Here is a 72,089-nt window from a genome sequence, read left to right on the forward strand (position 1 = left end):
TGTAGATTTGAGCAGTGATGTGTAGTCCCCAAGGGCCGGCTCATTATGATATGATGAGTCGGGTCTTCAATAAGGCCAATAAAAAATGACTTTGCATTAGCCCCCAAGTGTCATGGTGCATGCTTGCAGCGACATGAGACTTGCATGTAATCTCAATTTGAATAATGTAGTCCCCAAGTGCCGGGTCGTAAGCCTGCAGCGACTCGGGACAATTCCTTCCATTGTAGAATAAATCACATCCTTTGATAAAATAATAGCCATTGCGCTAAAGTGACTTTGAAAACCTCAATAATACTGTAGCGACAGACCTCAAATGGTCTGTGCTGCTGTGCACCAGTGTCATCCCTGGATCAGTAATGCTGACACGCACAGTACAAATGGAGGATTTATAACAGAGTATCAATCACACACTTATTACTCGAATATCTCCAAAGAGAATTAGTATGATAAACATGGCTTAAGGCCATCTAAAATCGATAACAGCGGAAGACTTGGAAGATAAGTCAGTCCATCAACTCCAGCGGCATCACTGAGTATAAGACCACGACCTAAGGCACCTTACTCGTCGTCTGAAAAGTCTGCAACATGAAACGTTACATCCCGAAAACGGGTCAGCACATAGAATATGCTGGCAAAGTAACACATAGAGAATAATGAACAATAATAATGCTATACTACATGCATTTATGGCTGGTGGAAAGCTCTATGGTTACAATTTTGCGAAAAGCCAATTTTTCCCTACTTCAAAGGAATAAATTTTATTTAACTATCATGGTGGTTGCTAAACATTGAGAAGGTACCTCCATCTCAATCCCAATTAAGTATCATCATTAACCCAACAAGATTAATTAAAGTAACATGGTGACGAGATTCAAATGATAATCCAGGTACTAGATACTCAAGTTGTCCATAACCGGGGACACGGCTAACCATGATTAGTTTGTACACTCTGCAGAGGTTTGTGCACTTTTCCCCACAAGACTCGATCGCCTCCGCTTGATTCTCGCACTGCATGATGTTTGAGAAACGGATGACCGAGACACAGTCTTTCCGAAACAATCACTCTTTACTCTGGGTGGACCGGTACACCTACTTTCCCCTACATCTGCTAGCCCACCTCTTCAAGAGATCATGTAACCTACTCCACTATGCTAGAGCCCATAATAGCTTGTGGCTGCACACGGAAGTTTCTAGGATGAATAATCTTATGATCCCTTTGAGCCTGGGTGGCGGTCCTTATACAAACAGACAACACTGGATTCTCCAGGTGCCTCAATCCACCCAGATGTGAGTTTTAGTTGCCACCTTAGGTAAACCATTATTAAAAATCTCACATCTGTCATGAATATCTCTCAAACCCAATCCACGTCTACGAGCATAGCATGGCAATATAATAGAAACGTAGAAGTAACTCCCAAGGGTTTGATAATTAAAACAAGTAATAGGTACTACCTCAACTACTTCCCAGAAATCCCACAATTTAATTAGATCCTAATCATGCAATTGTTTGAGGAATAGATCTAATGCAATAAAAACTGGGTATGGAAGGTATGATCAAAGTGTTACTTGCCTTGCTGATGATCCGCAAAACCTAGCGATTCGAAGTAACAAGCGGCACACTCCGGGTACTCTATCGCAAACAAACAAGCAGACAATCAGTACTCATCTAATGCACAGGTAAAACTCGAATGAAAGATCCAACCAGAAAGTTCAACTTAAGAACTCCGGTTTGCAAAAAGAATCAACTCGAACGAAGCAACGAAAGTCAAACGGTGAAAGAAACAAGCTTCGTTTACTAATCTGGATCTAGGTCAAATTTTACAATAGCAAAAACTTGTTTGAGTAGGTTAAACGGAAAGAGAATTTCGAGACGAAACTCTAGGCGCTTGAATCGCCTGATTCCGATAAACGAGCGAGAAGTTAAACAGAAACGAAGATTCGATCAGAAATCGGGATCTGAGATAATCGCGGAAAAATCCGACGAAAAAGAAAAACGGACGAACGGTTAAAGAACGGACGTTCGTTAACAGAGAAAAATCCGACGAACGCGTTCGTTAAAACGAACGAGTCGGTGAACGCTCACAAAATAACAAAACCAAAAAAAACCGATCTAGGTTTTTTTTTAAACGAACGGTTTTTTTAACAAAATCGGCAAAACGAGGCGAGGTGCGGCTACCTCGGGGACGGGCTCCGGCGGGGCTCGGGCGACTCCGGCGAGGGGCGGCGGGGCTCGGGCGGCTCGGGGGCGAGGGGCGGCGAGCGGTGGCGGCGAGTGCAAGGCGGCGGCGGCGCGGGTGCAGCGGGCGGCGGCGAGTGCGGCTCCGGCGGTGGGGTGAGAGGGAGGAGGAGAGGGGGGTATATATATAGAAGGGGGGGGGGAAGGTGGCTTGGGGGAGGGGCTAGGCGGCGGCGGGGCTCCCGTGTCCATGGCGGACTCCGGCGGCGGCGGGCGTCGTGCGCGGGGAGGAGATCCCGGGGGCGGGCCGGCGGCTCGGCTGGGCCTCGGCCCAGTCGGGCGCTGCGCATTTTTTTATAAAAAAAACGTTCCGCGGAAAATAATTCATAGAAAAATAAATAAAAATCCAAAAAAGATAAAATAAATTTTCCCCGTTTAGTTAGAAAATCTAGAATAGGGTGAATATTTTTTTGACACAAAATAATTTTTTGAAAACATGCAATATTTTTAATGCAATTAAAATTGCAAATAAAATCCAAATAAAATCCAATAAATGATTTTAACATTTTTCCTCCAGTATTTCAATTGTTTTGGAGAAGTCATATTTTCTCCTCTCATTTATTTTGTTTAATGAAATATTTTTCCGGAGAGAAAATAATTAAAACCAAAATCCTCGTCTTGTTATTTGATGAAAAATCAAATATGAAAATTTGAGAAAATCCCCAACTCTCTCCGAGGGTCCTTGAGTTGCTTAGGATTTATCGAGGATTTGTCAAAATGCAATAAAATATGATATGCAATGATGATCTATGTATAACATACCAAATTGAAAATTTGGGATGTTACAAACCTACCCCCCTTAAGATGAATCTCGCCCTCGAGATTCGGGTTGGCTAGAAAACAGGTGGGAGTGGTCCTTCCGTAGATCTTCCTCTCGCTCCCAGGTGGCTTCGTCTTCCGTGTGGTGACTCCACTGGACTTTGCAAAACTTGATAACCTTACTGCGGGTAACTCGGCTGGCATACTCAAGAATCTTAACTGGTTTCTCCTCATAGGTCAAATCACTTTCCAACTGAATTGCTTCCAGTGGCACAGTATCCCTCAGTGGTATCTCAGCCATCTCTGCGCGGCACTTCTTCAACTGGGAGATGTGAAATACATCATGAACTCCAGACAATCCTTCGGGCAATTCCAGCTTGTAGGCAACCTCTCCCATACGTTCCACAACTCTGTATGGTCCGATAAAACGGGGTGCTAACTTTCCCTTAACTCCAAAGCGCTTCACTCCTCGAAGTGGTGATACTCGAAGATACACTCTGTCTCCGACTTCGTGAACTGTCTCCTTTCATTTAGAATCAGCATAACTCTTCTGCCTGGATTGGGCTACCTTGAGCCTATCGCGAATCAACCTCACTTTCTGTTCAGACTCCTTAATCAAATCTGGTCCAAACAACTGACGGTCTCCAACTTCGTCCCATAACAACGGTGTTCTACACCTCCTTCCGTACAAAGCTTCGAAAGGGGCCATCTTCACACTGGTTTGATAACTGTTGTTATACGAAAACTCTGCATATGGCAAATTGTCGTCCCAACTAGATCCATAATCTAGTGCACAAGCTCTCAACATGTCCTCCAAAATCTGGTTGACTCTCTCGGTCTGTCCATCTGTCTGCGGGTGAAAAGCTGTACTAAATTCCAGCCTGGTTCCCAATGTTTCATGTAACTGCTTCCAAAACTTTGAGGTAAATTGGGTTCCTCTGTCTGATACAATGGTCCTCGGAACTCCATGCAAACATACGATCCTGGGCATGTATATCTTTGCCAACTTAGCACTGGTGTAAGTGGTCTTCACTGGAATGAAATGAGCCACTTTCGTCAAACGGTCGACTACAACCCATATTGAGTCATAGCCTGAATGAGTCCTGGGTAATCCTGTGATAAAATCCATGCCTATTTTATCCCACTTCCATTCGGGTATCGGCAATGGTTGTAGCAATCCTGCTGGCTTCTGATGCTCTGCCTTCACTCTCTGACACACATCACAAACTGCTACGTACTCTGCAATATCCTTCTTCATTCCGGTCCACCAGAAAGTATTTTTCAGATCCAAATACATCTTGATATTCCCTGGGTGAATCGAGTACGGTGAATCATGGGCTTCTTGCAAAATCAATTTCCTGATCTCCGGATCATTTGGCACATATACTCGGTCCTCAAACCATAAGGTATCGTGCTCATCCTCACGAAATCCCTTGGCTTTTCCTTTGCTCATCTTCTCCTTTATCTCGTCGATCTCCTTGTCTGCCTTCTAAGCTTCTCTGATCCTTTCCATCAAGGTAGACTGAATCTCCAATGTCGCTAAATAGCCTCTTGGGACTATCTCCAAACATAGCTCGCGAAGGTCCTCGGCTAACTCCTGAGGTAGCTCTCCTATCATGAGGGTGTTGACATGACTCTTGCGGCTCAACGCGTCTTCTACTACGTTAGCCTTTCCTGGGTGATAATGCAATCTCATATCATAATCCTTAATGAGCTCCAACCATCTCCTCTGTCTGAGATTTAACTCCTTCTGCGTGAAAATATACTTCAAACTCTTGTGATCCGTGTACACCTCACAATGGTTTCCGATGAGAAAATGTCTCCATGTCTTCAATGCATGCACCACAGCTGCTAACTCCAAATCATGCGTAGCATAATTCTTCTCATGGGGTTTAAGTTGTCGTGAAGCATACGACACAACTCTTCCTTCCTGCATAAGCACTGCTCCAAGACCTCGACGAGAAGCGTCGCAATAAACTTCATAGTCCTTGCGTTGATCTGGTAGAATCAACACTGGTGATGTAACCAATCGTTTCTTCAACTCTTGGAAACTAGCTTCACATTCCTCAGTCCAATTGAATTTGGTGTCCTTCTTCAATAGCTCAGTCAGGGGCTTAGCAATCTTCGAGAAATTCTCGATGAATCTCCGGTAGTATCCTGCAAGTCCAAGAAAACTCCGGATTTCTCCAACTATCGTGGGTGATTCCCAACTTGTCACTGTGTCAACCTTGGCAGGGTCTACTGCTATTCCTTCTCCCGAAATAACATGTCCAAGGAATCCAACTTCCTTCAGCCAAAATTCACACTTGCTGAACTTGGCATATAACTGATGTTCTCTGAGCTTCTCAAGTACCAATCGCAAATGCTCCTCATGCTCTTCCTCATTCTTGGAAAAGATTAGAATGTCGTCAATGAACACCACGACGAACTTATCCATAAACACTTTGTTCATCAGGTTCATGAAATAGGCAGGTGCGTTAGTCAGACCAAAAGACATAATGGTATACTCATACAATCCATATCTGGTGGTAAAAGCCGTCTTAGGTATATCCTGCTCTTGAATCTTTAACTGATGGTATCCTGATCGTAGATCGATCTTGGAAAATACTTTAGCTCCTTGTAGGCGGTCAAACAAATCATTGATCATCGGCAGTGGGTACTTGTTTTTGATGGTCACTTCATTCAATCCTCGGTAATCAACAACCATCCTCAGCGATCCATCTTTCTTCTCCACTAGAAGTACTGGTGATCCCCAAGGTGACGAACTTGGGCGAATATAGCCTTTTTCCAGTAACTCCTTGATCTACTTCTTAATTTCCTCCAAATCCTTTGCGGGCATCCTGTACGGTCTCTTAGATATTGGTCCTATGCCTGGCAAAAGTTCAATCAAGAACTCAATGTCTCTATCTGGTGGCATGCCTGGCAACTCTTCTGGAAATACATCCGGATAATCCTTCACCACTGGTACTTCCTCCTGTACAACTCCTGATAAGGAATTCACTTGAGTCCTCTTCGGCATATGCCGGGATACATACTTGATCCTTTTTCCTTCTGGGGTGGTAAGCAAAATCGTCTTACTGGCACAATCGATGTTTCCTCCATACAACGATAGCCAATCCATTCCCAAAATCACATCCAAACCTTGCGACTCCAAAACTATCAGGTCTGAAGGGAAAACATGCCTACCAATGGCCAATGGTATCTGAAAACATCCTTGGCTTGCCATATACTCTGCTCCTGGCGAGGTTACTAACATAGGGGTTTTGAGAACTTGGGTGGACATCTTAAACTTATTCACAAATCCCCTTGATATGTATGAATGCGATGCACCAGTATCGAAAAGAACGGTTGCAGTAAATGACTTAACCAAAAACTTACCTATTACTGCATCCGGCTGAGCTTCAACCTCCTCCACGCTCACGTGGTTCACATGTCCTTTGTTGAACGGGTTCGGCTTCTTCCCAGAGCTTCCATTGCCATTTCCATTTTGGGCTTCAGGACAATCAGTTGCATAGTGTCCAGTCTTCTGGCACTTGAAGCAAGTAATGTGACTTAGATCCCTCTTGGTTGGGGTAGATGGGTTGGTACGGTTCTGTCCGTTGCTTCCTCCATTCCCATTACCATTCTTGGAGCCATTATGGTTGTGCGAACTACCTCCTCCATGGGTATGCTGAAACTGTCCTCCCGGTTTCGGGGCAAATCGTGGCTTCTGTTGAGCTCCAGAATTGTACTTCCCTTGTCCATACTTCCTCTTACGGTTTTCAATCTGCTGTTGCTTCCCTTCAATCATGAGAGCTCTATCTACCAGCTCCTGGTAGTTGTTGAAGGTGGCTACCATCAACTGCATACTCAGTTCATCATTCAGTCCTTCCAAAAATTTCTCCTGCTTGGCTGCATCTATAGCAACGTCATCTGGTGCATAACGTGCTAACTTACTGAAATCCTCCACATACTGGCCTACGGTGCATCCTCCTTGGCGTAGGTTGCGAAACTCACGCTTCTTCATAGCCATAGCTCCTGCTGAAACATGTGCTGTACGGAAAGCTTGCTGAAACTGATCCCATGTGACAGTGTCAATGGGGTGCGTGGCTGTATAATTCTCCCACCATGATGCTGCGGGTCCATCAAGCTGATGTGCGGCAAAACGCACTCTTTCCGCATCTGTGCATACTGCAGTGGTCAACTCCCTTCCAACTTTGCGGAGCCAATCATCTGCAACAATCGGCTCGGTGCTACTGGAAAACACCGGCGGGTTTAGCCTCAAGAAACGGGCTAGGTGATCAACAGGTGGTGGTGGCGGTGGGTTGTTGTTGTTGTTGCCTTGGTTCTGCACTAACACTTGCATCAGGGCATTCTGTTGCTGAATCAACTGGGTGATCTCCGGTGGGAAAACAAATCCGGTGTCGCGTCTCGGAGGCATCTGATAGGTTAGAAAAGATGAGAGTTAAGAATAGAATGAGGTCTAGAGAGAAACACTACCCATATGCTCATGAGACAAATACAATCAATATCACTCAATCAATTCAAACAAGGCATAACAATCGATCTAACTAGTGTTACAAAGTGCTTGAACTATACTATTAAATGGGGGAAAACTACTACTGATATGGTGGTCTACTAGAAATTCTGATCCGTTGAAGACTCCATGATGTCTGCTCCAGCTTCGTCAACCCAGTCATCTTCACTTGGTTCTGGGTCGGTGTCGTCGATGATGATGTAGTTATCCGGACAAGTGCAGTCGTCATCTTTTGCTTTTGGCACTGGATTTCCCATGAATACTCCAATCTTCTTCTCCAGGTCATCATTCTTCCCTACTAGTGCGATGATTTCCTCCATATAATCCTCGCATGTAGCCTTGAGTTCTTCCTCCAGTTCCTTGATCTTGGTTAATGCCTTCTTCAGTTCTTCCTTGTCCGTGCACATCTGGTTCTCCTGGCGACGAATATGTTGGTTTTGCTCCTGGATGAAAGCTGCGATTGATCCATCCTTCTTGGTTCTGATCATCTCCCATTGCGCGTCTCGGCGTCCACAAATCTGATAAATTGTATCCTTAAGCTCCTGGTGGTAGACTTCTCCAATGCGTCCCATAGCGATGTGTGCGGCCATGCTCTTCCCTAAACTCCAGGTTGGTGCTTCGAAAACCAATCTTATGGGTTCAGTAACTGGCACAAACGTCCTTCCTGGAATGTGAACTTGAATCTTCCAGCTCTCCTCTTCGGGTAATGTGGCGTTGTAGGTTCCGGTGATGCTTGGTATTCCTATGTTCAAATACTTAGTGACTTCCTTCAAGTGTCGACCAAAAGGCGTGTCTTCATCTGGTTGCATGAACTTGCTCCTTGTATCCGCCATTCCTAAAAGAGTAGAAAAAGGAGAGGGGTCAGAAATGAGAAGAGAGAAGCTTTCTAGGGCTTAAGCTTAGTGGTCGTGTCCTACAGTCAGCGTGTGCTTTGATACCAACTTTGTAGCGACCAGACCTCAAATGGTCTGTGCTGCTGTGCACCAGTGTCATCCCTGGATCAGTAATGCTGACACGCACAGTACAAATGGAGGATTTATAACAGAGTATCAATCACACACTTATTACATCGAATATCTCCAAAGAGATTAAGTATGATAAACATGGCTTAAGGCCATCTAAAATCGATAACAGCGGAAGACTTGGAAGATAAGTGAGTCCATCAACTCCAGCGGCATCACTGAGTATAAGACCACGACCTAAGGCACCTTACTCGTCGTCTGAAAAGTCTGCAACATGAAACGTTGCAGCCCGAAAACAGGTCAGCACATAGAATATGCTGGCAAAGTAACACATAGAGAATAATGAACAATAATAATGCTATACTACATGCATTTATGGCTGGTGGAAAGCTCTATGGTTACAATTTTGCGAAAAGCCAATTTTTCCCTACTTCAAAGGAATAAATTTTATTTAACTATCATGGTGGTTGCTAAACATTGAGAAGGTACCTCCATCTCAATCCCAATTAAGTATCATCATTAACCCAACAAGATTAATTAAAGTAACATGGTGACGAGATTCAAATGATAATCCAGGTACTAGATACTCAAGTTGTCCATAACCGGGGACACGGCTAACCATGATTAGTTTGTACACTCTGCAGAGGTTTGTGCACTTTTCCCCACAAGACTCGATCGCCTCCGCTTGATTCTCGCACTGCATGATGTTTGAGAAACGGATGACCGAGACACAGTCTTTCCGAAACAATCACTCTTTACTCTGGGTGGACCGGTACACCTACTTTCCCCTACATCTGCTAGCCCACCTCTTCAAGAGATCATGTAACCTACTCAACTATGCTAGAGCCCATAATAGCTTGTGGCTGCACACGAAAGTTTCTAGCATGAATAATCTTATGATCCCTTTGAGCCTGGGTGGCGGTCCTTATACAAACAGACAACACTGGATTCTCCAGGTGCCTCAATCCACCCAGATGTGAGTTTTAGTTGCCACCTTAGGTAAACCATTATTAAAAATCTCACATCTGTCATGAATATCTCTCAAACCCAATCCACGTCTACGAGCATAGCATGGCAATATAATAGCAACGTAGAAGTAACTCCCAAGGGTTTGATAATTAAAACAAGTAATAGGTACTACCTCAACTACTTCCCAGAAATCCCACAATTTAATTAGATCCTAATCATGCAATTGTTTGAGGAATAGATCTAATGCAATAAAAACTGGGTATGGAAGGTATGATCAAAGTGTTACTTGCCTTGCTGATGATCCGCAAAACCTAGCGATTCGAAGTAACAATCGGCACACTCCGGGTACTCTATCGCAAACAAACAAGCAGACAATCAGTACTCATCTAATGCACAGGTAAAACTCGAATGAAAGATCCAACCAGAAAGTTCAACTTAAGAACTCCGGTTTGCAAAAAGAATCAACTCGAACGAAGCAACGAAAGTCAAACGGTGAAAGAAACAAGCTTCGTTTACTAATCTGGATCTAGGTCAAATTTTACAATAGCAAAAACTTGTTTGAGTAGGTTAAACGGAAAGAGAATTTCGAGACGAAACTCTAGGCGCTTGAATCGCCTGATTCCGATAAACGAGCGAGAAGTTAAACAGAAACGAAGATTCGATCAGAAGTCGGGATCTGAGATAATCGCGGAAAAATCCGACGAAAAAGAAAAACGGACGAACGGTTAAAGAACGGACGTTCGTTAACAGAGAAAAATCCGACGAACGCGTTCGTTAAAACGAACGAGTCGGTGAACGCTCACAAAATAACAAAACCGAAAAAAACCGATCTAGGGTTTTTTAAACGGACGGTTTTTTTAACAAAACCGGCAAAACGAGGCGAGGTGCGGCTACCTCGGGGACGGGCTCCGGCGGGGCTCCGGCGACTCCGGCGAGGGGCGGCGGGGCTCGGGCGGCTCGGGGGCGAGGGGCGGCGAGCGGCGGCGGCGAGTGCAAGGCGGCGGCGGCGCGGGTGCAGCGGGCGGCGGCGAGTGCGGCTCCGGCGACGGGGTGAGAGGGAGGAGGAGAGGGGGGTATATATATAGAAGGGGGGAAGGTGGCTTGGGGGAGGGGCTAGGCGGCGGCGGGGCTCCCGTGTCCATGGCGGACTCCGGCGGCGGCGGGCGTCGTGCGCGGGGAGGAGATCCCGCGGGCGGGCCGGCGGCTCGGCTGGGCCTCGGCCCAGTCGGGCGCTGCGCATTTTTTTTTAAAAATGTTCCGCGGAAAATAATTCATAGAAAAATAAATAAAAATCCAAAAAAGATAAAATAAAATTTCCCTGTCTAGTTAGAAAATCTTGAATAGGGTGAACATTTTTTTGACACAAAATAAATATTTGAAAACATGCAATATTTTTAATGCAATTAAAATTGCAAATAAAATCCAAATAAAATCCAATAAATGATTTTAACATTTTTCCTCCAGTATTTCAATTGTTTTGGAGAAGTCATATTTTCTCCTCTCATTTATTTTGTTTAATGAAATATTTTTCCGGAGAGAAAATAATTAAAACCAAAATCCTCGTCTTATTATTTGATGAAAAATCAAATATGAAAATTTGAGAAAATCCCCAACTCTCTCCGAGGGTCCTTGAGTTGCTTAGGATTTATCGAGGATTTGTCAAAATGCAACAAAATATGATATGCAATGATGATCTATGTATAACATACCAAATTGAAAATTTGGGATGTTACAAATACCGGTTATTAATAACCATAAAAAATCCAGCCATGTTGGCTATTCAAGATAATATAATCCGGTATGAAAACCTTATTCATTCAATATCATAATGAAAATTCAGCCAAGTTTGGCTATTTGAATAATATAACCCAATGATTTATAAGCGGATGATTCCAATGGCGCAATCCAAATATATACTAGCGACTTATAGTCCAAAGCCAGGCCGGTTTAATAAACACCGGATAATTTATCCTCATACTGGCGACTTATAGTCGAAAGCCAGGCCGGGTTAATAAACGCCGGTGATTTATAATCATGCTTTATTCAACCTGTTTCTGCATACAACAAGTTTAAAGTGTCCTGGCGGTTTACCGCCGGACGGGTCATAATGCTCAACATATAACCAGGGTTGATAACCAAGGCTGCACTTAAGAATAATTAAATATGAAATATATCATACCTGTGACATTAAATCACATCATTGGTTGGCCAACTTTATTGTAGTAAAGGTGATAACCCCAATCTTGAGTACTGATAACTCCTTCCATATTGTGCCGGTTTATGATAAAACCGTGCCGGGTTGTGATAAACACCGGATTAACCATATATAATACTGGTGACTTGTAGTCAAACCAGACCGGGCTGATAGTCTCCGGATTATAATTTGATTGTATACCGTCAACTTGTAGTTGACGGCCTAACCGGGTTCATAAACACCGGTTTAAAAACGTCACAAATCTTATGAAAACAAAGAAAACTCAGCAAAAGGCAAATAAAGGTCCGTTGTAGTCGAGGCTTTTCACGGGCTGCCAGGCCCCAAATTTGATCAAGAGGTGTTGCTATGGTTCGGGTTCGACCAAGCCCCCAAGTGATGCTGTGGCATTACGCCGATCAAGAGGCATTGCTATGGTTCAGGTTCGACCAAGCCCCCAAGTGATGCTATGGCATTACGCCGATCAAGAGGCGTTGCTATGGTTCGGGTTCGACCAAGCCCCCAAGTGATGCTGTGGCAATACGCCAATCAAGAGGCGTTGCTATGGTTCGGGTTCGACCAAGCCCCCAAGTGATGCTGTGGCATTACGCCGATCAAGAGGCGTTGCTATGGTTCGGGTTCGACCAAGCCCCCAGTGATGCTGTGGCATTACGCCGATCAAGAGGCGTAGCTATGGTTCGGGTTCGACCAAGCCCCCAAGTGATGTTGTGGCATTACGCCGATCAAGAGGCGTTGCTATGGTTCAGGTTCGACCAAGCCCCCAAGTGATGCTGTGGCATTGCGCCAATCAAGAGGTGTAGCTATGGTTCGGATACGACCAAGCCCCCAAATGATCAATAATATAATAAGCCAATAAGGCGTGATACCCATGTTTGAACCGTGCACCATGGCAGCAGGTCCTCTTCGGCAACTTTTAACTTTTTGCAAGAGATAAATTCTTCTTGAACCGGGATTTTGAACCGGATACTGAGAGCTTCAAAGCTTTGTGGGAGAACAGATTTCCCTTGAGCCGGATTGCAAACCGGCATTCTTCATTTTGAACCGGAAATTTTCTGACGGCCTTTCAACTCGAACTTGCGAGAAGTTATTTCCTTTTTGAACCGGAAATTCCTAAACCGGATTGGAGAGCTTCAGAGCTTTCTGGGAGAACAGATTCCCCTTGAACCGGATTGTAAACCGGATATTTGAGAGCTTCAGTGAGACTGACTTCCCTTGAGCCGGATTTTAAACCGGAATCTGATGACCCGGGACTTTTCTTGACGGCCTTTAAATTTTCATCAATATAACAGTAGCCTCCGGGACCGGGTTATCTTTCCCTCCAATGACCCGGGGTTCTTGAATCTCACAATATTTTCTAAGTCATATCATCGTAGCCCCCGAGTCATAAGACTACTCGAGGAGTTGGCTTGAGACTCTCCATAGATGCATATCATTGGCTTTGATAGCATGATGTGAATCCATAGAACACCGAAGTGACTGCGGCGGTTTATAAATGATCCTGTATGAGCCATGTCAGTAACTCGGCCAATGGTTCCTTCCAACTGGCTGCTTGAAATTAACCAAATTGTAATGGCGGTGACTTGTGCGCATGCCCATTGATCCACCCAATGCAGACGGCGGCTGATAATACATGACAATTTGCCCCCAATTTGTTGGAAGAAAACCGGGCTACCCAAGCAGTGATTTGCTCATACTCAATAAACAGCTCACGCAGACAGGTACGGTCCGGTGTGTTGATGTAGACCAGGCCGCGAGAGACGGACGGAAAAGATGACCGCCGCATCAGAGGCGGTTCAGACAGATGAATCGGCCGCGGTGCTGTAAACGGGCGCGGGCGAGTCAACCACGTCGTTTTGATGTAGTGAACAATTGTCCTGCATCAACAATATTGCAGACCAAGGCAAAGATCAACTGCTCTTTGACAAAAAATAATATGTGCCAATAAAATATATTTTAGATGGATATCACCTGATGTGTCATGCCAGAAATTATCCACCGCGGAATTGATGATCACGACGGTGAAGTTGAAATCAATCACGGGCGGGTCGTCCGTGGGAGCAGACAGATGAGTCGGCCGCAGCGTTTTAAACCGGTGCGGATGGGAGAGTCGGCCGTGACGTTGTAAGCCTGTGCGGACGAGCAAGTTGTCCTCCGTGTTGTAAGCCGGCGCGGGCGCGTGAACCGGCGGCGAAGGCGGACGGGCGAGTCGTCCGTGGCGTTGTAAGATGGTGCGGACGGGCGAGTCGGCCGGCGCGTTAATGTAAACCGGACCGCTAGGGCGACGGCTGTATATAACAACACTATAGAGCAGAATGGTTGTTTTCAAAAAATTAATAAGTGCTGATAAAAATAAACTGGATGGATATCACCTGAACCGGAGCAACGCGTGGACGCTCCGGCGAGTCGTTTGAAGTGCGTCCGCCACAGCGGCGGGTTGGAGAGGCGCGGCCGAACCGGCGACTTAATATAACCCGGCGGCTCAAAGCGGCAAGGGCGGCTCAGGAGCTGCAACGACAGTGTGCTAAGACGGCGGCGGCTCACCCCTGCTGCAGTTGATGCGGCGCGTGGCGTGGCGGTTTTGAGGCGGCTCGGTGTGGCAGCTGGCGATTCAGAGGCAAACAAGGGCGGCGGCTCTCAGGAGTGCACTGCTGCCGCGACGGATCCTGCCGCCACTAATTCTTACTCCCGCGCCGTAGGTCCGCTGTGGTGGCATGCTAGTTTGACTTTCCATTGACCAGAAGATACACTGACGCGCAGATGAGCTAGAGCCAAGACGAACGTGGTATATGTGCATGAAACAAGCCACACCTTTGAGAACCCACGTGATCACCAAGTAGTACTTGTGGTTGATGAAATTATCTTTGGCCTTTACCCAACGTGTCGTAGCACCAGCAGTTTATGATTTGACGCCTCGGAGTTTTAAATCAGCAAAACAGTGCACCATAGTAGAATTTGACTGTCTCGGTGATTTGACAACTGACCAAGACACAGCGCAGGTAATCCTGACGGTTTGATTGCATAGGAAACCGAATTGGGGCTGACCTCTGCTGCCGTGTACGAGTTGATCAGCAGAAGAAATACTTGTCGGTCTCGATAACATCTGATAATGCAGAAAAACAATCTTGCTTCGGATTGATGGATCACCAGGTTTACGGCGACGGTGGCTCACAGAACGCTCCAACCCTAGTTTTCTCGAACTCGGATCCCGTATATGTCAACTCCAAAATTAGTTACAATCTCGATTCACAGAACGATGGTTGTGTCGGCTCTACCCAAGGTTGTCCGGCGGCAGGTTTTCTTCCGCGATTGTTCCGTGCCGACTCTTTTCATCAGATCAATTGCGAGCTTCTCGAACCATAAAAAAGATCCCTTCAAAACTCAACACCACCGTGCGCGGGCCCCACGGTGGGCGCCAACTGTCGTGGTTTTGTCACGGCAGATGTCCTTAGTGTCAGGACTTAGTCGCGAGGCCAATGCATCTATGTGGTAGCTTGAGAGGGGTTGAGCGGAATCGAGAGACGCAACACAAGACAAGGATTTAGACAGCTTCGGGCCCCGGGAAACATCATCCGGCAATAGCCCTACATGCTGTTTGAGGCTAGATCTCATTACGCTCATGAGGGAGTCGCCGGTAAACCGGCTCTTTGTGTCTAGCCCTAGAGATTGTTTCTTCTTGCCTCTTCCTCTTTTGGGGAGCCCTGCCCCTCCTTATATATGTTGAAGGGGCGGGTTACATGTGGAGTCCTATTAGGATTAGGACTAGTCTATCTCTAATACAAACCAGATACAAGTCCTGGTCTTAACTCCTTGTAAGGTAAATATTCGTCATGTCTTTCCTCTTAAACCGTCCCATCATAGTATGAACCGGCCTTCGTGAACTGCCCGTTGGGCCACCGGGTCTTGTCACTCCTCTGACCCGCCTGCCGGATTACCAATGAATCGTACACCGCCAGGTCCAAACGGGTCACCAGTGGATCGTCAAGTCTCAGCCGGGTCTCAAGTAAACTGCCAAGTCCGGCCGGGTTATACTTCCGGCCGGTTAATGCCACGGGGTATATCCCCGACACTACCTCACATCTACCTTTGGGATTAGTTTCAGACCTGAATAATTGTTATTTGGTGCCAGCGTTGAGCATGAACATTATATCTGGATCTTGTTTGATGCGAGACAGTTATTCATTTAAATCAGAGAATAATGGTTGTTCTATTTATATGAGTAATATCTTTTATGGTCATGCACCCTTGAAGAGTGGTCTATTTTCATTGAATCTCGATAGTGGTGATACACATATTCATAATATTGATGCCAAAAGATGAAAAGTTGATAATGATAGTGCAACATATTTGTGGCACTGCCGTTTAGGTCATATTGGTGTAAAGCGCATGAAGAAACTCCATGCAGATGGACTTTTGGAATCACTTGATTATGAATCATTTGATGCTTGCGAACCATGCCTCATGGGCAAGATGACTAAGACTCCATTCTCCGGAACAATGGAGCGAGCCACTGACTTATTGGAAATAATACATACCGATGTATGCGGTCTGATGAGTGTTGAGGCTTGCGGCGGGTATCGTTATTTTCTAACCTTCATAGATGATTTGAGCAGATATGGGTATATATACTTAATGAAACACAAGTCTAAAACATTTGAAAAGTTCAAAGAATTTCAGAGTGAAGTGGAAAATCATCGTAACAAGAAAATAAAGTTTCTATGATCTGATCGCGGAGGCGAATATTTGAGTTACGAATTTGGCCTTCATTTAAAGCAATGTGGAATAGTTTCACAACTCACGCCACCTGGAACACCGCAACGTAATGGTGTGTCCGAATGTCGTAACCATACTTTATTGGATATGGTGCGATCTATGATGTCTCTTACCGATTTACCACTATCGTTTTGGGGTTATGCATTAGAGACAGCTGCATTCACGTTAAATAGGGCACCATCAAAATCCGTTGAGATGACACCGTATGAACTATGGTTTGGCAAGAAACCTAAGCTGTCGTTTCTTAAAGTTTGGGGATGCGATGCTTATGTGAAAAAGCTTCAACCTGATATGCTCGAACCCAAATAAGAGAAGTGCATTTTCATAGGATACCCAAAAGAAACTGTTCGGTACACCTTCTATCACAGATCCGAAGGCAAGATCTTTGTTGCTAAGAATGGATCCTTTCTAGAGAAGGAGTTCCTCTTGAAAGAAGTGAGTGGGAGGAAAGTAGAACTTGATGAGGTAATTGTACCTTCTCTCGAATTTGAATGTAGCTCATCACAGAAAAACGTTCCCGTGATGCCTACAGCAACTAGAGAGGATGCTGATGGTAATGATCATGAAACTTCAGATCAAGTTACTACCAAACATCGTAGGTCAACCAGAGTACATTCTGCACCAGAGTGGTACGATAATCCTGTTCTGGAAGTCATGTTACTAGACCATGACAAACCTACGAACTATGATGAAGCGATGATGAGCCCAGATTTTGTGAATTGGCTTGAGGCCATGAAATCTGAGATGGGATCCATGTATGAGAACAAAGTGTGGACTTTGGTTGACTTGCCTGATGATCGGCAAGCCATAGAGAATAAATGGATCTTCAAGAAGAAGACTGATGCTGATGGTAATGTTACTGTCTACAAAGCTCAACTTGTTGCGAAAGGTTTTCGACAAGTTCAAGGAGTTGACTACGATGAGACCTTCTCACCCGTAGCGATGCTTAAGTCTGTCCGAATCATGTTAGCAATTGCAACATTTTATGATTATGAAATCTGGCAAATGGATGTTAAAACTGCATTCCTTAATGTATTTCTTAAAGAAGAGTTGTATATGATGCAACCAGAAGGTTTTGTCGATCCTAAAGGTGCTAACAAAGTGTGCAAGCTCCAGCGATCCATTTATGGACTGGTGCAAGCATCTCGGAGTTGGAATATACGCTTTGATGAAGTGATCAAAGCATATGTGTTTTATAAAGACTTTTGGAGAAGCCTGTATTTACAAGAAAGTGAGTGGGAGCTCTGTAGCATTTCTAATATTATATGTGGATTACATATTATTGATTGGAAATGATATAGAATTTCTAGATAGCATAAAAGGATACTTGAATAAGAGTTTTTCAATGAAAGACCTCGGTGAAGCTACTTATATATTGGGCGTCAAGATCTATAGAGATAGATCAAGACGCTTAATTGGACTTTCACAAAGCACATACCTTGATAAAGTTTTGAAGAAGTTCAAAATGGATCGGTCAAAGAAAGGGTTCTTGCCTGTGTTACAAGGTGTGAAATTGAGTTAGACTCAATGCCCGGCCACTGCAGAAGATAGAGAGAAAATGAAAGTCATTCCCTATGCCTTCGCCATAGGTTCTATCATGTATGCAATGCTGTGTACCAGACCTGATGTGTGCCTTGCTATAAGTCTAGCAGGGAGGTACCAAAGTAATCCAGGAGTGGATCACTGGACAGCGGTCAAAAACATCCTGAAGTACCTGAAAAGGACTAAGGATATGTTTCTTGTTTATGGAGGTGACAAAGAGCTCGTCATAAATGGTTACGTCGATGCTAGCTTTGACACTGATCCGGATGACTCTAAGTCACAAACCGGATACGTAATTATATTGAATGGTGGAGCTGTCAGTTGGTGCAGTTCCAAGTAAAGCGTCGTGGCGGGATCTACGTGTGAAGCGGAGTACATAGCTGCTTCAGAAGCAGTGAATGAAGGAGTTCATATCCGCGGGTCCAATGCAAATCTTTTGTGACAATACTGGAGCAATTGCCTTGGCGAAGGAATCCAGATTTCACAAAAGAACCAAACACATCAAGAGACACTTCAACTCCATCCGTGATCAAGTCAAGGAGGGAGACATAGAGATTTGCAAAATACATACGGATCTGAATGTGGTAGACCCGTTGACTAAGCCTCTTCCATGAGAAAAACATGATTAGCACCAAGACTCCATGGGTGTTAGAATCATTACAATGTAAACTAGATTATTGACTCTAGTGCAAGTGGGAGACTGAAGGAAATATGCCCTAGAGGCAATAATAAAGTTGTTATTTATATTTCCTTATATCATGATAAATATTTATTATTCATGCAAGAATTGTATTAACCGGAAACTTAATACATGTGTGGATACATAGACAAAACACAGTGTCCCTAGTAAGCCTCTACTAGACTAGCTCGTAAATCAAAGATGGTTAAGTTTCCTAGCCATAGACATGTGTTGTCATTTGATAAACCGGATCACATCATTAGGAGAATGATGTGATGGACAAGACCCATCCGTTAGCTTAGCATAATGATCGTTAAGATTTATTGCTATTGCTTTCTTCATGACTTATACATATTCCTTTGACTATGAGATTATGCAACTCCCGGATACCGGAGGAATACCTTGTGTGCTATCAAACGTCACAACGTAACTGGGTGATTATAAAGATGCTCTACAGGTATCTCCGAAGGTGTTTGTTGGGTTGGCATAGATCAAGATTAGGATTTATCACTCTGAGTATCGGAGAGGTATCTCTGGGCCCTCTCGGTAATGCACATCATGATAAGCCTTGCAAGCAATGTGACTAATGAGTTAGTTGCGGGACGATGCATTACGGAACGAGTAAAGAGACTTTCCGGTAACGAGATTGAACTAGGTATGAAGATACCAACGATCGAATCTCTGGCAAGTAACATATCCATTACAAAGGGAATTACGTATGTTGTCATTGCGGTACGACCGATAAAAGATCTTCGTAGAATATGTAGGAACCAATATGAGCATCCAGGTTCCGTTGCTGGTTATTGACCGGAGAGGTGTCTCGGTCATGTCTACATAGTTCTCGAACCCGTAGGGTCCGCACGCTTAACGTTCGATGACGATTTGTATTATATGAGTTATGTGATTTTGTGACCGAATGTTGTTGGGAGTCCCGAATGAGATCACGGACATGACGAGGAGTCTCAAAACGGTCGAGATGTAAAGATTGATATATTGGGTGATAGGATTTGGACACCGGAAGTGTTCCGGAATGTATCGGGTACATATCGGAGTACGGGGGGGGGGGGGGGGGGGGGGTTACCGGAACCCCCCGGGGGAAGATATGGGCCATATGGGCCATAGGAGGGAGGCACACCAGCCCACAAAGGGGTGGTGCGCCCTCCACAGGGAAGGAGGCCGAATTGGACTAGGGAAGGGGGCGGCGCCCCCTTTCCTTCTCTCCCTCTCTCTTTCCCCCTTTCCTCCTCCGGTAAAAGGAAGGGGGGGGGGCGAATCCAACTAGGAGCCCAAGTAGGATTCCTCCTACTTGGGCGCGCCTAGGGCCGGCCTCCTCCCCCTCCCTCCTTTATATACGTGGGGGGGGGGGCGCCTACAACACACATCAATTTTACCAAGTCGTGTGCGGCGCCCCCCTCCACAGTTTACGCCTTCGGTCATATTCACGTAGTGCTTAGGCGAAGCCCTGCGTGGATCACTTCACCATCACCGTCACCACGCCGTCGTGCTGACGGAACTCTCCCTTGACACTTTGCTAGATCAAGAGTTCGAGGGACGTCATCGAGCTGAACGTGTGCAGAACTCAGAGGTGTCGTACGTTCGGTGCTTGATCGGTCGGAACGAGAATAAGTTCGACTACATCAACCGCGTTAACAAATGCTTCCGCTTTCGGTCTACGAGGGTACGTGGACACACTCTCCCCTTATCTTTCCTATGCATCTCCTAGATAGATCTTGCATGATGAAAGCACAAGTGCTCCCTGGGTGATTTTGGTAATTAATGTCAACATATCTCTTGTTGGACTAATACTTCTACCTAGTATGTTTCAGATAAGTTCAACAATGGAGTGGCATGGACTAGAGGATGTGGAACCCCTTCAAGATGCTGAGGACAAAGGATTGGCTCAAGCTCAAAGCACAAGACTCTACATTTTCTATTTTAGTGGTCCAAGATCACATTGAGTCCATAGGAAAGCCAATACTATTAAGAGGGGATGAGGTGTTGCTTAATGGCTTGCTTGCTCAAAGTGCTTAGTGATATGCTCCAAAGCCCTCAACCACTTTATCACATCCACATATGTCCCAAACCAAAAGTCAAACTCGGACCCACCAAATCTTTCTATCCGGCGCCACCGAGTTGCCTTGACATAGCCACTGCCAGAAACCCTAATCAATTCGGTCTCACCGATGGGATCTCGGTCTCACCGAGATGGGCTTGCAAACTCTCCGCTGCCTATTGCAATAATTTCGGTCCCACCGAGATATGCAATCAGCCCCACCGAGTTTGCTTGGCCAACTCTCTGTTTCGCTTATTACCCAAATCGGTCCCACCGAGTTTGAGTAATCGGTCAAACCGAGATGAGGATTTACCCTAACCCTAGCACATCGGTCCCACCGAGTTGATCCATTCGGTCCCACCGAGAATCCTAACGTTCACATTTTGAACTAAATCGGTCCGACCGAGTTTCATGATTCGGTCCCACCGAGTTTAGTGATTTGTGTGTAACGGCTAGATTTTGTGTGGAGGCTATATATACCCCTCCACCCACTCTTCATTCGTGGAGAGAGCCATCAGAACATGCCTACACTTCCAACACATATTTTCTGAGAGAGAACCACCTACACTTGTGTTGAGGTCAAGATATCCCATTCCAACCACATAAATCTTGATCTCTAGCCTTCCCCAAGTTGCTTTCCACTCAAATCTTCTTTCCACCAAATCCAAATCCTGTGAGAGAGAGTTGAGTGTTGCGGAGACTATCATTTGAAGCACAAGAGCAAGGAGTTCATCATCAACACACCATTTGTTACTTCTTGGAGAGTGGTGTCTCCTAGATTGGCTAGGTGTCACTTGGGAGCCTCCATCAAGATTGTGGAGTTGAACCAAGGAGGTTGTAAGGGCAAGGAGATCGCCTACTTCATGAAGATCTACCCAAGTGAGGCAAGTCCTTCGTGGGCGACGGCCATGGTGGGATAGACAAGGTTGCTTCTTCGTGGACCCTTTGTGGGTGGAGCTCTCCGTGGACTCTCGCAACCGTTACCCTTCGTGGGTTGAAGTCTCCATCAACGTGGATGTACGATAGCACCACCTATCGGAACCACGGATAAAAAATCTCCGTGTCTCCAAATTGCGTTTGCACACTCCAATCCCTTCCCTTTACATTCTTGCAACGTGCATGCTTTACTTTCCGCTGCTCTTATACTCTTATCATGCTTGCTTGATATGTAAAGTGAATGTTAAACTTGAGCCAAAATTCCACTTCAACTTAAGGAAACTAAAAACTGCAACTTTTCTTGATTAGAGTCTATTCACCCCCCTCTAGACACCTCTTCTTGATCCTTTCAGTTGGTATCAGAGCTTTGGTCTCCATTGCCTTGGTTTAAACACCTTTGGAGGAAGATGGATGTGTCTACTGTGGGGAGTCTTAGACGTAGAGTGCCTATTCTTGATGGAGAGTTCTTCTATGAGTGGAAAAATGAAATGCTTGAGATTTTCAATGAATATCATTTGAACAAGTACATCACTAGCCCTTGTGCACCTCATATTGATCCTTTGCATCCTACACCCGAAGAGGGTCTTAACATGATTCGCAATCTTAGAACTATCAATCTTATCATTAGAGGATTGCCCAAAAATTTGATTGCTAGCTTACCTACTCTTGATTGTGCCTATACCATATGGAGATTTCTTGAGGAACGATTTCCAAATTATTCCTTGAAAAATTTAGACGAAATTCTCCATGAGTCTATTGCCTTGAGTAAGATGAATTCCAGTGATCCTATGTTTGGTGATTGTCTATTTGAGCTTACCAATCTCATGCGTGCCAAAGGAGATGTTGGAATCATTAGCAATATCATTTCCGAAGCAATTAGAATTCATAAAGATAACCATAGTAATGATCATTTATATAATGAATTACCCTCTCTAGGGGTTGATCAATCACAAGATGATGTTGAACATGGATACTATGATGAGGATGATGATAGTGACTATGATCTTGATGATGCAATGAGACACTTTGGTCTTATGGAAAATCTTCGCGGCTACATGGCTGGAGGAAAGGAATGGGTCCTTGATAGTGGATGTACTGATCATATGATCGGAGACAAAGATATGTTCCGTGAGCTTGCTGAAAACGACGGCCCTCGAAAGTATGTCACCTTTGGTGATAACTCAAAGGGTAAGATGGTTGACCTCGGTAAGGTTGCCATCTCACATGATAGCTCCATACAAAATGTCATGCTCGTTGAATCTCTTGGGTACAATTTACTTTCAGTATCTAGACTTGCTGATTTCGGTTTTAATGTCCTATTTACTGAGGTAGATTGCCAAGTGTTTCGGGGAGACAATCATAAAATGGTCTTTACCGGTATACGTAGAGGTGATCTTTACATTGTTGATTTCACTAAAAAGGCTCAACCTAGAACTTGCTTAATTGCTAAATCTTCTAAAGGCTGGTTGTGGCATAGAAGGCTAGGTCATGTGGGCATGCGAAATCTTGATAAGCTTATTAGAGGTGATCATATCCTTGGAGTAAAATATGTCATATTTGACAAGGATAGACTTTGTAGTGCTTGTCAGGCAGGAAAACAGGTTGGAGGAAGTCATCGCGCGAAGAACATCATGACCACGAGAAGACCACTCGAGCTACTTCACATGGATCTCTTTGGTCCCAATGCCTACAAGAGTCTCGGTGGTAACTCATTCGGACTAGTCATAGTCGATGATTTTTCAAGATTTACGTGGGTGTTCTTTCTTGATGACAAATCGCAGGTCCAAAAGATCTTCAAAAACTTCGCTAGGAAGGCCCAAAATTAATTTGACGTGAAGATCAAGAAGGTTCGGAGCGACAACGGAACGGAGTTCAAGAACGCAAATGTGGATACCTTTCTTGACGAAGAAGGGATTTCACACGAGTTCTCGGATACATACACGCCTCAACAAAATGGAGTTGTTGAGAGAAAGAACTGGACTCTTATTGATATGGCAAGAACGATGCTTGATGAGTACAAGACTCCAAAACACTTTTGGGCGGAAGCGGTTGAGACAGCTTGTCATGCAAAAAATCGCCTATATCTTCACAAGCTACTCGGCAAGACGGCATACGAGCTCCTCACCGGTAACAAACCCCAAGTTGGATACTTTCGAGTATTTGGCTCAAAGTGCTACATTCTCGATAAGCATCGTCGTTCTAAATTTGCTCCTAAATCTCATGAAGGTTTCCTACTTGGTTATGGCTCAAACTCTCACACTTACCGTGTCTACAACAATTTCACCCGAAAGGTTGAAGAGACGGTAGATGTGCAGTTTGATGAATCTAACGGCTCGCAAGTAGAGCAATTGCCAATTGATGTAGGAGACAAAGACCCTTCGGAAGCAATCCAAGACTTGTCTATTGGCAAGATTTGTCCAACGGAAGTGAAGGAGAGTACCTCGTCTGTCCAAGTGGAAGCTTCTACCTAACAACAAGGTGAACCAAGAATTGATACGGAAGCATCCACAAGTGGGACACACCAAGACGAAGAAACCGAGGAAGTACACCAAGATGAACATCAACAACCTCCTTCTCCACCACGACAAGAGAATGACAACGTCAACAATGAAGAAGGCAAAGAAGAAGAACAAGATGAAGAAGATGTTCCACCCCGAGCCAAGCCAAAGCTCCCACGAGTTCGAGCAAGAATCGCCAAAGACCATCCCGTCGAGCAAATCTACAATGATATCCAAACTGGGAGAATCACTCGCTCTAAAACTCGTTTGGCTAACTTTTGTGAACATTATTCATTCATCTCTAGCATTGAACCTATGAAGGTTGAAGAAGCATTGGAAGATCCGGATTGGATAAATGCTATGCATGAAGAGCTACACAACTTTGCGAGAAACCAAGTGTGGACATTGGTCGAGAAGCCCGACAACAACCACAACATCATTGGTACAAAATGTGTGTTTCGCAACAAGCAAGATGAAGATGGTCAAGTCGTCCACAACAAAGCACGCCTAGTCGCCCAAGGCTACACTCAAGTCGAAGGTATGGACTATGGTGAGACATATGCTCCCGTTGCTAGACTTGAGTCCATTCGCATCTTACTTGCTTATGCTAATCACCATGATATCACCTTGTACCAAATGGACATTAAAAGTGCTTTTCTAAATGGTGAAATTGAGGAGGAAGTTTATGTTAAGCAACCTCCTGGCTTTGTCAATCCTAAGAAACCTAATCATGTTTACAAACTTCACAAAGCCCTTTATGGTCTTAAACAAGCTCCTAGAGCGTGGTATAAATGCTTGACCAAGTTCCTTATTGAAAAAGGCTTTGAAATTGGAAAAATAGATTCTACTCTTTTTACTAAAAGGGTTAATGGAGAACTATTTGTGTGCCAAATTTATGTTGATGATATTATATTTGGTTCAACTAACCCTCATTTTAGTGAGAAGTTTGGAAAGCTAATGTCGGAGAAGTTTGAGATGTCTATGATGACTGAACTCAAATTCTTTCTTGGTTTGCAAATCAAGCAAACTAAGGAAGGTACCTTTGTATCTCAAACAAAGTACACCAAGGACTTATTCAAGAAGTTCAATATGCAAGAATGCAAAGGTATGTCTACACCCATGCCTACTAGTGGACATCTTGATTTAACCAAAGATGGTGAACTGGTTGATCAAAAGGTTTACCGCTCCATGATTGGTTCATTGTTATATCTATGTGCCTCTCGTCCCGATATTATGTTAAGTGTGTGCATGTGTGCACGATATCAAGCGGCCCCTAAAGAGTGTCATCTTAAGGCTGTGAAAAGGATAGTGAGATACTTAATCCACACACCAAATTTTGGCATTTGGTATCCTAAGAGGTCTTCTTTCGATCTTGTTGGTTACTCCGATTCGGACTATGCCGGAGACAAGGTTGATAGAAAGTCCACTTCCGGTACTTGTTAATTTCTTGGTAGATATCTTGTGTCTTGGTCCTCCAAGAAACAAAACTCGGTATCCTTATCCACCGCCGAAGCGGAATACATTGCCGCTGGTTCATGTTGTGCTCAATTACTTTGGATGACCCAAAATCTTAAATATTATGGGATATATGTGAAACATGTTCCATTGCTTTGTGACAATGAAAGTGCTATCAAAATTGCTCACAATCCCGTGCAACATTCTCGAACTAAGCATATTTAAGTTCGTCATCATTTCATTCGAGATCACGTTGCCAAAGGGGACATTGATCTTAAGCATGTTCATACCGATAAGCTATTGGCGGATATATTCACCAAACCACTTAATGAGAAAGTCTTTTGCCGTTTGAGAGGAGAATTGAACATAATTGATGCTTCAAACTTGGAGTAGAAACTCTATTTGGATACATGCAAGGCATGAGCCTTTGACTAATCCTAGATATTTCTTTCATGATGCTATCTTTATGTCTTGGATATATTTGCACTCTTGCATGCTATCTAACCCTTGTAGATACTTGGATGAATCTAAATCCATGAAATTGCAACTCACTCATATCTTGAGCAATTTCTACATCACCAAGTCTCTACACAATGGTGGTTAAAGACAAGGAAGCACAAAACCCTTCAAAAATATCCTTTAACACATTCTATGTTAAGTTTTATGATCATCATTTTGGATACACAAGTGCTCTTCCTTGCAAAACTAACCCATGTAGGTAGATGAACTCAAATTCCAAGTGGTTCTCCCAACTCTTGATGAGCTACATCAACCTTGAGCAACCCACACAAGTTCAACTACATGATCAAGATCATCACCACCACCCAAGGTATGTTATTCCATCTTAGAGAAGCTTTACTCAAAGACATGAGTCAAAGCAACTCAACAAGATGTGAATACATCAAGATGCTTAAACGAAAAATGGTAATCCCATTTTGAGCTTAAACGATGAGTATGACCTATGATCAAGTGCCCTCACTTGACTCCTAAGTCAATATACTCTAACATAGGTGACTTTGTCGCCGCCCAATTCTAGATGAAGTTCTCTTGTGTTTCTCCGTGCTCTTGCATTTGTCTCATGCATATTTGTTCCCCTTTAAAAAAAAACTTCATCTAGATTCTTTTTCTGTCTATTTTGTGTTCTGCATTCTCTGCATCAAATTCATTGCAAATCTTTCAGCTAATTCCTTGCAAATCCTTGTGAGATCTTAATTGCCTAGTGAGCTGAGGTGACAAGTGTTTTCACTGTGATGAACTCGGTCACACCGATTTGTTTTCTTCGGCCCAACCAAATTCTTTCGGTGCCACCGAAGCACACAACTCGGTGCTACCGATTTCGCTGCAAAAAAGACAACTTGCCACTTGTTCCTGCTTTCTTTATGCTCCAGCTCCACTCAGTGATTCTTATCCTCTACCAGCATCACATTCGACTTGCTACTTTGCTTTGTGACTCAAGGACCAAACCCTTTTGCAATAAAAATCCAGAAGAGCCCTTCTTGGAAATTGATGTCAAAGGGGGAGAGAGAGATCACATCAAAGCTTCACATCAAAGCTTAAAGAGAGAATACTCAGGGGGAGAGTGTAAGAAACCCCAGATGCTTAGTGTTCAAGAGGAGAGAAGTCACATGTCTTTAAGAGGGGAAAGACATGTTCATATTTGATTGCTTGCATTAACTCTGTTTCTTGTCTTTGCTCTGATTTTCTGTTCCCTATCTACTCCCAATATCCCATGCAAGATTCAGGGGGAGCAAGACATCTAAGGGAAGGAAATCCTTGAATTCGTTGCACATCTTTACCTTTGGGGACATGTCTATATCCAATAGAGTACTCAGTACTCACTCTCTACATGTCATCCCAGTCTTGGTACTCTTGTGGTTTCTTTTGTTTGCTCTGGCTGGTAGGTGTATCTGTGTTATCTAACCTTGTTTACTCAGGTTCATTTCTTCCTAAGCCAACTCAAGACCACAAGGTAAGTATATGCATCACAATCATGTGTATGAGGATCTCTTGCTGTTGTACATACTGTTTGCAAGAAGGACTCATGAGCATGAAGGTACATTTCCTATATTCACATCATTTACTCTGATGCATATAGCCAAGATACATGTAACACATTGCTTATTCTGTCATGCTTATGCATTCACATGCTCCTATGTTCCATATTTATATGATTGCATACATGCAGGGGGAGCCTATGTATGTTATATGTATTTCCAAAGCTTTACTTGTTATTCTCTATATCCTTATCTAAAGCTTTGATGTATGTTGTCATCAATTACCAAAAAGGGGGAGATTGAAAGCACAAGTGCTCCCTGGGTGATTTTGGTAATTGATGTCAACATATCTCTTGTTGGACTAATACTTCTACCTAGTATGTTTCAGATAAGTTCAACAATGGAGTGGTATGGACTAGAGGATGTGGAACCCCTTCAAGATGCTGAGGACAAAGGATTGGCTCAAGCTCAAAGCACATGACTCTACATTTTCTATTTTAGTGGTCCAAGATCACATTGAGTCCATAGGAAAGCCAATACTATTAAGAGGGGATGAGGTGTTGCTTAATGGCTTGCTTGCTCAAAGTGCTTAGTGATATGCTCCAAAGCCCTCAACCACTTTCTCACATCCACATATGTCCCAAACCAAAAGTCAAACTCGGACCCACCGAATCTTTCTATCCGGCGCCACCGAGTTGCCTTGACATAGCCACTGCCAGAAACCCTAATAAATTCGGTCTCACCGACGGGATCTCGATCTCACCGAGATGGGCTTGCAAACTCTCTGTTGCCTATTGCAATAATTTCGGTCCCACCGAGATATGCAATCGGCCCCACCGAGTTTGCTTGGCCAACTCTCTGTTTCGCTTATTACCCAAATCGGTCCCACCGAGTTTGAGTAATCGGTCAAACCGAGATGAGGATTTACCCTAACCCTTGCACATCGGTCCCACCGAGTTGATCCATGCGGTCCCACCGAGAATCCTAACGTTCACATTTTGAACTAAATCGGTCCGACCGAGTTTCATGATTCGGTCCCACCGAGCTTGGTGATTTGTGTGTAACGACTAGATTTTGTGTGGAGGCTATATATACCCCTCCACCCACTCTTCATTCGTGGAGAGCCATCAGAACATGCCTACACTTCTAACACATATTTTCTGAGAGAGAACCACCTACACTTGTGTTGAAGTCAAGATATCCCATTCCAACCACATAAATCTTGATCTCTAGCCTTCCCCAAGTTGCTTTCCACTCAAATCTTCTTTCCACCAAATCCAAATCCTGTGAGAGAGAGTTGAGTGTTGGGGAGACTATCATTTGAAGCACAAGAGCAAGGAGTTCATCATCAACACACCATTTGTTACTTCTTGGAGAGTGGTGTCTCCTAGATTGGCTAGGTGTCACTTGGGAGCCTCCGTCAAGATTGTGGAGTTGAACCAAGGAGTTTGTAAGGGCAAGGAGATCGCCTACTTCGTGAAGATCTACCCGAGTGAGGCAAGTCCTTCGTGGGCGACGGCCATGGTGGGATAGACAAGGTTGCTTCTTCGTGGACCCTTCGTGGGTGGAGCCCTCCGTGGACTCGCGCAACCGTTACGCTTCGTGGGTTGAAGTCTCCATCAACGTGGATGTACGATAGCACCACCTATCGGATCCACGGATAAAAAATCTCCGTGTCTCCAAATTGCGTTTGCACACTCCAATCCCTTCCCTTTACATTCTTGCAACTTGCATGCTTTACTTTCCGCTGCTCATATACTCTTGTCATGCTTGCTTGCTATGTAAAGTGAATGTTAAACTTGAGCCAAAACTCCACTTCAACTTAAGGAAACTAAAAACTGCAACTTTTCTTGAATAGAGTCTATTCACCCCCCCTCTAGACACCTCTTCTCGATCCTTTCACGTGAGGATGCTACATTCCCCGAAATTAACATGGATGTTTACTTCCCCAACGTCATCAGCCGATCAAAGTCTGATCGAGGTTAGTGTCCTTTCAACTTTCTCCATGTTGTCATATTACTTAGCAAAATCGGGGTATTTGTTCTGACTAATTGATCACTATTTAAGCAACCAATTGTGATTTCATTTTCTGACTCCGTTCCTAGGCAGTAACAAATTCTATTTACCAATTTATGTGCACTATATATTCTTCTGCCATGTTCTGAATAAATAATACCTTTCCACCTTTTAAGCACGATATGTTGGATGCATAGTGAACGATCTATATGTTACTAAGCGTACCAAATTTCACTGGAAGGACTTGAAGCATGTCATAAACGTTGTTGATAATCTGACAGAGATAGCACAACGTATGAATGCTGGATTTTGGATGGGATCAATTATACCTATGGTGCACACATTGAACAAGACCAATTGTGTGGACAAAACGCTGGTAAAAAAGTCTTATTTTAATGTTAATGCTCATAAACTATATATATCTTCAACGATATGTTACAATTGGTTTTTATTCTACATTTCAACAGAAATTGCCCGATGTAGAAGTTCCTGGATTGATTTCTCAGCGTGGTCGAATTACACTTGTGCCTGCTAATAACGCCAAAGTGATTGCAAGGTACTGCATTTCCCGTAGAAATGGAACCATTAAATTAACAAGTTCTCGCTTGTCGTGGCAATACATCCATATTGGAAAATTGGAGACACTGTACTACTCATGCTCTACCAAGGCACAAGAGGGCTCTTCCTTTTCATTGACAAGATGCCGAGTCACCGTGATCAAGCTGCTTCCAGCGGATAGTTTTGGTTGTTGGCCCTGAGCCTCTTAAAATGTGCTAGCTGTTACTATGTTAAGTATGTAGATATGGACCATATGGTTGTTGGCCCTTAGCCTCTTCAAATGTGATAGTTTTTACTATGTTAAGTATGTAGATATGGACCATATGGTTGTCAAAACCGTGTTACGAAGATCCTCCTTTTGTCGAATTGTGTAACCACTATATATATGTTACTCAAATGCTGTTACCCAAGTTCTTAAAATTTCATGGAAAGTATTAGTATCGTACACAGTTCATTGAGTTTAAGCGTGTGCCCGATGTCCAGAAGGCATTTGCATATTAAATGTCCATATTGCAAATTCACACACATGTTAACATAAGGAAACGTATGTGTAACTTACTAATCATCGCACACGAGTACTCGCAGACGCATCGTGTGCGATACTCCTAGCCACCGCAAGCAACTAGTTTGCATTTTCAAAGTTTTTTGTACACACAGAATCACACACGAACTAACTGTATTAACCGTTTGTGTTGTAATTCCTCATCGCAAACAGTTCATCCGAGTCGGCTGTTTGCCACGTATCACACACATATTGTTTACACGACTCATTTGTGTTCTTTTGGCTCATCGCAAATAGTTCATCCATGTGAACTGTATGCCGCATATCACACACATTTTGTTAAGTTGAACCGTTTCTCTTGTGTTCCCTAATCGAACACAGTTCGTTCGAGTGAACCGTATGTCGTATATCACACACACCTTGATCTGGCTAATCGTTTCTGTTGCACTCCCTAATAGCAAATAGTTCATCGAAGCAAACTGTATGCCGTATATCACACACACATTGATACGGCTGCCCGTTTCTATTGTTCTACCTCATCACAAATAGTTCGAATGGATTAACCGTGTGCCCTGCATCGCACACGCAACTAAAATCTGAACCGTGTTTGATGGCTCCACCGTCGCAAACATTTTGCACCTTTTTTGACGGGTTTCTTAGACCACTGTTTGCGATTAATGCATCGCACACAGTTTCGTCAAAGGGTCTCTGATCGTAGTTTGCGTTAGCAGCATCCTGCAGTAGTGTTCATCCGGAGTGGTTGGCTAACCCGGTGCAGGTGCTTAAGAAGAATGGCACTTGGCGTATGTGTGTTGACTACATAGATCTTAACAAATCTTGTCCAGCTGATCCGTTTGCTCTCCCCCATATTGACCAGATTATTGATGCCACGGCGGGTTGTGAGAGTTTATGTTTCCTGGATGCTTATTCTGGTTATCATCAGATAAAGATGGCGGTTAAAGACCAAGAGAAGACGTCTTTTATCACCCCTTTTGAAGCCTTCTGCTATGTCTCTATGCCTTTTGGGCTTAAGAGTGCCTGGGCGACTTATCAACCTTGTGTTCAGAATTGCTTTCACAGTCAATTTGGGCGTAATGTGCATGCTTATGTGGATGATATTCTGGTCAAATCCAGAAAAAAGGAGACGCTCTTGGATGATCTAAGAGAGACTTTTGACAATCTCTGGGTCTATAAGATGATGCTTAACCCGGCCAAGTGTGTTTTTGGTGTATCTGCAGGCAAGCTCTTGGGTTTTCTGGTCTCAGAGAGGGGTATTGAAGCTAATCCGGAGAAAATTAAGGCTATCACTTCATCGGCTAAGCCGGCGTGTGTCAATGACGTCCAGCGCCTAGCGGGTCGAATCGCAGCTTTAAGCCGGTTCATAAGCCGCCTGGGAGAGAAGGCAATTCCTTTATACCAGATGTTGAAGAAGACAAATCATTTTGTCTAGAGTGACGCTGCTGATAAGGCATTTGAGGCACTCAAAAAGCAGTTAGCTGAGCCGCTCGTCCTTGCGGCACCCATTGAGAAAGAACCTTTGCTTCTGCATGTGGCGGATAATAGTAAGGCCGTCAGTGTGGCGATTGTGGTGGAGCGCAAGGAGACAGGGAAGGAGTACCCAGTCTAGAGGCCGGCTTATTATGTCAGTGAGGTGTTGATTGAGTCCAAGCAACGATATCCACATTGGCAGAAATTGGTATATCGGGTGTTCATGGCGAGTCGCAAACTGAAGCATTATTTTCTTGGTCATCCTATTACTATGGTCAGCTCTGCTCCCTTAGGAGACATTTTTCAAAACAGGGAGGACACAGGCCAGGTTGCTAAGTGGGCAATAGAACTCGGACCTCATGGTTTGAAATATGTTCCAAGGACAACCATCAAATCTCAAGCATTGGTAGATTTCATAAATGACTGGACAGAGTTACAGACACCTGAGGAGAAACCTGACAACACCTATTGGACAATCCATTTTGATGGGTCTAGGCAGTTGGAGGGCTCGGGGGCTGGAGTTATCTTGACCTCCCCACGAGGTGACAAATTATGTTATGTTTTAAGGCTAATGTTTCCTTGTACTAACAATGCGGGTGAGTATGAGGCGTTACTCCACGGCCTTCGTATGACCAAAGAGATGAATTTGAGTCGGGTCAGGTGCATGGGCGACTCAGATCTCGTGGCTCAGCAAGTCTCGAGCACTTGGGACTCTAAAGACCGGCTCATGGCGGCTTACCGTCGGGTGGTTGATAATATTGCTGGTCACTTTAAGGGTTATCAGGTGGATCATCTTGGTCGAAGAAAGAATGAGGTGGCTGATGCCTTAAGCCAGCCTGGGTCTCAACGTAAGTCGGTGCCTCCTAACGTGTTTTTGGACGTCTTGCATCATCCTTCAGTCAAGGGGCCATCCTAGGAAGATCTTGTTATCCCTGACTCGGAGGCGCAGTTGGTGGCGGCTCTCCATGCTACTCCTGATTGGACGCTTCCCTATGTGGCTTATATGACCCGGGGCGAGTTATCCGAGGATGAAACTTTGGCAAGGAAAATCACCAGGAGATCTAAATCTATGACTATTGTCAATGGCGAGTTACACCGATGCCGTGTGACAGGCGTGTTCCAACGTTGTGTTTGTCCTGAAGAGGGCCATGAGATTTTAAGAGAGATCCATGAAGGTGATTGTGGTCATCATGCCGGCTCTATTTCTTTAGTGGCTAAAGCCTTTCATCATGGGTTTTATTGGTTGACAGCCCATGTTGATGCAGATGATATCGTTGGTAAGTGTGATGGAAGTCAGAAATTTTCTTGACGGGCTCAAGTGCCGGCTCAAGAGTTAAGGATGATTCCAATTACTTGGCCATTTGCAGTATGGGGGCTTGATATGGTTGGACCTTTCAAGAGGTCTAAGGATAAGAAAACCCACCTCTTGGTGGCGGTTGAAAATTTTACCAAGTGGGTTGAAGCAGAACAGGTTAGCAAGTGTGATGCGGCAACCGCAGTTCAGTTTGTTAAAAAACGATCTTCCGTTTTGGTTACCCTCATAGTATCATCACTGATAATGGCACTAATTTGTCTAAGGGTGCTATGAAGGAGTTCTGTAAACAAGAGCATATTCGTCTTGATGTTTCTTTTGTGGCTCATCCGCAGTCTAATGGTCAAGCTGAGAGGGCTAACCGAGAAATTTTGAGAGGTATCAAGCCTCGGCTTATGGTTCCTTTGAAGCGAACGCCGGGTTGTTGGGTTGAGGAGTTACCTTCAGTGCTCTGGAGTATCAATACCACCCCCAATAGGTCAATAGCCTATACGCCTTTCTTCATGGTTTATGGTGCAGAGGTGGTTCTGATACGTCTCCAACGTATCTATAATTTATGAAGTATTCATGCTGTTTTATTATCATTCTTGGATGTTTTACAATCATTTCATAGCAACTTTATATCATTTTTTGGGACTAACCTATTGACCCAGTGCCCAGTCCCAGTTGTTATTTTTGCTTGTTTTTTACATCGTAGGAAATCAATACCAAACGGAGTCCAAACGCAACGAAACTCCACGGAGATTTTTTTATGGACCAGAAGGAACCCAGTGGGCCAGAGCTGCACCTGGGGGGGTGCCCCGAGGGGGGCACAATCCACCAAGGCACGCTAGGGCCCCCTGGCGCGCCCAGGTGGGTTGTGCCCACCTCGGTGGCCTCCCGCACCCCCTATTTACACTATAAATTCCCAAATATTCCGAAACCCATCAGGGTTAACCAAGATCAGAAGTTCCACCGCCGCAAGGCTCTGTAGCCACCGAAAACCAATCTAGACCCTTTCCGGCACCCTGCCGGAGGGGGGAATCATCTCCGGTGGCCATCTTCATCATCCCGGCGGCCACCACGATGAGGAGGGAGTAGTCCACCCTCGGGGCTGAGGGTTTGTACCAGTAGCTATGTGTTTAATCTCTCTCTCTCTCTCTTGTGATCTATATCATGGGCTTCATTAATATAGTCGGATCATATGATGTTTCTGCCCTCTATACCCTTGTTGTGATGAATTGAATCTTTACCCTTTGAAGTTTTGTCTTGTCGGATTGAATATTCAGATATGAGAACACTTGATGTATGTCTTGCAGTATGAATACTTGAGGTGACAATGAGGTATCATATTGATTCACTTGATATGTGTTTTGGCATTCAACTCGCGGATTCCCGCGGTGATATTGGGGTAATCTATGCATAGGGGTTGATGCACGTTTTTATTATCTTTTCTCCGATAGAAATTTTGGGGTCTCTTTGTAGTTCTTTGTGTGGATTGAGTATTATGAATATGAATTTGCTTTGGTGTTATTTTAGTACGAACTCTAGGATAGATCGAACGAAAAGAATAGCTTTGTGTTATGTTAGTATGAACTCTTGAATAGATCGAACAGAAAGAATAGCTTTGAGGTGGTTTCGTACCCTACAAACAATTCCTATCATTTGTTCTCCGCTAATAGGAACTAGGGAGTGATTCATTATGGGATAATCATATGATCCAACTATGTTAGCACTGTTGAGAGATTGCACTAGCGAAAGTACGGACCCTAGGCCTCATTTTCAAGCATTGCAATACCGTTTTTGTGCCCGTTTACTATTTTCTACCTCGCTGTTTTTATTTATTCAGATTATAAAAATATATTTCTACCATCAATATTACACTTTTATCACCATCTCTTCGCCGAACTAGTGCCCCTATACAATTTGCCATTGTATTGGGTGTGTTGGGGACACAAGAGATTTCTTGTATTTGGTTGCAGGGTTGTTCGAGAGAGACCATCTTCATCCTACACCTCCCACGGATTGATAAACTTTAGGTCATCCACTTGAGGGAAAATTGCTACTGTCCTACAAAACTCTGCGCTTGGAGGCCCAACACGAGTCTACAAGAATAAAGTTGCGTAGTAGACATCAAGCTCTTTTCTGGCGCCGTTGCTGGGGAGGTGAGTGCATGAAGGTATATCTTTAGATCTTGCAATTGAATCTTTTAGTTTCTTGTTTATCACTAGTTTGGTTTATAAAAGAAAACTACATAAAAATGGAATTGAGGTTGCATCATATTATTAATCATCTTGCGCAACTGTTAGAAGAAAAAGTCAATAAAATGTTTGGCACACAATTTTTAAATGATGAGCATGATTGCAATGTTGTTAGTATGAATTCTTTGAATATCCATGATGCTAATGATATGCAAAGCCATAAGCTTGGGGATGCTATATTTGATGAATATAATATTTTTACTCCCCCAAGTTTTGATGAGAAAATTTATTATGATGAAAGCATGCCTCCTATTTATGATGATTATAATGATGAAAGTGAATTTGGAGAGGTCATGACTTTATTTAATGATGAATCCACCATTTTGGATGAGGTTGCAATTGACTATGACAACAAAGTTGCTATCTACGATGATTATGGTGATGACATGTATGCTATATTGAATAATGATAACCATGAAACTTGTCATCATGATTTTAATTTTCAATCCCATGATAGTTATTTTGTTGAGTTTGCTCCCACTACTATTCTTGAGAATAAATTTGCTTATGTGGAGAGTAATAAAATTTTATGCATGTGGATCATGAAAAGAATGCTTTATGTGATGGCAATATTGTTGAATTCATTCATGATTCTACTAAAAATTACTATGAGGGAGGAACATATGCTTTTACATATCACAATAATATGAAGTTTCCTCTCTATGTGTTGAAAGTTTTGAAGTTATGCTTGTTTTGCCTTCCTATGCTAGTTGATTCTTGTTCCCATAAGTTATTTGCTCACAAAATCCCTATGCATAGGAAGTGGGTTAGGCTTAAATGTGCTAGCCATATGCTTCATGATGCTCTCTTTACATTTCAATTCTTATCTTTTATGCGAGCGTCATTGAAATCATCATGCCTTGCTAAAAGGCATTAAAGAAAAGCGCTTGTTGGGAGACAACCCAACACTTTTACCTACAGTTTTTGTTTGTTCACATGATTAGGCTACTGTAGTAATCATGTTTTATAGCTTTTGTTCCAATAAAGTGCCAAGTAAAGCCTTTAGGATCTTCTTGGGTGATAGTTGTTTGATCTTGCTGAAAAACAGAAACTTTTGCACTCATGAAAATAATTTTCGTAAATCACAGAAATGTGATTTTGCTCTGTTTCTTTTTGCAGAATATTAATATACAAATTTCTCAGGTTGTCCTAATTTGTCAGAATTTTTGGAGTAGCAGAAGTATGGCTGGAGTATAGTTTACTACAGACTGTTCTGTTTTTGACAGATTCTGTTTTCAATGCATAGTTTGCTTGTTTTCTAGTTTCTATGGCTTATATTGCTTAATATAAGTTGTGGAAATGATATTCTACAGTAGGATTTGTGTGGAAACAATTATGAATCTTGTCTTTGACAGTACCAAACTGAAATAGTTTGCTCTTTATCATACTAACCTATCTCACGAAGTTCCGTTAAGTTTTGTGTGATTGAAGTTTTCAAGTGTTGGGTGAGATATCGATATGAGGAGAACAAGGAGTGAGAAGACCCTAAGCTTGGGGATGCCCAAGGCGCCCCCAAGGTAATATTCAAGGAAGATCCAGGCAACTAAGCTTGGGGATGCCCCGGAAGGCATCCCCTCTTTCGTCTCCAACATTATCAATAACCTCACTTGGAGCTATGTTTTCATTCGTCACGTGATATGTGTTTTGCTTGGAGCATCAATTTATTTTGTAGGACTTGCTTGATTTTATTTAGAATAATGTTTTTCATCTTTTATTTAGATAAAAGTGGCATTGATAGCCTTTGCCATGCTTATTTTGCAAGTATACATGTTGCTATTTGAAAACAGAAAGTTTACCGCTATTGCAAAAATTCCTTAGAAACGTCAGAATGTGATAAAATGTTGAAACTTTTTGCATAATAAGCTCTGATAAATTTTCTACAGTGTGATAGAATTTCATAATGCTTGGAGTTAGGGAAGTATTAATACTCTTGCATTCTTTACAGACTATACTGTTTTGGCAGATTGCTGTTATGTTTGCATTGTTTGCATATGTTTGCTTGTTTAATGATTCTATTTGAGGATAGGAGTATTAAATATGCATAGAAATTTAGTATGCAATGTTGAATAATAATTTTAGTGATTTGCTACAATAGAGAATGATAGGGGTTTTGCATTGGTTTATACTAACTTATCTCACGAGTTCTTGTTGAGTTTTGTGTGGATGAAGCTTTTGAGATTTAGGAAAACCGTGATATGAGAAGAATTAAGGAGACACAAAATCTCAATCTTGGGGATGCCCAAGGCATCCCAATATAATATAATATTTCAAGAAGCCTCAAGCATCTAAGCTTGGGGATGCCCCGGTAGGCATCCCACCTTTCTTCTTCAGCAATTATCGGTTAGTATTGGTTGAGCCTAAGTTTTTGCTTCTTCACATGAGTTGTGCTATTCTTGAAATGTCATTTTATTTTAATTTTTCTTTCTGTTTTAATAAAATACTTAGATATTAAAGTTTTTAAATAAAATAGAGACCTCAAATAGTTGCCAGGGAGGCTAAGTAAGCGGCATTCACATCCCGTCAACGAAGCTTTTTTTCTATGGAATTGCTCTAGTGCTTCACTTAAATCTTCTTGGGCATGGTGTGCTTTAGTATTTTTAAAGAAATTCTCTCTTGCTTCACTTAAATTAATTTGAGAGAAAGAAATATTATGCTCATGATCTTCATTTATATCTTTTTGGAGTAGCTTGTCATTTACTCTTGTGCTTCACTTATATCCTATGAGTAAATTGTTGGATAAATTGAATGTCATGAAGTTGAAATCATACCATGCCTAGTGGTAGCTTCACATTGGGTTTAGAAAGTGAAATCTTTTGAGGACTGACAATCACAATATTGGTCATACAAGCAATTCATAAATAATTAGTATAAGGAAGTGAATTTTCACATGCAAATACACTATCCTGGAAATCTTTTGTGATTGTGAGCCCCCATCAAAATATTATATGCCAAAATTGTTGATGTTGGACAAAGAAGACAACGTAATGATTTATGTTTGTTCACATTCACATAGAAGTTATATTGTCCTAGATCCTTCAACATGTGGTGCTTGCCCCCCATCTTTGCTAGCCAAAAAATTCCGCACCAAGTAGAGATACTACTTGTGCATCCAAAAACCCTTAAACCCAAATCTTATTTTCAAGAGTCTACCATACCTACCTAAGGATTGAGCAAGATCCTTCAAGTAAGTTGTCATCGGTGCAATAAGGCAATAAAAATTGCTTCTAAAAGTGTGAGATCATTTAGTGTAAGAGAAAATTGAGCGTTGTACGGACTTATGATGGCAAAGCAATAAAAGCGACGGACTGCATAATAAAGGTTGGTATCATAAGGGGCAATATAACGTGACGTTCTTTTGCACTAAGGGGTTGAGCATACAAACAAATAATCACAGGTCAACCTCTGCTTCCCTCTGCGAAGGGCCTATCTTTTAATTTTCAGTATTTATTTTTATGCAAAGAGTCAAAGTTATTCTCTCTATTCCTTTTTATTTTTCTCCTTTGGCAAGCATCATGTGGTGAGGAAAGATCTAGGCACATATGTCCAGTTGAATATGGGTAGCATGAGTTATTATTGTTGACATCACCCTTGAGGTGAATACGTTGGGAGGAAAAACAATAAGCCCCTATCTTTCTATGTGTCCGGTTGAAAAGTTTTGCTCATGTGTATGCGGTGAGTGTTAGCAATCATAGAAGACTATATGATGGTTAAGTATGTGGAGCTCTTACTTAAACTCTGTTGAATAAGTTGAATTGCAATTCCTTGGTGACTAAGAACATAGGTTGTTGAGTTTCAAGAGAGTTCATTGTTTGAACCTTAACATGTGAATTGGTTGCTACTATAACATGAGAATTTTTATAAGAAAGAATTGTTGTTATATTGCTAGGAAAAGTGATTGAAATTGTCATCGATAAAACTTGTGCACTTTGCTAGCATTCACACTTCATAAATTATTTCTTTTATCATTTACCTACTCGAGGAAGAGTAGGAATTAAGCTTGGGGATGCTGATACGTCTCCAACATATCTATAATTTATGAAGTATTCATGTTGTTTTATTATCATTCTTGGATATTTTACAATCATTTTGTAGCAACTTTATATCATTTTTTGGGACTAACCTATTGACCCAGTGCCCAGTGCCAGTTGCTGTTTTTTTGCTTGTTTTTTACATCGCAGGAAATCAATACCAAACGGAGTCCAAACGCAACGAAACTCCTGGAGATTTTTTATGGACCAAAAGGGACCCAACGGGCCAGCGCTGCATCTGGGGGTGCACCGAGGGGGGCACAACCCACCAGGGCGCGCCAGGGCCCCCTGGCGTGCCCACCTCGGTGGTTTCACGCGCCCCCTCTTTGCACTATAAATTCCCAAATATTCCGAAACGCATCAGGGTTAACCTAGATCAGAAGTTCCGCCACCGCAAGGCGCTGTAGCCACCGAAAACCAATCTAGACCCTTTCTGGCACCCTGCCGGAGGGGGGAATCATCTTCGGTGGCCATCTTCATCATCTCGGCGGCTACCATGATGAGGAGGGAGTAGTCCACCCTCGGGGTTGATGGTTTGTACCAGTAGCTATGTGTTTAATCTCTCTCTCTCTCTCTCTCTCTCTCTCTCTCTCTATCTCTCTCGTGATCTATATCATGGGCTTTGTTAATATAGTCGGATCATATGATGTTTCTCCCCTATATACCCTTGTTGTGATGAATTGAATCTTTACCCTTTGAAGTTTTGTCTTGTCGGATTGAATATTCAGATATGAGAACACTTGATGTATGTCTTGTGGTATGAATACTTGAGGTGACAATGAGGTATCATATTGATTCACTTGATATGTGTTTTGGCATTCAACTCATGGATTCCCGCGGTGATATTGGGGTAATCTATGCATAGGGGTTGATGCACGTTTTTATTATCTTTTCTCCGGTAGAAATTTTGGGGTCTCTTTGTAGTTATTTGTGTGGATTGAGTATTATGAATATGAATTTTCTTTGGTGTTATTTTAGTACAAACTCTAGGATAGATCGAACAGAAAGAATAGCTTTGTGTTATTTTAGTACGAACTCTTGAATAGATCAAACGGAAAGAATAGCTTTGAGGTGGTTTCATACCCTACAAACAATTCATATCATTTGTTCTCTGCTAATAGGAACTTGGGAGTGATTCTTTATTGCACTTTGAGGGATAATCATATGATCCAACTATGTTAGCACTGTTGAGAGATTGCACTAGCGAAAGTACGGACCCTAGGCCTCATTTTCAAGCATTGCAATACCGTTTTTGTGTCCGTTTACTATTTGTTACCTTGCTATTTTTATTTATTCAAATTATAAAAATATATTTCTACCATCAATATTACACTTTTATCACCATCTCTTCGCGGGACTAGTGCACCTATACAATTTGCCATTGTATTGGGTGTGTTGGGGACACAAGATATTTCTTGTATTTGGTTGCAGGGTTGTTCGAGAGAGACCATCTTCATCCTACACCTCCCACGGATTGATAAACCTTAGGTCATCCACTTGAGGGAAAATTGCTACTGTCCTACAAAACTCTGCGCTTGGAGGCCCAACACGAGTCTACAAGAATAAAGTTGCGTAGTAGACATCAGGTTCGCCCCGCGTGGCGGCTTATGTTGAAGCTGATAATGAGATAGCACATCAAAACACACTCGATGCTTTGGATGAGGAGCGTGACCTTGCGGTGGCTCGTTCAGCAATATATCCAAAAGACTTGCGTCGATATCATAGCCGCAGAGTTAAGACTCGAGCGTTTCAAGAGGGCGACTTGGTACTCCGGCTGATTCAAGATCAGACTGATATGCATAAGTTATCACCTCCTTGGGAAGGGCCCTTTTTGGTCATCAAAAACCTGAATAATGGGTCTTATTACCTCATTGATATACGAGAACACAAGGATTCACGCAAGTCGGAGGAGGAGACCCGCCGGCAATGGAATATTGCTCATCTTCGGCCTTATTACACCTGAGCCACCGGCTCTCGTCATTGTACATACATTTGTCAGTGTATATATCTTTTATGATCAATATAATAAAGCCGGCATCCCTAAAAAATTCAGGGCCTCTGTCATTTCATTTATGTGTATCTGATTCTTTATTAATTGGTCATAAGGTCACTTGGGGGCTTCCAACCCACCGGGTTTAGCTTTCATACCCTCTTGACCAGGCATGAAACACCAAATCATGAGTTATCCTGCCTGTTTGCAACTTGCTACTCCGCTAGGTGACCCGCCGAACTCTTAACAGTCAATCTTTTTTAAGAGCCTGAACTTGTTAAGGTTAAAACGGCGGCTTGTGTCACATAAGAGCCGGCTTACAATGAGCTAGGATAAACTCAACGGTTGTGCGGCCTTGAAAGAACATGGCATGTGAGCCAATTTGTTTCGTCGTGTTTTGGTAAACTGATCAAGCAATTATTTGAGATTATTTGAAATTCTTCTTTTGAGTCATTTGGATTTGTTTCTCCTAAGTTTTTTTTACTGTTAAGTGAACTTTGAATATACGGGTCGTAAGGCTCTGATCATATGGCTCATGTTTGAGTACTTTGGGTTGTAACCCGCCCTAGCTTTGGACTTTAAGTCGCTAGTATGATTAATTGAAGCAGCTGTACCTATGTGGCTGCAAGTTTCTGGGTTGTCACCCACACTGGTTGTTGATGTTTCAGTCGCCGGCATGATTCGGCTCTACAGGTATGTCTTCAACTCTCATATGAGTCTTGGTGTTTGGTAACCTGCCCTGGCTTTGGACTTTAAGTCACCAGTATATTTCGGCTTGAATGGCCTTGATTATAGTCTTTTCAGTAATCGTATAAGGCTATATATGTTTGGGTTGTCACCCGCCCTGGCTTTTGACCTTAAGTCGCTAGGACATATGTTGTTTCAACTTTTGGCAGGCATTGCAAAGTTTCACATACAAATAACAGTGCTGCTATGGCTCGTATTAATGATCACATCAAGCATATCATAAAGATTAAAACTGGTGGTTCAAAAGTCAAGATCAACAAGCACGAAGGCATGACATGGCAGATCATTGTTTTAAACTAGCCTATTGCAAGGCTTTCATGAGCCCTCAGGTTTGCAACAAAGTGTTTCAGAAGCTGCACTCTTACACCTGGCCTGAAAGCCACCTGGATCGTCATTGCTGTGAATCAGTTTCCTTCTTGGCGAGTTGATGGCCCCGGGTCATCCCGCGCCGGCTCCTCTTCTTTGTCCATCTGAAGGTCAGGCGACGTCCAATTGATACCGGTTAAGGCCTCGAATATGGCTTCATCATTATAATTGGGGCAGGGTCAATGTCAGGAGCAAAAGTATGCTTACGCTTCGGTGGAGTTAGATCTATGGCATTATGAGTTGGCGCTTTCACTCGATTGTTGTCATTGTCATAAGCCGGCTGGTATTTTGTTAAGTCTGCCTTCTTTGCTAGTTTACACGCTAAAGGGCATATCTCTCTCACGCATTTGGCAAAATCAGCTTCATCAAAGGGCGACCCGTCTTCTTTCTGTTCTAGGCAGCCATCTGCCATTTCAACCGGGTCAGCTCCGATTGCCATGCCTTGGCGAGGCTGAGTGCTGAAATTGCTCCTACGCGGGCGGCTGATAATTTCAACTCTTCAATCTGCCCTGGCACTGTGGATATCTGATCCAACACGGTTTTGATAAGAGTGGGAGGCTGTTTTCCGTTGGAGATGGCTACAAGACACTGTTGCGTGCCAGTGTATAGTTGTTCCACCAAAGCATAAACAGCTTTCAACTTCATTAACATGTCTTGGCCAAGACTAGAGCTTCTGGGACCTGCTCCACAAATGGCGCATGAGACGTTAGGCGGGTTAAAGAGCAAATAGTTATAAGTCGCCAAACAAGCTATGGTACTTAGTGTTAGATTCTGCTTACCAAATATGGCGGCTATCATTCGGGAGATGCGTTGTTTCAAGCCAGTCAACTCTTCAGCTGTGCTCTTAAGTGAAGCTTCCGCGGCCTCTGCTCTTTGCAGCAATATGGGTTTCTCGTTCTGCCAGGTGGCTCTTTCTGTAGCAAGGCCGGACTTGAGTTTTTCCGTCTCTTCCAAAGAAAGTTTGAGCTTGGATTCAGCTTTGAGAGTTTCAGCTTCTTGATGCTTGATATTCTTCCTTAACTCGTTTAACTGCGAGTCGTGAAGTTCATAATCTCCTGCAGTAAGGATTTGTAGTCATAAATACAGTTTGGTATTAAAGAAACCGGAAAAATTGGTAAGTCCCAAGCACATTGCAAGCAATATACATGGCACTTGGGGGCTAATGTAGGTCATTTTAAGTTCCTATTATGACCCGGCTTATCTTGTCAGATTAAGACGGCCCTTGGGGGCTACAAATTTGATTCTAGTTAAAAGGTCATTGAAGATCCGACTTATTTTGTCAGATTAAGTCGGTCCTTGGGGGCTACAAGTTTGATTCTATTTAAAGGTCATTGAAGACCCGGTTTATCTTATCAGATTAAGACGGCCCTTGGGGGCAACAGTTTTGATGCGTAAGATTTTAGTCAAGGTTAATAATTTGAAGACCCAACTCATCCTTGGAAGGATAGGCCGGCCCTTCGGGGCTACATAACTATATGCATATGAACTAGTGGAAAGGGGTCTAGTTTGTACCTCATACTTCTGCCTCATTAGATTAACCAGGCCAGCCTCCATTTCACGGCTTGTGTGCAAGCGGCTTAGGTAGCCTGCGTGCAACTCGCCTGTGCTAAAATCTGCATAGTTCTGTAGATCTAGCTTCAATTTGCCCTTGTCTGCGGCTGGCGGCTCTTCTTTGGCAGTTGGATTCCCCGGCTCAGTATAACTTGTGCTAGTGATTGATACGTCTCCAACGTACCAATAATTTTTGATTGTTCCATGCTATTATATGATCTATTTTGGATGTTTTATATGCATTAATATGCTATTTTATATGATTTTTGGGACTAACCTATTAACCTAGAGCCCAGTGCCAGTTCCTGTTTTTTCCTTGTTCTAGAGTTTTGCCGAAAAGGAATACCAAACGGAGTCCAAAGGAATGAAACTTTCGCGATGATTTTTCTTGGACCAGAAGACATCCAGAGGGCTTGGAGTGCACGTCAGGAAAGCCACGAGGCGGTCACAAGGTCGGAGGGCGCGCCCCCACCCTTGTGGGGCCCTCGTGACTCCACCGACCTATTTCTTCCACCTATATATTCTCAAATATCCCAAAACCTTCCAGGGGATCCATGAAACCACTTTTCCACCGCCGCAACCTTCTGTACCCGTGAGATCCCATCAAGGGGCCTTTTCCGGCATCCTGCCGGAGGGGGATTCGATCACGGAGGGCTTCTACATCAACACCATTGCCTCTCCGATGAAGCGTGAGTAGTTTACCACAAACCTATGGGTCCATAGCTAGTAGCTAGATGGCTTCTTCTCTCTCTTTGATTCTCAATACCATGTTCTCCTCGATGTTCTTGGAGATCTATTCGATGTAATACTCTTTTGCAGTGAGTTTGCCGAGATCCGATGAATTATGGATTTATGATCAGCTTATCTATCAATATTATTTGAATCTCCTCTGAATTCTTTTATGCATGATTTGGTATCTTTGCAAGTCTCTTCAAACTATCAATTTGGTTTGGCCAGCTAGATTGGTTTTTCTTGCAATGGGAGAAGTGCTTAGCTATGGGTTCAATCTTGCGGTGCTCGATCCCAGTGACAGAAGGGGAACCAACACGTATTGTATTGCTGCGATCGAGGATAAAAAGATGGGGTTTTCCTCATATTGCTTGAGTTAATTCCTCTACATCATGTCATCTTTCTTAATGTGTTACTCTGTTCTTATGAACTTAATACTCTAGATGCATGCTGGATAGCGGTCAATGTGTGGAGTAATAGTAGTAGATGCAGGCAGGAGTCGTTCTACTTGCTACGGACGTGATGCCTATATTCATGATCATTGACTTAGATATCGTCACAACTTTGCGCTTTTCTATCAATTGCTCGGCAGTAATTTGTTCACCCACCGTAATATTTTCTATCTTGAGAGAAGCCTCTAGTGAAACCTATGGCCCCCGGGTCTATTTTCCATCATACAATCTTCTATTTTCCATCATACAAGTTTCCGATCTACAATTTTAGTTTCCTATTTACTTTCTTTTGCAATCTTTTACTTTCCGTTCCATAAACCAAAAATACCAAAAAAATTACTTTGCCGTTTATCCATCTCTATCAGATCTCACTTTGCAAATAACCGTGAAGGGATTGACAACCCCTTTGTCGCGTTGGGTGCAAGTTGGTGTTCGTTTGTGCAGATATTCGGTGGCTTGTTGCGTTGTCTCCTACTGGATTGATACCTTGGTTCTCAAAAGCTGAGGGAAATACTTACTGTACTTTGCTGCATCACCCTTTCCTCTTCAAGGGAAAAACCAACGCAAGCTCAAGAGGTAGCAGGAAGAATTTCTGGCACCGTTGCAGGGGAGATCTATGCCAAGCCGAGACATACCAAGTACCCATCATAAACTTTCATCCGTCGCATTACATTATTTGCCATTCGCCTCTTGTTTTCCTCTCCCCCACTTTTAAAACGATTTTCGAAAAGATTTGCCTTTTCTTCGCCCCTCTTCCGTTTGTCTTCTTCGCTTGCTTTTTGTGTGCTCGTGTGTTGGATTGCTTGCTTGTCATGATGGCTCAAGATAATACTAAATTGTGTGACTTTTCCAATACCAACAACAATGATTTTATTAGTACTCCGATTGCTCCCGCTGCTAATGTGGAATCTTGTGAAATTAATACCGCTTTGCTGAATCTTATTATGAAAGATCAATTTTCCGGCCTTCCCAATGAAGATGCCGCATTCCATCTTAATAATTTCGTTGATTTGTGTGATATGCAAAAGAAAAAAGATGTGGATATTGATATTGTTAAATTGAAGCTATTTCCGTTCTCACTTCGAGATTGTGCTAAAACTTGGTTTTCATCTTTGCCTAAAAATAGTACTGATTCATGGAATAAGTGTAAAGATGCTTTTATTTCCAAGTATTTTCCTCCTGCTAAGATCATCTCCCTTAGGAACGATATTATGAATTTTAAGCAACTTGATCATGAACATGTTGCACAATCTTGGGAGAGGATGAAATGAATGATTAGAAATTGCCCCACTCACGGTTTGAATTTGTGGATGACCATACAAATTTTTTATGGTGGATTGAATTTTGCTTCTAGAAATCTTTTAGATTCGGCCGCGGGAGGTGCTTTTATGGAAATTAATTTAGGAGAGGCTACTAAACTCCTATATAATATTATGGTTAATTATTCTCAATGGCATACCGAAAGATCTTCCACTAGTAAAAAAGTGCATGCGATTGAAGAGATTAATGTTTTGAGTGGAAAGATGGATGAGCTTATGAAATTATTTGCTAGTAAGAGTGCTCCTATGGTTACTAATGATATGCCTTTGTCTACTTAGATTGAGAATAATAATGAATCTATGGACGTGAATTTTGTTGGTAGGAACAATTTTGGTAATAACGCATATAGAGGTAATTTTAATCCTAGGCCGTTCCCTAGTAATTCCTCTAATAATTATGGTAATTCCTACAATAATTCTCATGAAAATTATAATAAGATGCCCTCTTATTTTGACAATAGTGTTAAATAATTTATGAGTTCGCAAAAGAGTTTTCAATGCTTTGGTTGAAGAAAATTGCTTAAGATTGATGATTTGGCTTGGAACATGGATATAATTTCTCTTGATGTTGATTCTTTGAAACTTAGATATATTCCACCTAAGCATGATATCAATGAGTCTCTCAAAGCTATGAGAATTTCCATTGATGAGTGCAAGGAAAGAACCGCTAAGATGCGTGCTAAAAAAGATTGGTTTATAAAAGCGTGTACTTCTAGTTTCCATGAAAATAGTGATGAAGATCTTAAAGTGATTGATGTGACTCCTATTGAATCTTTGTTTTCCAATGTGAATCTTGATAATGATGGGAATGGAGATGAGTCAACTTTAGTTAAAAGGCGTCCTAATAATTCGGAGTTTTTAGATCTTGATGCAAAAATTGATAAAAGTGGGATTGGAGAGGTCAAAACTTTAAGTAGCAATGAACCCACTCTTTTGGATTTCAAGGAATTTAATTACGATAATTGCTATTTAATAGATTGTATTTCCTTGTTGCAATCCATGTTGAATTCTCCTCATGCTTATAATCAAAACAAAGCTTTTACTAAACATATTGTTGATAATATGATGCAATCTTTTGAAGAAAAGCTTGAATTGGAAGTTTCTGTCCCTAGAAAACTTTATGATGAGTGGGAACCTACTATTAAGATTAAGATTAAAGATTATGAATGCCAAGCTTTGTGTGATTTGGGTGCTAGTGTTTCCACGATTCCAAAAACTTTGTGTGATGTGTTAGGTTTCCGTGAATTTGATGATTGTTCCTTAAATTTGCATCTTGCGGATTCCACTATTTAGAAACCTATGGGAAGGATTAATGATGTTCTTATTGTTGCAAATAGGAATTATGTGCCCGTGGATTTCATTGTTCTTGATATAGATTGCAATCCTACATGTCCTATTATTCTTGGTAGACCATTCCTTAGAACGATTGGTGCAATTATTGATATGAAAGAAGGAAACATTAGATTTAAATTTCCATTAAGGAAAGGCATGGAACACTTCCCTAGAAAGAAAATTAAATTGCCTTATGAATCTATTATGAGAGCTACTTATGGATTGCATGCCAAGGATGATAACACTTAGATCTATTCGTGTTTTATGCCTAGCTAAGGGCGTTAAAATAGCGCTTGTTGGGAGGCAACCCAATTTTATTTTTGTTTTTTCTTTTTAGGTTCTGTTTTGCAATAAATTTTCCATCTAGACTCTAGTTAGATGTGGTTTTATGTTTTAGTTAGTGTTTGTGCCAAGTAAGACCTTTGGGATAGCTTACGGTAATACTTGATCTGATCTTGCTGAAAAAAATAGAAACTTTTGCGCTCACGAAAATAATTTTCATAATTCACAGAAGCGTGATTTTGAGTTGATTCTTTTTGAAGAATATTAATAAAAAAAATTCTTAGGACTTAATAATTTCTCAGGATTTTTGGAGTTAGAGAAGTATTCGAAATATCCATATTGCTACAGGCAGTTCTGTTTTTGACAGATTCTGTTTTTTGCGTGTTGTTTGCTTATTTTGATGAATCTATGGCTATTAACGGGGGGTATGAACAATGGAAAGGTTGGAATACAGTAGATATTACACCAATATAAATAAAGAATGAGTTCACAACAGTACCAAAAGCGGTGATTTATTTTCTTATACTAACGGAGCTTGCGAGATTTTTTGTTGAAGTTTTGTGTTGTGAAGTTTTCAAGTTTTGGGTAAGGATTTGATGGACTATGGAATAAGGAGTGGCAAGAGCCTAAGCTTGGGGATGCCCAAGGCACCCCAAGTTAATATTCAAGGACGCCAAGAGCCTAAGCTTGGGGATTCCCCGGGAAGGCATCCCCTCTTTCGTCTTCGTCTATCGGTAACTTTACTTGAGGCTATATTTTTATTCACCACATGATATGTGTTTTGCTTGGAGCGTCTTGTATGATTTGAGTCTTTGCTTTTTAGTTTGCCACAATCATCCTTGTTGTTCACACCTTTTGAGAGAGACACTCATGAATCGTGATTTATTTGAATACTCTATGTGCTTCACTTATATCTTTTGACCTAGGAAATTTTGCTCTAGTGCTTCACTTATATCTTTTTAGAGCACGGCGGTGGTTTTATTTTATAGGAATTGATGAACTCTCGTGCTTCACTTATATTATTTTGAGAGTCTCTAAACATCATGGTAATTTGCTTTGGTTATAAATTTAGTCCTAATATGATAGGCATCCAAGAGGATATAATAAAAACCTTCATTTAAAGTCCATTGAATACTATGAGAAGTTTGATTCCTTATGATTGTTTTGACATATGAAGATGGTGATATTAAAGTCATGCTAGTGAGTAGTTGTGAATTTGAGAAATACTTGTGTTAAAGTTTGTGAGTCCCGTAGCATGCACGTATGGTGAACCGTTATGTGACGAAGTCGGAGCATGATTTATTTATTGATTGTCTTCCTTATGAGTGGCGGTCGGGGACGAGCGATTGTCTTTTCCTACCAATCTATCCCTCTAGGAGCATGCATGTAGTACTTTGTTTCAATAACTAATAGATTTTTGCAATAAGTATGTGAGTTCTTTATGACTAATGTTGAGTCCATGGATTATACGCACTCTCACCTTTCCGCCGTTGCTAGCCTCTCTTGTACCGCATAACTTTCGCTGGTACCATAAACCCACCACATACCTTCCTCAAAACATCCACCATACCTACCTATTATGGCATTTCCATAGCCATTCCGAGATATATTGCCATGCAACTTTCCACCGTTCCGTTTATATGGCACGCTCCATTATTGTTATATTGCTTTGCATGATCATGTAGTTGACATCGTATTTGTGGCAAAGCCACCATTCATAATTCTTTCATACATGTCACTCTTGATTCATTGCACATCCCGGTACACCGCCAGGGGCATTCACATAGAGTCATATTTTGTTCTAAGTATCGAGTTGTAATTCTTGAGCTGTAAGTAAGTAAAAGTTTGATGATCTTCATTATTAGAGCATTGTCCCATGTGAGGAAAGGATGATGGAGACTATGATTCCCCCACAAGTCGGGATGAGACTTCGGACGAAAAAAATAGGCCAAAAAAATGAGAGAAGGCCCAAATAAAAGAGAGAGAGAGAGAGAAAAGAGAGAAGGGGCAATGTTACTATCCTTTTACCACACTTGTGCTTCAAAGTAGCACCATGATCTTCATGATAGAGAGTCTCCTATGATATCACTTTCATATACTAGTGGGAATTTTCATTATAGAACTTGGCTTGTATATTCCAATGATGGGCTTCCTCAAATTACCCTAGGTCTTCGTGAGCAAGCGAGTTGGATGCACACCCACTTAGTTTCTTTTTGAGCTTTCATAAACTTATAGCTCTAGTGCATCCGTTGCATGGCAAGCCGTACTCACTCATATTGATATCTATTGATGGGCATCTCCATAGCCCATTGATACGCCTAGTTGATGTGAGACTATCTCCTTCTTTTTCTCTTCTCCACAACCACCGTCTATTCCACCTATAGTGCTATGTTGTAACATCCCAAATTTTCAATTTGGAATGTTATACATTGGATCATCACTGCATATCATATTTTATTGCATTTTGGCTTGATCCTCGAAATTCTACGCAACTCAAGGACCCACGGAGAGAGTTGGGGATTTCGTTATTTTCATATTTGAGTTTTCTCAAATTTTGAAAAGAGGATCGTTTGATTTTAATTATTTTCTCTTCGAATATTTCTTTCATGAAAATAAAAGAGAGAGGATAAAATGACTTCCTCAAAATAAAGAAATATTGGAGATTCAATATTAAAATCAAATAAGAATTTTATTCGGAGTTTTATTGCTATTTTATTTGAATTAGGAAAAATATGCTTTTTTCAAAATTGCATTAGAGTCCCAAATAAATGTTCACCTTGTCCGCTAGATTTTTAGACGATGGGGAAAATTTATTTCAGGATTTTTGGAGTCTGTTTAGTATTCCTTTTATTCGTTTTTCTGCAAAGAATATTAAAAAAAAGGAAACCGACTTTGGCGCGTATCCGCCCGGGGGAGGCTTTACAAGCCGCGAGGCCGAGGCCGCAGCCCACCAGCCCGACCCCGCCAAGCCTAGCCACCGCGCCAGCCCCGCCGCCGCCGCCGCCCGGTGCCGGCGCGCCGCCCCGCGCCGCCACCCGCCGCCGTCGCCGCCCGACCCCGTCGCCGGAGCCGCCGCCGCCATTCGCCGAACCTCGCGGGAGGTAGCCGCCGCCGCCGCCTCAGTTTTCGCGAGAAAACCGATCGTTTTTTTTCGAAACCTTAGATGCGTTTTTTTATTTTAGATCGTTTTTTTTGGTTTAGTTATTTAGCGAATACCCATTCGTTCGTTTTAACGAACGGTTTTCATAGTTTAGCCGCAGACAACGAACATTCGTTCGCTAGTCTGTTCGTCAGTTTTTCTTTTTCTCGGATTTTTCGCGATTATTTTCGATCGCGATTTCTGATCCGATTTTCGTTTTAGTCTATCTTTTCGCTTGTTTATCGTAATCAGGCGATTCAAGCGCCTAGAGTTTCGTCTCGAAGCCCTCTTTCTGTTTAATCAACTTAAAAAAGTTTTTGCTACTGTAAAATTTGACTTTAGTCCAGATTAGTAAACGAAGCTTGTTTCTTTCGCAGTTTGAGTTTCGTTGTTTCGTTTGAGTTGATTCTTTTTGCGAACCGGAGTTCTTAAGTTGAACTTTCTGGTTAGATCTCTTATTTGAGTTTTACCCGTGCCCTTGCTTGATTGCTTATTGTATGCTTGTTTGTTTGTGATAGAGTACCCGGAGTGCGAAGCGTGCTACTACGAGTCTCTAGGTTTCACGGATCATCAGCAAGGCAAGTAACACTTTGATCATACCTCTTTTCTACCCAGTTTTATTGCATTAGATCAATCCTCAAACAATTGCATGGTTAGGACCTGATTAAATTGTGGGTTTTGGGAAGTAGATGAGGTAGTACCTATTCACCTGTTATTATCAAACCTATGGGAGTTACTTCTACGTTGCTTATATTGCTATGCTATGCTTGTAGACGTGGATTGGGTGAGTGTATCCATGACAGATGTGAGTATTGTTAATTAATGGTTAACTTAAGGTGGCAACTTTAATTCACATCTGGGTGGATTGAGGCACCTAGGGAACCCAGTGTTGTCTGTATTTTTTTGGAAATCCCGGGGTACCGTGTGATTCTCCTATGGACTACCACCCAGGCTCAAAGGGATCAAAAGATTATTCATGCTAAAAACTTCCGTGTGCAGCCACATGCCATTATGGGCTCTGGCATAGTTGAGTAAGTTGTGGGAAACCTTTCCATGATGGGCTAGCAGATGTAGGGAATTGTAGGTGTACAGACCTATCTATCGGTTAAGGGGACCTCTTCGAAAAGACTGTGTCTCGGTCATCCGTTTCTCAAGCATTATGTAGTGCGAGAAATCCAACGGAGGAGATCGAGTCTTGTGGGGAAAAGTGCACAAACCTCTGCAGAGTGTACAAACTAATCATGGTTAGCCGTGTCCCCGGTTATGGACATCTTGAGTATCTAGTTCTTGGATTATCATGTGGATCTCATCACTCTTAATATAAATTTGATTGGGTTATTAATTACCTTTTAATTGGGATTGAGATGGGGTTTACCATTCTCAATGTTTTCAACCAAATTTGTAGTTAAATAAAATATATTCCTTTGTTGTAGGAAAAAATTGGCTTTCCGCAAAACATATTAACCATACAGCCTCCACCAGCCATATATGCATATAGTGATAGCTTTATTCTGTTCATTACTCTCTTGTGTTACATTGCCAGCATATTCCATGTGCTGACCCGTTTTCGGGCTGCAACGTATCATGTTGCAGACTTTTCAGACGATGAGTAAGGAGCCTTAGGTCGTGGTCTTTCACTCAGTGATGCCGTTGGAATTGATGGACTCACTTTATCTTCCAAGCCTTCCGCTGTTATCGTATTAGATGGCCTTAAGCCATATTTATTGTAATAAGTTCTCTTTTGAGACATTCGATGTAATAAGTGTGTGATTGCTACTCTGTTATAAATCCTTCAAGTACTATGCGTGTCAGCATTACCGATCCAGGTATGACACTGATGCACAGAGATCAGACTGTTTGAGGTCTAGTTTCTACAAGATGGTATCAGAGCCCACGCTGACTGTAGGACACGACCACTAAGCTAAAGCCCTAGCTCACTACTCTCTTCTCATTTCTAACTCCTCTCCATTTTCTACTCTTTAGGATGGCGGATTCAAGGATCAAGTTCACGCAACCGGATGAAGACACCCCTTTTGGACGCCACTTGAAGGAAGTTACTAGTTACCTTAACATCGGAATACCAAGCTTCACCGGGACTTACTACGCCACTTTACCAGAAGAGGAGCGCTGAATGATTCAAGTTCAAATTCCAGGAAGGACATTCACGCCAGTCACTGAGCCCATAGAGTTTTCCTTTGATGCACCAACCTGGAGTCTAGGAAAGAGTATGGCAGCCCACATCACCATGGGACGCATTGGAGAAGTTTACCACAAGGATCTCAAGGATACTATTTACCAGATTTGTGGGCGCCGAGATGAGCAATGGGAGATGATCAGCACCAGGAAGGATAGATCGATTGCAGCTTTCATCCAGGAGTTAAACCAGCACATTCGACGCCAGGAGAACCGGATGTGCGCAGGCATGACAGATTTGAAGAAGGCGATGACCAAGATCACAGAACTGGAAGAAGAACTCAAGTCTACACGTGATGGATATGAGGAGGAAATTGCAACACTATTGGAGAAGAATGACGACCTGACAAGGAAGATCGGAGTATTCATGGGAGATCCCGCGGCAGGAGGAGAAGATGACGGTTCCACTTGCCCGAAGAACTACATCATCATCGACGACACCGACTCGGACCCCGACGATAGTGATGATGACTATGTTTATGAAGCTGGAGCGGATATCATGGAGTCTTCGACCGATCAATTTTTCTAGTCGACCACCATATCAGTAGTAGTATTCCACCATGTACATAGTATAGTCCGAGCACTTTTGTAACGATAGTTCTAGACCGATTGTATGCCCTTGTTTGATTGATTGAGTGATATGATTGTGTTTGTCTCATGTGCATATGGGTAGTGTTTTCCCCTAGGCCTCATTCTACTCTGTTTTCTCACCTTTTCTAAACCCAGCAGATGCCTCTGAGACGCGACAATGGATTTGCTTTCCCACCGGAGCTCACTCAGTTGATCCAGCAGCAGAATGCATTGATGCAGATACTAGTCCAGAATCAGAATCAGGGGAACAACAACAACAACAACCCACCACCACCACCACATGTTGATCACTTAGCCCGTTTTCTAAGGCTGAATCCGCCGGTGTTCTCCAGTAGCACCGAGCCGATAGTTGCAGATGATTGGCTCCACAAGATACGAAGGGAGTTGACCACTGCAGGATGCACAGATGCGGAGAGAGTGCGTTGTGCCGCACGTCAGCTTGATGGACCCGCAACATCATGGTGGGAGAATTTCACAGTCACTTACCCCATCGACACTGTTACATGGGACCAGTTCCAGCAGGCTTTTCGCACTGCCCATGTATCAACAGGAGCTATGGCCATGAAGAAGCATGGGTTTCGCAACTTACGCCAAGGAGGGCGCACTGTTGGCCAGTATGTGGATGACTTTAGTAAGCTAGCACGTTATGCCCTAGATGACGTCGCTACGGATGCAACTAAGCAGGAGAAATTTCTGGAAGGACTGAATGATGAACTGAGCATGCAGTTGATGGTGGCAAATTTCAATAACTACCAGGAGTTGGTAGATAGAGCTCTCATGATTGCAGGGAAGCAGCAGCAGATTGACAACCGCAAGAGGATGTATGGACAAGGGAAGTATAATTCTGGAGCCCAGCAGAGACCCCGTTTTACCCCGAACTCGGGAGGACTTGTTCATAACCATGGAGGTCACAATCACACTGGAGAAAGTTCGCACAACCATAGTGGCCCCAAGAACGGGAATTGTAATGGAGGAGGCAATGGACAGAACCGTTCCAACCCGGCAACGCCCGCCAAGAAAGATCTAAGCCACGTTACTTGCTACAAGTGCCAGAAGACTGGACATTACGCCAATTAATGTCCTGAAGCTAAGAATGGAAATGACAATGGAAGCTCTGGGAAGAAGCCCAACCCTTTCAACAGGGACAAGTGAACCACGTTAACGTGGAGGAGGTTGAAGCCCAGCCAGATGCAGTAATAGGTAAGTTTTTGGTTAAGTCATTTACTGCAGTCGTTCTTTTTGATACTGGTGCATCGCATTCATACATATCAAGGGGATTTATGGATAAGTATAAACTGCCCACCAAAGTTCTTAGTACACCTATGTTAGTGAGCTCGCCAGGAGCAGAGTATATGGCAAGCCAAGGATGTTTTCAGATGCCATTGACCATAGGTAGGCATGTTTTCCCCTCAGATCTGATAATTTTGGAATCGCAAGGTTTGGATGTGATTCTGGGTATGGATTGGCTATCGATGTATGGAGGAAACATCGATTGCGCCACTAAGACTATTTTGCTCACCACCCCGGAAGGAAGAAGGATCAAGTATGTATCCCGGCATGTGCCGAATAGGACTCAAGTAAATTCCTTATCAGGAGTTGTACAGGAGGCAGTACCAGTGGTGAAGGATTTCCCGGACGTATTTCCAGAAGAGTTGCCAGGCATGCCACCCGATAGAGACATTGAGTTTTTGATCGAACTTTTGCCAGGCACAGGGCCAATATCTAAGAGACCGTACAGAATGCCCGCAAAGGATTTGGAGGAAATTACGAAGCAGATTAAGGAGTTACTGGATAAAGGTTATATTTGCCCAAGTTCGTCACCTTGGGGATCGCCAGTGCTTCTAGTGGAGAAGAAGGATGGATCATTAAGGATGGTTATTGATTATCGAGGATTGAATCAGGTGACGATCAAGAACAAGTACCCACTGCCGATAATCAATGATTTGTTTGACCGGCTGCAAGGAGCTAAGGTGTTTTCCAAGATTGATCTGCGATCAGGGTACCACCAGCTGAAGATTCGAGAGCAGGATATATCTAAGACAGCTTTTACCACGAGGTATGGGCTATATGAGTATACCGTTATGTCGTTCGGCCTGACAAACGCACCTGCCTATTTTATGAACATGATGAACAAGGTGTTTATGGAGTTTTTGGATAAGTTCGTGGTGGTGTTCATTGATGATATTCTGGTCTACTCGAAGAATGAAGAGGAGCATAAAGAGCATTTGCGTTTAGTACTTGGGAAGCTCAGAGAAAATCAGCTATACGCCAAGTTCAGCAAGTGTGAGTTTTGGTTGAAGGAAGTTGGATTCCTTGGACATGTTATATACGGGGAAGGAATAGCGGTAGACCCCACCAAAGTTGTCACGGTGACAAATTGGGAGGCACCCACGTCAGTTGGAGAGATTCGGAGTTTTCTTGGACTCGCAGGATACTACCGGAGGTTCATTGAGAATTTCTCAAAGATTGCAAAGCCTATGACGGAGTTGTTAAAGAAGGACACCAAGTTCAATTGGACTGAGGAATGTGAGGCTAGTTTTAGGAGTTGAAGAAACGCTTGGTTACATCACCAGTGTTGATTCTGCCAGATCAACGCAAGGATTATGAAGTGTATTGCGACGCTTCTCGTCGAGGACTTGGAGCCGTACTTATGCAAGAGGGAAGAGTTGTTTCATATGCCTCACAACAGCTTAAACCCCACGAGTTAAATTATGCTGCGCATGATTTGGAGTTAGCAGCCATAGTGCATGCGTTGAAGACTTGGAGACATTTTCTCATCGGAAACCATTGTGAGGTATACATGGCTCACAAGAGTTTGAAGTATATCTTCACGCAGAAGGAGTTGAATCTTAGGCAGAGGAGATGGTTGGTACTCATTAAGGATTATGATATGAAATTGCATTATCATCCCGGAAAGGCTAACGTAGTAGCCGATGCGTTGAGCCGCAAGAGTCATGTCAATACACTCATGACCGGAGAGTTACCCAAGGAGTTAGCAGAGGATCTTCGCGAGCTATGTTTGGAGATAGTTCCGAGAGGCTATGTAGCAGCCTTGGAGATTCAATCTACTTTGATGGATAAGATTAGAGAAGCTCAGAAGACGGACAAGGAGATAGCCGAGATAAAGGAAAGGATGAGCAAAGGAAAGGCTAAATGATTTCGTGAGGATGAGCACGATACCTTATGGTTTGAGGACCGCGTATATGTGCCAAATGATCAGGAGATCAGGAAGCTAATTCTACAGGAGGCCCATGATTCGCCATATTCGATTCACCCAGGAAATACCAAGATGTATCTGGATTTGAAGGATAGTTTCTGGTGGACCAGAATGAAGAAGGATATTGCGGAGTATGTAGCAGTTTGTGATGTATGTCAGAGAGTGAAGGCTGAGCATCAGAAGCCAGCAGGATTGCTACAACCATTGCCGATACCCGAATGGAAGTGGGATAAGCTAGGCATGGATTTTATCACGGGATTGCCCAGGACTCGTTCAGGCTATGACTCGATATGGGTTGTAGTCGATCGTTTGACGAAAGTAGCTCATTTCATCCCAGTAAAGACCACTTACACCAGTGTTAAGTTGGCAAAGATATACATGACCAGGATCGTATGTCTACATGGAGTTCCGAGGCCCATTGTATCAGATAGAGGAACCCAGTTTACCGCAAAGTATTGGAATCAGTTGCATGAAACTTCGGGAACCAGGCTAGAGTTCAGTATAGCTTTTCACCCGCAGACAGATGGACAGATTGAGAGAGTCAATCAGATTCTTGAGGACATGTTGAGAGCTTGTGCACTAGATTATGGATCTAGTTGGGACGATAATTTGCCTTACGCAGAGTTCTCTTACAACAACAGCTACCAAGCCAGTTTGAAGATGGCCCCTTTCGAAGCATTGTACGGAAGGAGGTGCAGGACACCCTTGTTGTGGGATGAAGTTGGAGACCATCAGTTGTTTGGACCAGATTTGATTAAAGAGTCTGAAGAGAAGGTTAAGCTGATTCGCGATAGACTCAAGGTAGCCCAGTCCAGGCAGAAGAGTTATGCGGATTCTAAACGCAAGGAGACAGTTTACGAAGTTGGAGACAGAGTGTATCTTCGTGTATCACCACTTCGAGGAGTGAAGCGTTTTGGAGTTAAGGGAAAGTTAGCACCACATTTTGTGGGACCATACAAAGTTTTGGAACGTATGGGAGAAGTTGCTTACAAGTTGGAATTGCCCAAAGGACTGTCCGGAGTTCATGATGTGTTTCCCGTTTCCCAGTTGAAGAAGTGTCATGCTGAGATGGCCGTTATACCGCTGAGAGATACAGTACCCCTGGAGGCAATTCAGTTGGACAGTGATTTGACCTATGAAGAGAAGCCAGTCAAGATTCTCGAGATTGCCAGCCGAGTCACACGCAGCAAAGTTATCTAGTTCTGTAAGGTTCAGCGGAGCCACCATACCGAAGATGAAGCCACCTGGGAACGATAGGAAGACCTACGGAAGGATCACCCTCACCTATTTTTTAGCCACCCCAAATCTCGAGGACGAGATTCATCTTAAGGGGGTAGGTTTGTAACATCCCAAATTTTCAATTTGGAATGTTATACATTAGATCATCACTGCATATTATATTTTATTGCATTTTGGCTTGATCCTAGAAATTCTACGCAACTCAAGGACCCACAGAGAGATTTGGGGATTTCGTTATTTTCATATTTGAGTTTTCTCGAATTTTGAAAAGAGGATCGTTTGATTTTAATTATTTTCTCTTCGAATATTTCTTTCATGAAAATAAAAGAGAGAGGATAAAATGACTTCCTCAAAATAAAGAAATATTGGATATTTAATATTAAAATCAAATAAGAATTTTATTCGGAGTTTTATTGCTATTTTATTTGAATTAGGAAAATATGCGTTTTTCAAAATTGCATTAGAGTCCCAAATAAATGTTCACCTTGTCCGGTAGATTTTTAGAGGACGGGGAAAATTTATTTTAGGATTTTTGGAGTCCGTTTAGTATTTCTTTTATTCGTTTTTCTGCACAATTGTTTTTAAAAGGAAACCGACTTTGGGCCGTATCCGCTCGGGGGAGGCTTTATAAGCTGCGAGGCCGGGGCCGTAGCCCACCAGCCCGACTCCGCCAACCCTAGCCGCCGCGCCAGCCCCCCCGCCGCCGCCTACGCCGTGCGCCGACTCCGCGCCGCCCCGAGCCGCCACCCGCCGCCGTCGCCGCCCGACCCCGCCGCCGGAGCCGCCGTCGCCGCCGTTCGCCGGACCTCGCCGGAGGTAGCCGCCGCTGCCTCGGTTTTCGCAAGAAAACCGATCGGTTTTTTTTTCAAAACCTTAGATGCGTTTTTTTATTTTTGATCGTTTTTTTCGGTTTAGTTATTTAGCGAACGCCCGTTCGTTTGTTCGTTTTAACGAACAGTTTTCACCATTTAGCCGCAGACAGCGAACGTTCGTTCGTTAGTTTTTCTTTTTCTCGGATATTTCGCGATTTCTGATCCAATTTTCGTTTTAGTTTATCTTTTCGCTCGTTTATCGTAATCAGGCGATTCAAGCGTCTAGTGTTTCGGCTCGAAGCCCTCTTTCTGTTTAATCAACTTAAATAAGTTTTTGCTACTGTAAAATTTGACTTTAGTCTATATTAGTAAACGAAGCTTGTTTCTTTCGCAGTTTTAGTTTCGTTGTTTCGTTTGATTTGATTCTTTTTGCAAACCGGAGTTCTTAAGTTGAACTTTCTAGTTAGATCTCTTATTTGAGTTTTACCCGTGCCCTTGCTTGATTGCTTATTGTATGCTTATTTGTTTGCGATAGAGTACCCAGAGTGCGAAGCGTGCTACTACGAGTCTCTAGGTTTCACGGATCATCAGCAAGGCAAGTAACACTTTGATCATACCTCTTTACTACCCAGTTTTATTGCATTAGATAAATCCTCGAACAATTGCATGGTTAGGATCTGATTAAATGGTGGGTTTTGGGAAGTAGATGAGGTAGTAGCTATTCATCTGTTATTATCAAACCTATGGGAGTTACTTCTACGTTGCTTATATTGCTATGCTATGCTTGTAGATGTGGATTGGGTGAGTGTATCCATGAAAGATGTGAGTATTGTTAATTAATGGTTAACTTAAGGTGGAAACTTTAATTCACATCTGGGTGGATTGAGGCACCTGGGGAACACAGTGTTGTCTGTATTTTTTTTGGAAATGCCGGGGTACCGTGTGATTCTCCTATGGACTGCCACCCAGGCTCAAAGGGATCAAAAGATTATTCATGCTAGAAACTTCCGTGTGCAGCCACATGCCATTATGGGCTCTGGCATAGTTGAGTAAGTTGTGGGAAACCTTTCCATGATGGGCTAGCAGATGTAGGGGATTGTAGGTGTACAGGCCTATCTATCGGTTAAGGGGACCTCTTCGGAAAGACTGTGTCTCGGTCATCCGTTTCTCAAACATTATGTAGTGCGAGAAATCCAATAGAGGAGATCGAGTCTTGTGGGAAAAAGTGCACAAACCTCTGCAGAGTGTACAAACTAATCATGGTTAGCCGTGTCCCCGGTTATGGACATCTTGAGTATCTAGTTCTTGGATTATCATGTGGATCTCATCACTCTTAATATAAATTTGATTGGGTTATTAATTACCTTTTAATTGGGATTGAGATGGGGCTTACCATTCTCAATGTTTTCAACCAACTTTGTAGTTAAATAAAATATATTCCTTTGTTGTAGGGAAAAATTGGCTTTCCGCAAAACATATTAACCATACAGCCTCCACCAGCCATATATGCATATAGTGATAGCTTTATTCAGTTCATTACTCTCTTGTGTTACATTGCCAGCATATTCCATGTGCTGACCCATTTTCGGGCTGCAACGTATCATGTTGCAGACTTTTCAGATGACGAGTAAGGAGCCTTAGGTCGCGGTCTTTCACTCAGTGATGCCGTTGGAGTTGATGGACTCACTTTATCTTCCAAGCCTTGTGTTGTTATCGTATTAGATGGCCTTAAGCCATATTTATTGTAATAAGTTCTCTTTTGAGACATTCGATGTAATAAGTGTGTGATTGCTACTCTGTTATAAATCCTTCAAGTACTGTGCGTGTCAGCATTACCGATCCAGGGATGACACTGATGCATAGAGATTAGACTGTTTGAGGTCTGGTCGCTACATATGTCCATGGCTCATGCTCATGTATTGCGTGAAAGTTGAAAAAGTTTGAGAACGTCAAAAGTATGAAACAATGGCTTGGCTTGTCATCGGGGTTGTGCATGATTTGAATACTTTGTGTGATGAAGATGGAGCATAGCCAGAATATATGATTTTGTAGGGATAAGCTTTCTTTGGCAATGTTATTTTGAGAAGACATAATTATTTTGTTAGTATGCTTGAAGTATTATATCAATATTAAACTTTTGTTCGGAATCTTACGGATCTGAACATTCATGCCACAATAAAGAGAATTACATGGATAAATATGTTAGGTAGCATTCCACATCAAAAATTCTGTTTTTATCATTTACCTACTCGATGATGAGCAGGAATTAAGCTTGGGGATGCCTGATACGTCTCCAGCGTATCTATAATTTTTGATTGTTCCATGCTATTATATTATCTGTTTTGGATGTTTTATATGCATTAATATGCTATTTTATATGATTTTTGGGACTAACCTATTAACCTAGAGCCTAGTGCCAGTTCCTGTTTTTTCCTTGTTTTAGAGTTTCGCAGAAAAGGAATACCAAACGGAGTCCAAACGGAATGAAACTTTCGCGATGATTTTTCTTGGACCAGAAGACATCCAGAGGGCTTGGAGTGCACATCAGGAAAGCCACGAGCCGGCCACAAGGTCGGAGGGCGCGCCCAGGGGGGTAGGGCGCGCCGCCACCCTTGTGGGCCCCTCGTGACTCCACCGACCTATTTATTCCGCAAATATATTGTCAAATATCCCAAAACCTTCCAGGGGAGCCACGAAACCACTTTTCCACCGCCGCAACCTTCAATACCCGTGAGATCCCATCTAGGGGCCTTTTCCGGCATCCTGCCGGAGGGGGATTCGATCACGAAGGGCTTCTACATCAACACCATTGCCTCTCCGATGAAACGTGAGTAGTTCACCACAGAACTACGGGTCCATAGCTAGTAGCTAGATGGCTTCTTCTCTCTCTTTGATTCTCAATACCATGTTCTCCTCGATGTTCTTAGAGATCTATTCGATATAATACTCTTTTGCAGTGAGTTTGCCGAGATCCGATGAATTGTGGATTTATGATCAGCTTATCAATGAATATTATTTGAATCTCCTCTGAATTCTTTCATGCATGATTTGGTATCTTTGCAAGTCTCTTCGAACTATCTATTTGGTTTGGCCAGCTAGATTGGTTTTTCTTGCAATGGGAGAAGTGCTTAGCTTTGGGTTCAATCTTGCGGTGCTCGATCCTAGTGACAGAAGGGGAACCGACAAGTATTGTATTGTTGCCATCGAGGATAAAAAGATGGGGTTTTCATCATATTGCTTGAGTTAATTCCTCTACATCATGTCATCTTTCTTAATGCGTTACCCTGTTCTTATGAACTTAATACTCTGCATGCATGCTGGATAGCGGTCGATGTGTGGAGTAATAGTAGTAGATGCAGGCATGAGTCGGTATACTTGATACGGACATGATGCCTATATTCATGATCATTGCCTTAGATATCGTCATAACTTTGTGCTTTTCTATCAATTGCTCCACAGTAATTAGTTCACCCACCGTAATATTTTCTGTCTCGAGAGAAGCCTCTAGTGAAACCTATGGCCCCCGGGTCTATTTTCCATCATACAATCTTCTATTTTCCATCATACAAGTTTCCGATCTACAATTTTAGTTTCCTATTTACTTTCTTTTGCAATCTTTTACTTTCCGTTCCATAAACCCAAAATACCAAAAATATTACTTTGTTATTTATCCATCTCTATCATATCTCACTTTGCAAATAACCGTGAAGGGATTGACAACCCCTTTGTCGCGTTGGGTGCAAGTTGGTGTTTGTTTGTGCAGGTATTCGGTGGCTTGTTGCGTTGTCTCCTACTGGATTGATACCTTGGTTCTCAAAAGCTGAGGGAAATACTTACTCTACTTTGGTGCATCACTGATACATCTCCAAGGTATCTATAATTTTTTATTGTCCCATCCTGTTATATTATCAATCTTGGATATTTTATAATCATTTTATAGCATTTTCTTGGTACTAACCTATTGACATAGTGCCAAGTGCTAGTTGTTGTTTTTTCCATGTTTTTTACATCGCAGAAAATCAATATCAGACGCAGTCCAAATGCCACGAAACTCCACGGAGAATTTTTATGGGCCAGAAGGAACACAACAGGCCATAGCTGCGCTTGGGGGGCGGGTGCTCCGAGGAAGGCACAACCCGCCAGGGCGCGCCAGGAGGCCCAGGCGCGCCCTGGTGGGTTGTGCCCACCTCGGGTGCCTCCCGGACCGCCTCTTTGCTCTGTAAATACCCCAATATTCCAGAAACCCTAGGGGAGTCGATGAAATATTCATCCAGCCGCTGCAGAGTCCAGAACCACCAGATCCAATCTAGACACCATCTCGGATGGGGTTCACCACCTCCATTGGTGCCTCTCCGATGATGCGTGAGTAGTTCTTTGTAGACCTTCGGGTCCGTAGTTAGTAGCTAGATGGCTTTCTCTCTGTCGTTGAATTCTCAATACAATGGTCTCTTGGAGATCCATAATGTGTAACTCTTTTGCGGTGTGTTTGTTGGGATCTGATGAACTTCGAGTTTATGATCAGTTATATCTTTTTATATCCATGAAAGTTATTTGAGTTTATTTGATCTCTTATATGCATGATTGCTTATAGCCTCGTATTTTTTTTTGATATTTGGGTTTTGTTTGGCCAACTTGATCTATTTATCTTGCAATGGGAAGAGGTGCTTCATAGTGGGTTCGATCTCACGGTGCTTGATCCCAGTGACAGAAAGGGAACCGACACGTATGTATCGTTGCTACTAATGATAAAACGATGGGGTCTATCTCTACATAGATAGATCTTGTCTACATCATGTCATCGTTCTTATTGCATTACTCCGTTTTTCCATGAACTTAATACACTAGATGCATGCTAGATAGCGGTCGATGTGTGGAGTAATAGTAGATGCAGGCAGGAGTCGGTCTACTAATATTGGACGTGATACCTATATAATGATCATTGCCTGGATATCGTCATGATTATTTGAGGTTCTATCAATTTCCCAACAGTAATTTGTTTACCCACCGTTTGCTATTTTTCTCGAGAGAAGCCACTAGTGAAACCTACGGCCCCCGGGTCTTCTTTCTCATATATTTGCCTTGCGATCTATTTTTCCTTGCATTTATTTTCAGATCTATAACCAAAAATACAAAAATACTTTGCTGCACTTAATTTTATTTGCGATCTATTTATTCAATCTATTACAATTTTATCCCGTCCATGCATTGTTTCTGGCACTGTTGGGGATATGACTATTGGATATGACCCGCCCAGGAGGGGTCGGGTTACCCCAATGGCGGATCATCTAAATAAAGCCCATGAGTATGTTGAAGATGGTGATATATGAATTAGGCTTGTAAAAGGGCCCAAACCCGAAGGCGGCTTAAGGCCCATAAGTGTAAACCACCATGTATATGTAACTTGTATTGTAAGGCATGTAAGATAAGTCGCCCGGCCGGACACGTCTGTATGAGCCGGCCAAGACTCTGTAAGCTGCAGGGCGTCAACCCATGTATATAAGGGGACGACCCGGCAGCGGCTTAGGGCAAGAAACAACACATCGAAAGCCAGGCAAAGCGTATTCGCTCCCTGGTAATCCAAACCCTAGCAATACCACCTCAAACTGGATTAGGCCTTTACCTTCACCGCAAGGGGCCGAAACAATATAAACTCCACGTGTCCTTTGTCCCGTTTAACACCTTTAAGATAACCTCATCGCCATGGCTCCACAACTAAGTCCTTTCACTAGGACATCTGCCATGACAATTCCACGACAGTTGGCGCCCACCGTGGGGCTCGCGCACGGTGGTTTTGAGTTCTTGAAGGGCAGCTTCGAAGGGATCAAGGGATACGCTATGGGCCAGATGACCAAGAGTCGTCGCGACAAGCTCTACATCGACGATGCAGGCTGGGGCCCCGAGGCCGGCTCAATTGAGTACGGGTACTGGGTCCCCTTGGCGGAATCCACGTCTTCATCGGCAAGATCGGCGAACCGGGCCCTGAGCCAGATATCTGCACCGACATCATCGAGACGGCTCTGCGTGCACGACCCGCCCAGGTTCAACCCGCCATGAAGCGTGCCTTCGCCGGGTTCATCCATGGGGCTGAATTGGAAGGCTCTATGTCTGGCGGTGAGATGGCCATCTACTCCGATGGTGAATCGTCCACGGGTGAGACCAACTCAATGTACCAACTGGAAGATGGACGGCTTGGGGGCTATTCCGATGGCGACAGTATTCCGGATCCCCATGAGCCGCCAAACAGGGTGGCGATCTTCATGGCTGGCACCCAGCAGGTTCTCGGTTCAACAGCCGTCGCGGCTATGACTTCTAGTGCAGCGGCAGTAATAGCAGCAGGCGCTGGCGGGTCAGCACGCCCGCCGGCTCAAGTTTTAACAGATCTGTTGGATGATCTAGCAACTCTGATGGGGGTGGAGGTAACCCCGGACAACCAGGAACAGCATAAGGCGGATGTAGCTAAGCTGCGTGATGAGATAGCTCAGGCTAAAGAAGACCTGGCGGTTGAGAACGCTAGGATGAATGCAGAGCAGGCCGTTTTAACCGCCCAGGCACAACGGATTCAAGCAGATCCGTACCGTCTCACGGTGAATCAGAATGCTTCAAATGAAGTCTTGAGGAGAAAGCACCGGAGTCATCTGCCCTTGGTTTATGAGTCGAGGAACCTCTTCAACACACCTGGGGCAGGGGCCAGTAACCCACCGGTGATAAACCAAACGACTGAAGCACGAGGGGATGGAACGTTGGGTCAGCTACGTGTGACAGGTTCTCCGCATATGAATAACACCCCGCCACAGCACGTGGTGACGCCACCGGGCCATTACTCCACCCCTTTAGACAATATGATTGCTGCAGGTACGCGATTGGCGGCTGTGCCAGTCGAGGGCGAGACTCCAATGGCGGTTGAAACCCGAAGGGCTAGGGAACTTCTTCAAACAGCTTTGATACAGCAGCAGGCTTATTCCTATAGTCGTGACCAGATTCATTCGACCCCTCGTCCAAGCCGGAGCTACAGTAGGCAGATTCACTCGCCAGCAGTCTCGAGTACTGAGCAGCGCCGTAACCAACCTCATGGACATGACCCGGCGTGCAATGGTGCCAATGCACAAGGTTTGGTGGACCAGGGCAGAGCGCACCGGGAGGCCGAGCTGGCGGCTCATCAGCACGCGCCGGTTTACCCGACGACTTCAATTGAGGCGGGAGTAACTTCTAGAGCTTTTGGTGTGCCGTGTTTAACGGCGGCTCTACGAAACGAGCGTCTGCCCAAGGACTTCAAAGGCCCTCGTAAGGTGCCTAATTACACAGCAGATCAGCCCCCTGAGGCTTGCGTGGAGAGTTATGAGATGGCTATGGAGATGTTGGATGTTAGTGAGGCTGCATACGCTAAGTACTTCACCATGATGCTGGAAGGGATGGCTCGTACCTGGTTGAAGGGGCTGCCGGCCAACTCCATCGGATCATGGGCAGAGCTGAAGGCCTGGTTTATCCAGAATTTCAAAGATACGTGCAAGAAACCTATGTCAATCGTGGATTTGGTTTCTTGTGTCCAAGCTGAGGGCGAGTCAACAACTAGCTGGGTGCGCTGGGTCTCGACTATCATACATTCTTTAGATAGTATCAACGTCGGCTCAAGCAGAAGCTTGGACGGCTTAAGCGTCATTGCAGCGATATGGGTGAGCTCATGGCGGCTCTCGTCAAGTATGCCGTCTCTGATAGTACCAAGGACCCCGACTCTGAGGATGAAAAATCGGGAAAGGGAAAGAAGAGTAGCGGTATGAGGGGACAACAGTACAACCCGGCCAATCAGGGCGGCAACGGTAAGCGCAAAGCTGACGATTTTGTGGCTAACACCGGTGCACGGAATTATAACCAGCGTCGTAAGGGGGTACCGGCCCAAGGGACAAAATTTGACCTTGAGGCAATACTAAACCAGCCATGTCCAAAACACGGAACGGATCAGAAGCCAGCTACCCATCTGTGGAAAGATTACAGCATAATGCGACACTTTAGGGAGTCCATCCAGCACAACCATAGCCCGAACGGCGGTTCAGGGTCTGGCTCTCATGGTCCGGGTCATGGAGGTGGCGGCTCAAATTCCGGGTTTCAAGGCCACGGCAACCAGGGTGGTTACAACCAGCAAAATAATCAGGGAAATCAACAGCAGCAGCAGTATGGTTATCAGAGCAACCCGAAGCAGTTGAATAGTGGACAGTATCACGTCTTCACCACCAGCTTGTGTAAGCGGGATCAGAAGCTTCATAAGAGGGTAGTGAATGTTGTTGAGCCGGCGGTGCCACGTTATTTACGGTGGTCAGAACAGCCTATTGCGTGGAGTCGTGAGGATCATCCGCCCCGGGTTGACAATCCGGGTCACCTGGCTCTGGTGGTGGCGCCTCGGGTTGGGGGCTATAAATTTACTAAGGTACTCATGGATGGAGGCAGCAGCATTAATATACTTTATTATGGGACCTTCCGTCGCATGGGATTGACTGACAAGAATCTTAAGCCGTCAAACACCGTTTTCCATGGTGTGGTGCCGGGTAAGTCAGCCTATCCAGTGGGTAGGATATCTTTGGAAGTTGTCTTTTGAGATGAGCATGATTCTAGGTCTGAGACTCTAACCTTCGAAGTGGTCAAGATCAAGAGCCCTTATCATGCTCTATTTGGGCGGCCGGCTTATGCTAAGTTCATGGCAAGGCCTTGTTATGTTTACTTGGAGCTTAAGATGCCGGGTTATAAGGGCACCATCACAGTACATGGGAGTCACAAGGTGGCCTTGGAGTGTGAAGAAGGTGATGCTGCTTATGCTGAATCAGTTTGTGCAAAGGAGGAGCTGAAATTTTACAAGGATAATGTTGACCCGGCAGACATGACGTCCTTGAAAAAGCCAATCACAGAGCATGATCCTTCATTAAAGTTTAAGTCGGTAGATGACACTAAATTGGTTGACTTCATTCCTGGCGACTCATCTAAGCAGTTCAGCATCAGTGCTAATCTGGATCCGAAATAGGAAAGCGCGCTCATCGAGTTCATCCGTGAGAACCGTGACATCTTTGCATGGAAGCCTTCAGACATGCCGGGTGTACCGAGGGAACTCGTTGAGCACACTCTTAATATTGATCCAAAGTTTAAGCCGATCAAGCAATTCGTCCGTCGTTTTAACGAGGAGAGGCGGAAGGCCATTGGTGAAGAAGTGGCCCGGCTCTTAGCGGCCGGGTTTATCGTTGAAGTTTTTCATCCTGAGTGATTGGCTAACCCGGTGTTGGTACTTAAGAAGAATGGCAATTGGCGAATGTGTGTGGACTACACGGACTTAAACAAGGCTTGTCCGGCTGATCCGTTCGCTCTCCCTCATATTGATCAAATCATTGATGCTACGGCGGGTTGTGAGCATTTGAATTTTTTGGATGCTTATTCTGGTTATCATCAGATCAAGATGGCAGTTAAGGCCTAGGAGAAGACGGCTTTCATTACTCCGTTTGGGGCCTTCTGCTATGTGTCCATGCCTTTTGGGCTCAAGAGTGCCCAGGCGACTTACCAGCGGTGTGTGCAAAATTGCCTTCACATCAGATCGGGCGTAATGTTCATGCTTATGTAGATGACTGATACGTCTCCAACATATCTATAATTTTTGATTGTTCGATGCTATATTATATTCTGTTTTGGACATTAATGGGCTTTATTATACACTTTTATATTATTTTTGGGACTAACCTATTAACCGGAGGCCCAGCCCAGAATTGTTGTTTTTTCCTATTTCAGAGTTTCGCAGAAAAAGAATATCACACGGAGTCCAAACGGAATGAAACCTTCGGGAACGTGATTTTCGGAACGAACGTGATCTAGAGGACTTGGATCCTACGTGAAGACATCAACCAGGAAGGCACGAGGTAGGGGGGCGCGCCTACCCCAGGGCGCGCCCTCCACCCTCGTGGGCCGCACGTTGCTCCACCGACGTACTTCTTCCTCCTATATATACATACGTACCCCCAAACTACCAGATACGGAGCCAAAAACCTAATTCCACCGCCGCAACCTTCTGTACCCGTGAGACCCCATCTTGGGGCCTTTTCCGGAGCTCCGCCGGAGGGGGCATCGATCACGGAGGGCTTCTACATCAACACCATAGCCTCTTCGATGATGTGTGAGTAGTTTACCTCAGACCTTCGGGTCCATAGTTATTAGCTAGATGGCTTCTTCTCTCTTTTTGGATCTCAATACAATGTTCTCCCCCTCTCTCATGGAGATCTATTAGATGTAATCTTCTTTTGCGGTGTGTTTGTTGAGACCGATGAATTGTGGGTTTATGATCAAGTTTATCTATGAACAATATTTGAATCTTCTCTGAATTCTTTTATGTATGATTGGTTATCTTTGCAAGTCTCTTCGAATTATCAGTTTGGTTTGGCCTACTAGATTAATCTTTCTTGCAATGGGAGAAGTGCTTAGCTTTGGGTTCAATCTTGCGGTGTCCTTTCCCAGTGACAGTAGGGGCAGCAAGGCACGTATTGTATTGTTGCCATCGAGGATAACAAGATGGGATTTATATCATATTGCATGAGTTTATCCCTTACTTAAAGCATTACTCTGTTCTTATGAACTTAATACTCTAGATGCATGCTGGATAGCGGTCGATGTGTGGAGTAATAGTAGTAGATGCAGGCAGGAGTCGGTCTACTTGTCTCGGACGTGATGCCTATATACATGATCATACCTAGATATTCTCATAACTATGCTCAATTATGTCAATTGCTCAACAGTAATTTGTTCACCCACCGTAATACTTATGCTCATGAGAGAAGCCACTAGTGAAACCTATGGCCCCCGGGTCTATTTTCCATCATATTAATCTTCCAACAACAAGCTATTTCCATTGCCTTTTATTTTGCTTTTATTTTACTTTGCATCTTGATCCTAAAAATACCAAAAATATTATCTTATCATATCTCACTCTCGTAAGTGACCATGAAGGGATTGAAATCCCCTTTATTGCGTTGGTTGCGAGGATTTATTTGTTTGTGTAGGTGCGAGGGACTTGTGCGTGGCCTCCTACTGGATTGATACCTTGGTTCTCAAAAACTGAGGGAAATACTTACGCTACTTTGCTGCATCACCCTTTCCTCTTCAAGGGAAAACCAACGCAGTGCTCAAGAGGTAGCAATGACATTGTGGTGAAGTCTAGGAAGAAGGAGACCTTGATTGATGATTTGAAGGAGACGTTAGACAATTTCTGGGTCTACAGGATGATGCTTAACCCGGCCAAGTGTGTCTTTGGTGTACCAGCAGACAAGCTCTTGGATTTTCTAGTTTCTAATAGTGGGATTGAAGCTAACCCAGAGAAGATCAAAGCTATTACTTCCTTGGCTAAGCCGGCGTGTGTTAATGATGTTCAGCGTCTGGCGGGTCGCATTGCAGCTTTAAGCCGGTTTATAAGCTGGTTGGGAGAGAAGGCTATCCCTCTATATCAGATGATGAAGAAGACAGATAATTTCGTCTGGAGTGATGCTGCTAACGAGGCATTTGAGGCACTTAAGAAGCAGTTGGCTGAACCGCTGGTTCTTGCTGCTCCTATTGATAAGGAGCCTTTGTTGTTATATGTGGCTGCCAATGGCTGAGCCGTCAGTGTAGCTATTGTGGTCGAAAGGAAAGAATCAGGCAAGGAGTATCCGGTTCAACGGCCGGTTTACTACATCAGTGAGGTGCTTATTGAGTCCAAGCAGAGATATCCACACTGGCAAAAGCTTGTGTATGAGGTTTTCATGGCAAGCCGGAAGCTCAAGCAATATTTTCTGGGTCATCCCATTACCATGGTCAGTTCTGCTCCTTTAGGGGACATCATCCAAAACAAAGAAGCCACAAGTCGGGTGGCTAAATGGGCCATTGAGCTTGGACCCCATGGATTGAAGTATGTACCTCGTACGACCATCAAGTCCCAAGCACTTGTGGATTTTGTCAATGATTGGACAGAGTTGCAGACGCCTGAGGAAAAGCCGGATAACACGTATTGGACTATTCACTTTGATGGATCCAGGCAGTTGGAAGGCTCGGGGGCTGGAGTTGTCTTGACTTCCCCACGAGGTGATAAATTTTCTTATGTTCTCCGGTTAATGTTCCCCTGTACTAACAATGCAGCTGAGTATGAGCTTAAGCTGGGTAAGGTGCTTCGGCGACTCAGATCTGGTAGCTCAGCAAGTTTCTGGTACTTGGGATTCTAAGGATCCGCTTATGGCGGCTTATCGTCGAGAGGTTGATGCCATTGCGGGTCATTTTAAGGGTTACCAAGTTGAACATATTGATCGTAGGAAGAATGAGGTGGCTGACAACTCAAGCTGGTTAGGATCTCAGCTTAAGCCGGTGCCACCTAACACGTTCCTGGATGTTCTGTCAAGTTACCTACAGAGGAGGATT

This window comes from Aegilops tauschii, chromosome 3 (assembly GCF_002575655.3).
Source record: "Aegilops tauschii subsp. strangulata cultivar AL8/78 chromosome 3, Aet v6.0, whole genome shotgun sequence".
Classification (NCBI taxonomy): domain Eukaryota; kingdom Viridiplantae; phylum Streptophyta; class Magnoliopsida; order Poales; family Poaceae; genus Aegilops; species Aegilops tauschii.